This window comes from Mytilus galloprovincialis, chromosome 3, assembly GCF_965363235.1.
Source record: "Mytilus galloprovincialis chromosome 3, xbMytGall1.hap1.1, whole genome shotgun sequence".
NCBI lineage: Eukaryota > Metazoa > Mollusca > Bivalvia > Mytilida > Mytilidae > Mytilus > Mytilus galloprovincialis.
In genome coordinates this window covers 13,006,336-13,078,424 of record NC_134840.1, presented here as the reverse complement: position 1 = coordinate 13,078,424, position 72,089 = coordinate 13,006,336, and the positions used below count along the sequence as shown (strand labels likewise).

At 31.4% G+C, this 72,089-nt stretch overlaps 4 protein-coding genes across 5 annotated transcripts in view; all 4 read left to right on the top strand.

Moving 5' to 3' along the window:
* LOC143066323 (acid-sensing ion channel 1C-like) overlaps positions 1-15,155 on the top strand; it is a 15,789-nt gene extending 634 nt beyond the window's left edge. Inside the window, exons 2-8 of the mRNA XM_076239293.1 lie at positions 3,045-3,594; positions 3,846-3,944; positions 4,690-4,840; positions 7,461-7,517; positions 8,954-9,104; positions 13,866-13,960; positions 14,921-15,155. Coding sequence (XP_076095408.1) covers positions 3,045-3,594; positions 3,846-3,944; positions 4,690-4,840; positions 7,461-7,517; positions 8,954-9,104; positions 13,866-13,960; positions 14,921-15,096 — 1,279 coding nt within the window. The 3' untranslated portion in view covers positions 15,097-15,155. The remainder of the gene's footprint in view (positions 1-3,044; positions 3,595-3,845; positions 3,945-4,689; positions 4,841-7,460; positions 7,518-8,953; positions 9,105-13,865; positions 13,961-14,920) is intronic.
* A 10,165-nt stretch (positions 15,156-25,320) lies between these two features.
* On the top strand, positions 25,321-33,901 carry LOC143067219 (uncharacterized). Of its 2 annotated transcripts, none has more exons than XM_076240320.1 (4): positions 25,321-25,718; positions 27,629-27,862; positions 32,304-32,438; positions 33,377-33,901. In XM_076240320.1, the coding sequence occupies exons 1-4, from the start codon at positions 25,376-25,378 to the stop codon at positions 33,889-33,891; spliced, it is 1,227 nt and encodes a 408-aa protein (XP_076096435.1). In that variant the 5' UTR covers positions 25,321-25,375; the 3' UTR covers positions 33,892-33,901. The 2 variants fall into 2 exon arrangements, with proteins under 2 accessions (XP_076096435.1, XP_076096436.1); XM_076240321.1 differs by having other exon boundaries at positions 25,665-25,789.
* Positions 33,902-45,593: 11,692 nt separating this feature from the next.
* LOC143067218 (bile acid-sensitive ion channel-like) lies at positions 45,594-53,561 on the top strand. Its single transcript, XM_076240319.1, has 8 exons — positions 45,594-45,786; positions 46,064-46,607; positions 46,826-46,924; positions 48,098-48,242; positions 50,381-50,437; positions 51,753-51,909; positions 52,783-52,877; positions 53,389-53,561. The coding sequence occupies exons 1-8, from the start codon at positions 45,605-45,607 to the stop codon at positions 53,559-53,561; spliced, it is 1,452 nt and encodes a 483-aa protein (XP_076096434.1). The 5' UTR covers positions 45,594-45,604.
* A 13,550-nt stretch (positions 53,562-67,111) lies between these two features.
* The window catches only part of LOC143069879 (acid-sensing ion channel 3-like), a 7,076-nt gene continuing 2,098 nt past the window's right edge, over positions 67,112-72,089 (top strand). Inside the window, exons 1-4 of the mRNA XM_076244685.1 lie at positions 67,112-67,209; positions 67,427-67,525; positions 68,740-68,884; positions 71,009-71,065. Coding sequence (XP_076100800.1) covers positions 67,120-67,209; positions 67,427-67,525; positions 68,740-68,884; positions 71,009-71,065 — 391 coding nt within the window. The 5' untranslated portion in view covers positions 67,112-67,119. The remainder of the gene's footprint in view (positions 67,210-67,426; positions 67,526-68,739; positions 68,885-71,008; positions 71,066-72,089) is intronic.

The window sequence follows — 72,089 nt, the reverse complement described above, 5'->3', positions numbered from 1 at the left end:
TTACAGTTACTTTGGTCTCCAGGAGGAATGAAGTCTCATTTGCAATTATCTAACATTCTTTATATTTGTCAGTTCTAGCTGTTTATTTTTTAGCTCTTTTCCATAAAATGTACAGTAAGTTGTTTGTTTCCTGTATAAACTGAATCTCCTTTTTCTATGACAGCAGTATCGAAAATACTAACTTATTTTAATACGATAAATAAAGACATTACAAATTGGTCAAATATAGCTTGAAATTCTCGTGGTATCTGTACAATAACGTTTCAAAAACAAAATACACTGAATCATTCATTTCATAAATGATTTGCATTTGGTTTGTTGCCGTTTAAAATTCAATTAAATGAACAGCTTATAGAAGAATATGAACCGTATGGTAGATATCAATCAGAATGTGTTCTCTTAAAACTATGAAAATGTGTTGCTATAGTATGAATTTGCTTCAAATATGATAATATACAATTAGCTGTAAAGCAAACAAAAATCAATCAAACAAATGTTCTGTAAATGAAGGAAAAGTTTGTCATTTGTTTTAGCTGTCATAGAGTGAAAAGTAAAATCACATAAATACCAAATTTAGAGGAAAATGTAAAACGGAAAGTCTAAATCAAATGGCAAAATCAAAAGCTTATACACATATGCCTGACCTGGTATAGATTTTTTTCATGTGGAAATGGTTGATTTATCCTGTTTTTATATCTAGCTAAATCTCTCACTTTAATTACGATCGCTTACAATTCCATTATATTGACAATAATGAGTTAAACTCTTGAGTCGGAAATAAACTGACAACGCTACGGCTAAGAAATTTCGTGTTATAGCAACGGCTAAGAAATTAAAACGATAAACGGCTAAGAAATTAAAACGATCAACAGAAAAATAATAGTACACAAAACACAACATAGAAAAACTATAGACTGAGCAACACGAACCCTACCCAACACTAGGGGTGATCTCAGGTGCTCCGAAATTGTAAGCAGGTATTGATGCACGTGTGACATCTGTCATGTAGCTTATGTTAGTACAAACCTAGTTATAAGTCTAATTTGGTAGGTCAGATTCAGGGGAAACGAACGGGATTGTAGTTACGATATTAGGAACATATTCGCCATCATTAGTAAAACGGATATATTTTTATTTCTTAACACTTAATTAACAAGTGATGGCCTGTGTTAAACGTACAAAGTGAAGATTTCAACTCACAACTTGGAATAACTGGTTGAATAGTTTCATTGTGAGAAGCAACCATTTTTCAAGGAAATCATAGGGACTACATCGTTGGAATATTGTATCAACTGGGATACATTTACGCAGACGCTGCATGAAAAATGCTCTATAGCTATGAAAACTTCCCAGCTAGGAACTCATCTCTTTAATCGTTATAATTGTTTTCAACCGACCACCATTGCCTAATTGTAAATTAAGTTATGTAGAACACTTAACTGTATCTGTTGTATCCTTCATCTCTTATTCGACAGAAAAGATGCGTTCAACATAGTCACCAAATTTTGAATTATTTAGTGAGAGAACATTATCCATATAGCAGTTTTATTATCTATCGTGTATATCGTTACGATTGTGTCATCGTCATAAACAAATTACGTTGACTGATTAAACAAATGTTAGTAATTGGTTACCTATCGTGTTGTTCTTTAAGTTGTATTGAATAATTGATTCGTTTAGGTGTCTATTCGATACATTGTTTTATTCTAAATTGAATTTCAAAATGAAGGAAAAATCAACTGTACCTTAAACGAAATTTGTTGATTTACCATGAAGTGCATCGTAACTTCTAGAAGGATAAGACTTGTTGGCAAGTTGAGCAACTATTATTAGCATTCCACAAGTTTTGCAGCCATTTGCTTCACATTCCGAATTGAAACAGTGTTGTTCATTGTTATCAACATCCAAAACTAAACACACGTACGTAGATTATTGCTGTTGATATTACTATGATAATCTGAATGTGTCATGTAAGGGATAATTGTCATGTCAAATGATGAGGGGACTACTGCATAATAGACTACTATAGATTAGACCGTTGATTTTCCCGTTTGAATGTTTTCACACTAGTAATTGTGGGGCACTTTATAGCTTGCTGATCGGTGTGAGCCTAGGTTCCGTGTTGAAGACCGTACCTGGACCTATTATGTTTTACTTTTATAAATTGTGACTTGGATGGAGAGTTGTATCATAGGCACTCATACCACATCTATACATCGTGTTCAAGGTGACGTTTGTTTCGGAATTATCTATACTGGGCGACTAACCAGCAAGTATTCTCCTAAATCTTCATACATTCATTCAATTCATGCTTATTTGTGGAAGATATTTTCGTGGACAAAATATCCACCAGGAGAGACATCGGCCTAATGGCTGTAAGAGTAAAATTAGTTATGAATAATAGTAAATTACAAATACGATTTGATGGAGGGCTTTCTAACGAGCAGAAAAATTATGATGGTTCTACTTGATATCACTTTACAAACTTGTTGTTAGTAAGACATTATTTACCTGACTAAACAATGACTTTCTTTTTCAAATATGGTGACGGTTAATCATGTGGTCATAGAATTTAAATTATATAGTGTGTATCAATTATTCTTAATAACAAAATTCAGACTATACATTATTGTACAAGTTATAAATATTAATGTGTACAGCCAGTTTTTGTAAAAATTATTATTGGTTTAAAGTAAATTTTAAAAAGTACTATTCCCTTTATTTGTTATATATTTCTCTGACTTGGATGTTCTTGTATTTATTAGTACTGTATTCCTGTCATGTAATTTTGTCATTCTAGCAGTATATTTAATATAACCATAAAGCGCGGAGTTTTTGCTAGCCAAAAAACTAGATTCAACCCACCATATTTTCTTAGAATGTCCTGTACCAAGTCAGGAATATGGCATTTGTTATCTAATAGATCGTTTCTATGTAGCAGAATCTGCTTACCCTTCCGGATCCGGAGCACCTGAGATCATCCCGATGAATAAAGTTATAATATCATAAATATTTTATTGTTGTATTATTATATTTCTTTTCAGTTTATTCTGGATGATTATATGGTTGTTGTCAGCTGGTTACCTGCTATTCAATGTTGCAACTGAATTAATATCATACTACAAATACCCAACAACAACAACTGTATCTGTGAAGAATAATGATGAGCTTGAATTTCCAGCTGTCACTATCTGCAATCTCGCTACGCTGAACAGAAGCATGTTCACAAACGATGTTCGAACTGATAAATATCACCTAGCATTATCCGCTCTGTACCACACTGCAGAAAAAGTTAATTGGAGTGATCCATTTTATTCATCAGAAGGATATTTTAATGAACGCACACTCGATGATCTGTATATGGAGTCGAAATCTTTATCGAAGTTAATTATATATCACAAGTTTGACCTGAAAACTTTCTATCTGAATTATACACCAGTCTCAACTGATCTTGGACTCTGTGTAAGATTCAACATGAATAGTCCCCCAGTGAAGACTGTTATGCACGGAGGATTATATAATCTACAGATGTACATAGATCTTCGTCTTGATGATGATTATTTTCCTCTAACCTATGTTTCATCGGGTTTAAAGGTAACACAGATTGAATTTTCATAATTTCAAATTGTTTTTCGTTGGGTTTACTTATATGTTTAAATAATATGTTTTGTAAGGGAAACTAAAATTATGAAAAGGTTGTACAAAAACCAAAAACATAGTCAACAATGTAAAATCTATATCCTTATTGTATTCATTATGTTACAATTGATTCTCCATCTTTTTTTATTTATACAGTAATGTATATAGTGCAGATAGAATACTTATACAATTTTATTTTTTATCAGGTTGTAGTGCATGACCAAAATGAAGAGGTGTTGATGGTAAATGATGGGTTTGTAGTACCTCCAGCCTCTGAGGCTTTAATACAAATTTCAAGAAAAGAGGTATGTTGTTTTCTCCGAGACTTAAGTACTTGCACATCTATTTTTTGTTCTTTTATAAACGTGAAAATTCACCACTTCGAAATCAACTAAAATATAAAAAAGAACAAGTGGTAGGATTGCCAATGAGACAACTCTCCAAAAAGAAACCAAAAGACACAGAAATTAACAACTATAGGTCATCGTACGGCCTTCAACAATGAGCAAAGCTCATACCGCATAGTCAGCCATACAATGCCTCGAAATGACAAATTTAAAACAATTTAATCGAGAAAACTATCGACGTTATTTATGTACAAAAACATGAACGAAAAACGATATGTTACACATCAACACACGACAATCACTGCATTACAGGCTTCTGACTGGGGAAGGCACATACATACAAAATGTGGCGGGGTTAAACATGTTAGCGGGATCTCAACCCTTCCCCTAACCTGGGATAGTTGTGTAACACTCAACATAATAACGAACCATAATATCAGTTGAAAGAGTAACTCATCCGATGGAAACAAAAAGAAATACATCTAACAAAACTTTCGAATTTTTGAAATACTAAGGCTTTTTCTTTCTCAGGAATAGATTACCATAGCTGTATTTATAAAAAAAATTATTCGAGCGTCACTGATGAGTCTTTTGTAGACGAAATGCGCGTCTGGCGTAAATTAAAATTTAATCCTGGTATCTATGATGAGTTTATTTATATGTTGCATCAAATGATTTTGTTTCAATTATTTTTTGTCGACAGTATAAATACTTACCACCTCCATTCACGGCGTTTGAAGATGACACATGTGAAGACAAGCGATCCAACTATAGCACATCTCAATGTCAAAGACAATGTTTGCAAGATCTTCTATTTCAACAGTGCAGTTGTGTTGGTTTTATGTTTAACAGTCGTGAGTTTATTTCAGTATCCAAACTATTATAATTTAGATAGAACGTATACTCGTTCTCATGTGCACATTATAAAACCTCAATTTGATTGGACGTTTATTAAAAGTTAACTTTGTGTTTGCATGAAATATATTTTAGTAGTACTTCCATTAAAACGTCTTCAGATCAATGAGTAATTGTTAAGTCTATTTTTGCTTATTAGTTCTTCAACTTTATACTTGTTTGGCTTTCTAACTATTTTGATATGAGCGTCACTGCTGAGTCTTGTATGTAGAGGAATCGCGCCTGGCGTATCAAGTTATAAGCCTGGTACCTTTAATAAGTATTAGGACTTAGCATTCATTCATTATTGAATTTCTTTTAATTATTCATAGATGGACCTCATTTCAGTGTAAAGAACTTTTGGTTTTGGTCTTTTTTTCTTTTTTTTCCTCGTGATTTTTATCTCAAATATTTCTCTTGATTCGCAATAGGTTAGTTATGTATTTTATTTATGGTATTGTTTTGAATTCCACCCTTTGTCACCAAACCCTTTTTCCATTTAGCAGTTACCTCTTATTGTACTTTTTTTTTATACGTTTAGCTATCGCTTTTTTCAGAATCCGTGTTCCTTTACTTTGTCAGAATGATCTGTTCGACTTGAACCAAAGTTATTATATTTCATGTAATTAGAGTTATTTTCCTTTTACCATTTACGTAGAAGGTAAGTCGATGCAACACATAAACCAACCAGGATTTTTTTAAACACGAGTTCCTTAGAAAAGGGCAATTGATACAGTTTTGATCCCGTATTTAATTCTGATGAAAATTTGCTTGTAGGCTATTTTTTTACCTGATTAAATCAAATATATTATAAAAAAAATATACATTCATGTGCTACTTTGTGAGTAAATTGAGGTTCAAATTTCAGATATTTCCTCAAAATACGGATTTGTGGACATATTTTTCCTTTCGATAGAAATACATATTAACTTTTTTTTGTTTTAAAAGATAAACACGAGCTGTTTTTGTTAAATTATTTGTAATGTATGTGTTATATAAATATTGCATAAATTTGTACATTTTATTTTTACAAATAACTAAAATTTATCAAATATTCATGAATGTAGAAAAACACCGTCATTTTTGCTGTATATGAATCAAATCAAAAAAAAAATTGCACTATTTACGTTTTTATGAAAATTGGTACACATAATCTTCTTACGTAAAAAAACCAAATGTCATTTTAAAAAAGAGGGGTCCATGAATTCGTTTTCAAATAAAATCAGTTTGACTGATAAAAATCAGCCGAAAACTGCATCTTTTCCCGATAAGTCACCGTTTGACGTCGCGAAAATAACAATTTACGTTAACAACGTCATTACCTCCCCTGTAACTGTATCGTATGACCTTAAGATCAAAAGTTCTAGCTTGTTATAGCAACTTCTAAATAGTCACAACAGTTTAGACATAAGGTTGTATCGAATTGTAAGAGGAACACAACAGAAACACAGAACTGCTACAAAAACAAACGCCATTATACATAGAAAAGGACTTTTTGTGAACAACTGTCACATTCCTAACTTTGTACATAACTTTTAAGAAAAAAATGGTAGGTTTGTATGGTTCGATTGTTCAATTGCTTTATAAATTAATATTCCAGTATTATTTAGATATGATAAACATCAGAAATTGTATTTTAGTTTTTAATGGATACATCTGATATTTCTTTATGATTGCAAAACCCGTTTTCATTTGTTCAACTGCAAATTGATATTCAGTCGATGCGTTTGCTCATTATATGGATGGAATCTATTTCTCAATCTATATCTGTTTCCAGTTGTGATATTATTATTTGTTTTACAGTATACATGATTATAATGTCTATCAAGATTGTGTGAGGTAGACGAAATAGACATTGAAATGATCGTATTAAATTTTGATGCCAAAAAAATGTAGATCGGACATATTTCGACTGTGTTGACTAACAGCTTTTGTTTCGGATTAAAGCTAATTACATTAAATATAAATAACATTAAAATGAGATTTAAACAGTTGTTTTTTGTTAAGATAAACAATAACTTCGCCTGGACAACCCGTGTTTAAAGTGTATTTCGGCAATTCTCTTCCGAAAATGACATGTTTTATGGTACTACACGTCTGATTTGTACTATTTTGTCGAAGATAGCCCATTTAAAAATTAATTTGTCTACACTTTACGAGGAAAAGCATATATAAATATTTAAATTGGCAATTCTTACCTTTCATACTGATAGTTTACTTGACCAATTATATTATGGACTCGTCCAGCGTCCAGTTTGAAGATCATTAAAGTTACTCTGCATACTCCTGCACGTTCTGATTTAAACAATATACGTGTTTGAAGAACATAAACGGTTTCAAATAAATAAAATCATAACAGCTCAATCCAAACAAAAAGCATAAGATTCAATAACAATGCCCAGTCCACATCATAATAAGTAATAGTTGTAAACTGGGTATTGATAAAATGACGGATATTTTTAGTTTATCTTTTGTACCAACAAATAAAAAATAAATACACAAAGTCTTTAAGTTCGTTTGCTATATACATTTACCTAAATTTCGATTCATATATCAACTTTGTCGTTTCTTTCTTTGCAGCCACTGGAATATATTGTTCGAAGGAAAGATATTTAGAGTGTTTTATGCCGGAAATGTGTAAGTACAGTCAAATGCAATATACGTACTAGTATCGTATCAGAGCCAGACAAATTATTTTATACAAAAAAGTAACGACAAATGATCACCTTGAAGTACCTACATTGTCACACTTTACATTATATAGTACAACTTTCATAGGAAATTCGTCTACAATTGTGTAAGAAGTATAGTGAAATTAATAACATTTCCGTTAACAATTGGAGAAAAAAATAATCTGTTTGTAATATGGAGCACTCCAGAAAGCTGAGTGTATAAGTGAGTAGTTCTATTACAGAAGAGAATTTGTAAATAATAGCCAAAATTCATTAACGTTAACTATACCTTAAGGATTTGGAACCATAGTTTCTTTTAAAATACTTCCTACAACTTTCAATAAAAAAACTTGTGATATATCATTTACTTGTCGACATACCTTTTTCTGAAAACAATTAACCTCAAATGATCCCACAGTCCTCCAGTAGTATTATCAACACTGTGCTGAAAGTTCAAGTTAACCTACTAGTAAATACATTTTCTGCTTCCCAACCGTGTTTTCTAGATTAATCTGAACTTATTAATTTCGCGTTTTTTCTGTTGAGATGTGTGTTTAAACAAAATCAGCTGATAGTTGAGATAAGTTCAAACATGTCTTTAGAAATGTCAGAATAATTTGTCGTAGAGGTATGATAAAATAATATTAAAAAAAATCTAGATCATTTTTTTCATCAGGACTGATCTAGGAAGAAGCAGTTAGCTTGGTAGCAATACACAATTGGAAATTTATTGGGTCTTTGTGTTCCCGGTTCAATTTTTCAGATGAATTTATTTTAGATAGCTGAATATTTTATAATGTAGCCTTTAAAGCTTTTTTACATGTTTGATATGACATTTTTGGTTTGACAGACCGTATTTTCACATCTGTATTGCCAATAATCCAGAAACTATTGTAGTGTTTTACATAAAATACTTTACGCTCGAACTTTTCAATTTCAATTTTCAGGAAAATAAGGTAATATACATATGATTTTAATTGACCATTATGTGGATAGATAAACATCAATGGTTTCAGAATGGGAATTTCTCAAATGAATTGCAATTCTACTTTTGGTCAAATTATGGGGCTTTTGTGACATTTTCACCCCCTTTACTGCAATATTTTTTTATCAAATAAATGCCATTGTCAGACCAAAAAGAGGTAATATCTACTTTTTTAACTATTGGAAATCAAATCAAGGCAATATAATGTTTCCGCAACATATGCACATACGAGACATAAACAGTAAGCCATATTTGTTAGAAGGCATAGGAGAGAGGGTTGGTAAAAATTAATGTCAATACTTACTTGTTTTACTACCATAATACTGTAATTCTATCTGGCAGTCATATTTTGCATGACAATTTTCGTGATTTCTTTTGTGCATCCGCATTTATACAGTGACAAATTTCTTTTTCAGGGAATATTTTGAAAAAAGGTTACAATTGTAGTTGTCCGATTGAATGCCAATATACAGATTATGATACAAAATTGTCATATGGTTTGTTTCCATCTACATTTATGATGAAACCACTGACAACCGATCTCAATGAAACAGAGGATTATATCAAGTAGGTTTATTTTCAAACAATTTATTCCATAAAATATTCAGTTGGAAGTATTATAGGTGGCAAGGTAGTATTTCCTGGCCCATAAGGGATAATGATAGCCTTTTTAGAATTTTCACCACTTTCTAACACTGCAAAAAATTCTACATTCACAGTTAACTGAAGTACTTTCATTTTACTATTCACAAATGAATTTGAATATGTATCATGACCGTCTTACTTTTTTTGCTATTTTTAAAAACCTAAGGCCAATAGTACTTTTATGTCTTTTATGGTGCAGTGAATACAAAATTTCAAAAAATTCTCAAAAATTCATTTTCATCTGTATGTAAAATTATTTCATATTTTTCTACACCTGATTCATCCCTCAGTTTGGGAAAGTAAGTTCAGTTGATACTGTATGTTTTGTCCAATCGCACTGTTTAGGTTCATGAACCGAAGTAGGGTACACAAAAGAGCAACCTAAATTCTGGAATGCAAATACTACCGTGCCACCTTAACCAAGACATAACAAACTTGAAACCAGTCATGACACCTATGGTGCATAGATTTCTTACTTTGGTACATATTACAATACGGAATACTAGTCTGCACTCATTTCTTACCCAAAAAAAATGAAACATTACATCCCTATCCCATCTGGCAGATTTTCACTTTTTTTCTTCTTACAATTTTTACTTAAGGAGTGTCCAAAACCCAAATATATGATGTTTCAAATCAACACAGAAGTCAAACATGGTGATTCAGGAGGAATTTTTGGATTGACAACTCTATTTATGGTTTATCTGACTGAAAGAAACAGTTTAAGCACCAAATCATGAAAATGATATTAAAGTCCATTCCACATTTTACAGCATGCCTTATACTACTTTAAACATTTCCAGATTATGAGGGCAATACAACAAGAGTCTTTAGATTGCAGTTAACTATTATTCCAAAATCTTTTTCACAATACATGTACTAGAATACATCTCTAAGATGACTGTTTGTCTATTTCTCATGTATGCATTAAGTTAAAGTATGTCCCCTTACATAATCAATTTGCCTTTATTGTGCTTTTCACTGTCAGAAAATCTTAACAATTAATGGTACTTGCATGGAAAATGAATAAACCATTTAGTCTTGCTGATATAACATCATAAAAACATTCTTTGTCAAAAATAATGTCTAGTCAATGTAAAGAAACCCCTATTTCTATCTCTATTTCAGACCAATATGAGAGCTAAATGAATAAGTAAGGACCCCTTAACCACATACTGGTTCCCCAAAAGCTGCTACTGGTGTCGTGTTACATCAGAACTACAAATTAAACCTGAAGAAAACTAGTATAGGTGTACTTATGTTGAAAAATATAAGAAATTATTTAATTTATTTATTTCGCTGAAAATAATAGGATGTACATGCAACCGAAGAATGACACGTCTCAAATTTCAGTGGTTGCACATGTGTCAGACACTGCGAAAAGTTAAAGCGAGCATTTATAATTGAAAATATTTTTCAAGTTACATAAAAATAATGAAGTTCTACATTCTAAGTAAATTTTTACATTATTACCCACAGATCAGGCAAAATTTGCTGAATCAGCAATTTTTACTCTCAGGGGTGGAATTTAAGGCTTGTTTTTATCATAGTTGCCCTTAATCAAATTTTTATTGATAAACTTACAAATTGCTTAGGTAAAAAAAATTCCTTTCTTGATTTAGTGTAAAAATATATATCTACCTTTTAAAGGTGGCACGGTAGTATTTCCTGGCCCATAAGGGATAATGATAGCCTTTTTAGAATTTTCACCACTTTCTAACACTGCAAAAAATTCTACATTCACAGTTAACTGAAGTACTTTCATTTTACTATTCACAAATGAATTTGAATATGTATCATGACCGTCTTACTTTTTTTGCTATTTTTAAAAACCTAAGGCCACTAGTACTTTTATGTCTTTTATGGTGCAGTGAATACTAAAAATTCTCAAAAATTCATTTTCATCTGTATGTAAAATTATTTCATATTTTTCTACACCTGATTCATCCCTCAGTTTGGGAAAGTAAGTTCAGTTGATACTGTATTTTTTGTCCAATCGCACTGTTTAGATACATTAACCTAAGTAGGGTACACAAAAGAGCAACCTAAATTCTGGAATGCAAATACTACCGTGCCACCTATAAGTATTTACTAGATATAGGTAGAGGTGGTATAAGTGACAATGAGACAACTCCCCATCCAAGTAACAATTTATAAAAAGTAAACCAATATAGGTCAAGGTACGGCCTTCAACTTGGAGTAATTGCTTACACCGAACAGCAAGCTATAAAGGGCCCCAAGAAACACTAGTGTTAAACCATTCAAACGGGGAAACCAACGGTCTAATCTATATAAAAACGAGAAACGAGAAACACGTATGAACTACATAAACAGAGGACAACAACTGTAAATCAAATTTCTCACTTAGGACAGGTGCAAAAATTTGCAGCGGGATTAAACGTTTAAATGGTACCAAACCTTCTCACTAGTCAGTTATCATGGAGCTGGTCCGTTTCATTTTTTGATCTTTCAAATGTTTTCACTTGATCGTGATTTAATTGGTGTATACAGTTGAGTTTAAAAAGAAGTATAGGCATACATATATACCTGAGATTTGGGTTCTTAGTTAGTTAGTAAGGTTTGATTAGCTTTTGATGTGAATGCCGAATTTGTTATGCTTTGTAAAGGATATTACCAGAAAAAAATTGGATGTGAAATATCTGAACGTATAAGATATCGGCATGTTGATTTATATTTACGAATCATGTCCTTCTGCCGATGATAAAATTTAGTAAATTTTTCAATTAGTTTGTGATATCGAGAACCTTGGTGTAATATTTTTTCAGTTATACAGAGATTTCTTTCTTTAAAATCGATTATGTTTCACAAACGGAAGTGATTAAATTGTGCAATCTAGCTATTAGGTTAAAACGAACTAGCTTTTTCTCATGGCAACGGTTTGTTTACTATAAGTTGTCGGCTATATGCTGAATTATTATCAAGTTGATCGGTTATGGTCAAAGAAATCATGAAATCATTCAAAGTGTACTGATGCAATTGCACAAAGGGAGTAATAGTTGGCATCGACGTCAATTAATCCAATTAGAAGAATTGATTTAGTCTCACGTAAAAATAAAGACATAATTAAGTTAAACAATTATTATTGGAATAAGATATTCCTTAATATTAATTTTCGTTATCTAATTTCAATTAAGTAACATGTTTTTTTCTAATTTAATTGTGACTCGTTATCAATTATATAACATATAATTGGGTTCGAAAATTACTTGAATGTCTACATGTCTGTTGTCCTTTTTCATTCATTCTGATATAAATAGGATTGTTTTTAACATCAATACAAACAGTGTTGTCTCTTCACAAATTCAAAATTATAATACGTTATGAGGTCTACACGATGTGTCAGTTACTCAACTCAATAGCGACATAGTGTGTGCTTCGTAGATTGTCAAGAAGCGAGATTAATCGTTTGTCTAAAACAAATAAAAAATCTCCATGGTATATTCAAAAAAGAGAACCAAATGTCCTAAAATCATGTCTAATTACAAACATTGTCCGAAGAAAATTGTATATTAGACCTGGTTTCATAACTAGTAACATGTTTCTTATCCAATTTCTGTATTTGGTGTTTCCTTCGGGTTTTGTTGAGTACTTTAATCAGATTAATATGGATAAAAAAACGACTGAGTTAGTAGATATTTTGAAATCGCACTTCGACATACCAGCTGGGGCTCAGTATCGATGTGATCTTGTCTGTTCTTGTACATTTAATGCCTGTTAATTATACTTGATCAATCTTCAGGTATATGTCCTGGTCTGTAATACTTTGAAACTCGTCAAGTCATTGTGTTGTTTATACACAATGGTACTCGTCCAATAACTAACCATATTCACGTACGTTGACACTATTCCAATTTCTTTTGTATACTTGAATTATATAAATTCCTCTTGTCTTTGTCCCTGTTTGGTCATACTTTTCTTTTTAGATAAAATAGTGAGAAAGTTGCTTTCAATTAAGTATCATACTTTATGACAAAAGTGGACATTCAAACTCATAAGTCGAAAATAAGCTGACAACGCCATGTCAAAAAAGAAGAATGAAAATGAAAAAAAAAACAGTATACAAATCACAATATAAAAATAAATTGTGTTCAGTGCGAGATGGCCTTATGACCTACGTGTATCAAGTTGGTATCTAACAAAAAAGTCTGCTTTAATGCGCCATAACAGTGTGTTTGTCTTAGCATTTTTCAATATTAAATGTCTCATCTTTATTTCCCCGAGGGTATAACCAGCCCAGTAGTCAACACGTTTGTGTTGACTTGAGTTATCATTGATATGTTCATAATTATAAATTAACTGTAAACTAAACTTTGATTTTTAAAAACTAAGGCTTTTCTACCTCAGGAATAGATTTATCGTAGCTGTATTTGGCAAAACATTTAGGAATATTTGGTCCTCAATGCTCTTCAACTTTGTACTCTATTTGACCTTTTAAATCTTTTTTGATTCGAACGTCTCTTATGAGTCTTTGAAGACGAAACGCGCGTCTGGCGTAAATGTAACATTTTAATCCTGGCATCTTTGATGAATTTATTTGGATGACAAATAAGCTTGTTGTTGTTGTTTTATATGTGCATGTAGTGTTTTCGTGCAATGAATTCAAATTGTTCATTCCTTCTTTTCGAGCTTCTTTGTAAAATATTCATTTTTTTTTCATTTCAGAACTAATTATATCAGTCTAACATTGTTTTATAAAAATTTGAAGACCACAATTACTGAACAGAAACCAAAGTATGAGAACGTTGGAGATGTATTTTGTAAGAATTTATTAGTCATTATCGTGTAAACTTGTAAATTTTATAATCAATACGCCCTTGACTAGCATCCGAGGTCACCCTGCATACTTAATAAAGCATTCAATTGCTTTCTCATAAATGGGCATTCATTATCAAAATATGAGTATGTGATATGATAGCCCATGAGACAACTATCTGCTAGAACCCAAAAAAAAATTTTATCACCATATTGAAACGTACAGAACCAGTTCACACATTTGCATTATCTTCAATAAAATACACTATCTATTATGTAGGCAATTGATGTATGTAAACTTCCTGAGGAAGGTTTTGAACTGAAGCATAATTCCCTACAATTTATTTAGTAAAAAAGGTTAATGAAAAGCAAAACAAAGACGAACCGTAGTAACTCGAAATTGTGTTTGACAAGCAGAAAAGAGTTATAAAAAGAGATTTAAACAATAATGATTTTCGTATTGTTTTGTTTACTGCTTCTACCCGGCTGGTAATGCAGTTCTGTCTTTGCACTCATCTTCCTCTATTTAATTTAACCAAATCAATCACAATAACGTAACATCAATTCTCCGATATCAGTATGTCGTGTTCAATTTCAATCTGATTTATATACAGACCATCTTTGCTGGCAATAATCTGAAAACGGTCCGGTGAACCTTCTGTTTTAAAGAACTTTTTAGTTTCTCTGGCTTCGTCGGATTAAAACATACCTTCGAAAATTTGAAGGCTGAAATTTCATTGGCTGATGTAATAAACACCATTGCCGAGTGTTGTAAGGAAAGTTTCCACACAGAATTCGTCGGATTACGCATACATAAATCATCGGATATGATTAATAGATAACAACTGCTTAAGGCCTTAGGTCCATTGTATTGATTTAGGTTTTTATTTAGTAAGACTATGTTTAACTGGAAATCTTATCCCTTCGATATATTGCTAATAGTTGACATCTTTTCTCTGTTTTAGCTAATGTTGGTGGACAAATGGGATTATTTCTTGGTGCAAGCATTCTGACTATTACTGAGCTGTGCGAATTTATTTTGTTTGTAATATGGTATTTACTTGTTCGACTATTCAGAAGAAATATTGTTGTTCAAAACGGAAATAAAATGCATCTATCGATTCAAGGACAGAAAAAATAATTCTCTTTTGATCTATGTATTTGCTAAATTACAATTTTATTGGCAGTTTATGCTGTTGGGTTTTTTTTTTCTTTTTTTATGATGTTTCTTAGTTCTTTCTGAAAGTTCGTGGGTAATTTTGAATCACTATTTAAACTGTTCAAACAACGTTCATGAAGAAAAATGTGTATTGAGAAAAAACGAAAACCACAAATCCGATTTCCCACGAATATATATTTATCCTAAATCCGCGAAAATAAACATCCAAGAAAAATAATGAATTCATATTAATCAATATATCAAAAATACGGTTATAATTTATAGTTAATGCAGAACCTACCTTAAGATCACCAACGTGACAGTTTGAATTAACAAACGTAAATTTGGAGATAAAATATGCAATGATTTCTCGTTTTGGGTTTTCTTTTTGTAATTGGGTACATTAATTTCTGCTCATTCTACTAGCACAATTGAAAAGTCAGATCAGATTTTTTTTCGAAAATTGATTAACAAAAATAGATGACATGTGACAGTCATTATATAAGAGGAGATATATTTGTTAGTAGATAAACAGAAAATACTGGAGAAGATATTATTAATCGGAGACATTTTGACGTTCGTGTGATACACACTTAATAAAGTCAATGTTAAAAATAACTAGTGTTGTTGCTTATTTCTTCTGTCTAAAAACAAATTCCATTGCGTAACAGAATAGACGATTTCCCATTTGTAATTATTATGGGGGCCTATAACAATTATTGCAACTCAAAACTGAAGTTTACCCATGCATCCGTACTTTGATTTTGACACGACAGTACCTTGCAAACAAATATCCAAAACTGCAGTATTGTTTTACCTCAAATGATGGTTACATTGATTCCTTTGCATCTGTAAAACATTAAAAATAATTAGGTTCACCCCATATGTACCAAGATTGAGATTACATTTATTGATATAACATATATACAAGAAATTTCTTGGTATAAAATACGGTCCCATAAAATATATACAAGAAATTTCTTGGTATTCCTAAACGGAAGATTATACACACAGAAGAAGTATACTTAAAAACAAAATTATTTACATATAACTGTGTATACTAGGACGTAATTTTTTTTCAAAGTTGATGTTTTTCTAAATATTGTTCAACATTTCACAGCGTTTTAATACTTTTACCTTAGTATTAAACCTATTTATTTACGTTTTACCTTAATAACTCATCCCTAGTTTTTGTAAACTATGTATTTGTATTTGTATTGTATCACAGATCTAATTTGTTCATTCATTTTGTGTTAATTTGTGTTTCTACGTTTTTAATCGAGCTAAGCCTTCCAATTGATATTTTATAGTGTGTCTTTCTATGTTGTGATGTTATATTATTGTTTCAGAAAAGAGAGAAGGTTTGGTACCATTACGTTTAATCCCGCTGCAATTGTTTGCACCTTTCCTAAGTCATGAATATGAGGTTCACATAGTGATTTCCGCGCTTTTAGCACAATATTTTCGGAAAATTTAGGGTGTGAAATACCGGTACAGCCAATTTTACTAATCAAATCTTTGTATAATTATATGAAAGAATTTAGTGAAGGTTTTATTAATTGATGGTAACGAAATCCAAGACTTAATAATTTACCAGTGATGCATTGATTACGTTCGGTAAAATTTATGACATCCTTCACATACGGGCATAACGAACTAATTGGGATATTTAAACACCGTATGATGGAACCAAAGGAACGTACATGTAGCCGTCTAAAGATTGAAAATTAACAATAGGGAATGAAAAATTGTCTCTTTTTTCATGAATTCTAGTGTGGAGTTTTCCATTGAAATTGGAATTTCTAAATCTAGAAAACGACAACTTTTGCTGTTTATGTTAGATTTAGTGGAAGTAAGTTCTTTTGGCTAAATTTATGTAGTATATTTAGAGAACACTGGATTATTTAACGAAAAAATAGTATCCAGATAACGGAAGGTATTATTGAATTTATCAATCAAATGTAACAATGACGTGTATTTACTGAGTTTTATCAAAAACTGAGATGCATAGCAATACAGGAATAAATCTGCTAAAACAGGGGCGCAGTTAGTATCCATAGGAATACCTACTACTTGTGGATACACTTTACCGCAAAAACGTAAATATATGTTGTCCTGGAGAAAATTTAAGACATTAATCATATTTGTGGTTTCGGAGCCTATTATAGCTGACTATAGGTATGGGCTTCTTCAATGTTGAAGGCCGTACGGTGAACTATAGCTGATAATTTTAGTGTCATTTGATCTCTTGTGGAAAGAAAGTTGTCCCATTGGAAATCATACCCTATCTTTCGCATCTGGTGCAAGAAAATTTGTACCGTTAATTCTATTCTATATGCAAGGAAAACAACCACAAAGTCCTGATGATAATCAAACTTGCACAAACAAAGAGTACCACAGGTTTCAAATTCTGACATGATACCACAAAAAATTATAACAACAGAATATCGATCAATCAACATATGTCAAATCGCAAAAGACAAGAAATGCCACCTTTGTCCCAGTATTTGAAATATAAGATCGTCCAAACCCATCCAAATACAGGCCGGAGTCATTAACATCAGTGTCATCAGAAGTACTAGAACACATCATAGAATCACAAATTATGGACCATCTAGATGATCAAACTATCCTCAATAATTAAAACATGGGTTTAGAAAAAAAAAAGTCATACGAAAGCCCTCTCCTGGTGGATAAACCACAATATCGACATAGTAATCGGAGACATTACAAAAGCTTTCAACGAAATGCTCACAAAAGGCTTTTAGAGAAATTGCAAATGATATGGCACTAGTCGAACAGTCAGAAAATAGATTGACACATTCCTCAACAACGTGATCCAAAAGGTAGTTGTAGATGGGGAATCTTCCATGTGTTCTTTTGTAGAATCGGGGATTCCTCAGGGAACAATACATGGACCAATATTATTTCTTTCTTTCACTAATGACATCAGAAACAATATGCATTCCACCGTAATGTTTTTTGCAGATGAATGTGTAATAAATAGACCAATTTACACAGCAAATGACCATCAATTATTACAAGAAGTTATAATAAATGCGCAATAATGCAGGCCACAACAAAAGATCGAAGACTGGTTTCACTTATAAAATGAAAGATGAAACTCTTGAAAAGGTTATCCATCAGCCATATCATGGATTGGAACTAAGCAACAACTTGGAGTATAGTCTGCACATTGACCAAACTTAAAATTGAGTGTACTAGTGAATGAACGTCATACAAAATTCCGAAATATACACAAGAAACTAAAATTAAAAACATACAAAACTAAAAAAAAGACCAGAATCTCCTGACTTGAAAAATGAGGCCGGGTTAAACATGTTTTTGAAGTCTCAACCCTCCCCCTAGACAAGTAGACAATGTAGAAAAAACAAACACACAACAATACGCACAGTAAAACTTAGTTCAAAAGAAGTCCGAGTCTGATGTCAGAATAGGTACCACAGAAGCTAAACAAAATTACAATTAAACATAAATTCACAAAGGACTACGAGCATCTCCAGATCTCAATTAAATTGATTGAAAGATTATGTCTTCATCATATGAATATCAAGTTCAATCCCTCCCGTTAGGGGGTAAGTGTTATACCATCATAAAATATATGAGATGAACATAATCCGTATCATGCCAACAACTGGTTTTAGAACAAATGTGACAAAAGAGGGACGAAAGATACCAGAGGGACAGTCAAACTCACAGTATCGTAACTATATCCCTTCTTAAAAAGTATGTTTAAAGGTTTTGTTAGCTTTTGAGGTGAATGCCGACATTGTTGTGCTTTTTAGAGAATATTACCATAAAAAATTTGGATGTAAAATACCTGAAACTATCACTTTTATATATTCATATTTATATTTATATTTCATTTTTCTTTATAAGATTGTGTCAACCCTTAATTAATCATTTATCTTTCAGACATAATTTACAGAATCCCTTTATGTAATGTAGATCAAAAGTAATAGGCAATAAACAAATCTATCATCCTTATATATCAAGCATCTAATATAAACATTTGTGTATTCAATCATGAGGTCAAATATTTGTGTATTGAGATGTGTATTGGGTCTGTACAATTATGTAACACTGATGTTGATTTGTAATGTGGTCAATTTGATTGACAGTTTAGGAGGTGGGGCATTGTAATTTTAGGTCCACCTTGTCCCTGATTGTTTGGTGATAATGACAGTTGTCAATCATACTAGTGTTGTATCAATACTCAACTACCTAATCAAAATGCTTTAAAAAAAAAGCCTGCACAACAACACACCTTAATTACATACATTCTTGAAAGAACTGCTCCAAAAATATACCCATTTACCACAATTTATATGTGTATAATGTGCACATACATGAAAACTAAAGGGAATATACTTTAGTGTGAATACATGTAGTAATGGTAGCTAACTATCGTGTTGTTAGGGAGGCCAGTGCCTAAGGAAAGATTTAGGATATTAAGTTCCAATCTTTCCAAAAATGGATGATTAACGATAGCGATATAAAATGAAAAACATCTTTTTTTTTCATAAATTTTGGTATTAAATAAAGGCAACAGGAGTATACCGCTGTTCGAAATTCATAAATCAATTGAGAAAAAAAACAAATCCGGGTTACAAACAATAACTTAGGGAAACAAATCAATTATAAGAGGAGAACTACGACACAGCAGAAACACAGCATTACAATGTAACACACACAGAAACTAACTATAATATAGCAATGGCCATAAATATAATACAACAATGGTATTAAGTTTCTCGTTAATGATATCGATATCAAGATCGATGAAAGGGCAGTGTTCATTATCAGTATTAGCTTTATTTAAAGTTAGTACAATAGGAGAAATTTCTTTAAAATTGAGAAAGGAAATGGTGAATGTGTCAAAGAGACAACAACCCGACCATAGAACAGACCACAGCAGAAGGTCACCAACAGGTCTTCAAAGCTGCGAGAAATTCCCGCACCCGGAGGCGTCCTTCGTCTGGCCCCTTAAAAAATATATATACTAGTTCAGTGATAATGAACCGCGGCAACAGTAAACTCCAAATTGTACACAAGAAACTAAAATTAAAAATAATACAAGACTTACAAAGGCTAGAGGCTCCTGACTTGGGACAGGCGCAAAAATGCGGCGGGGTTAAACATGTTTAAGAGATCTCAACCCTCCCCTATACCTCTAGCCAATGTAGAAAAGTTAACGCAAAACAATACGCACAATAAAATTCAGTTCAAGAGAAATCCTAGTCTGGTGTCAGAAGATGTAACCAAAGCAAATAAACAAAAAGACAATAATACATAAATAACAACAGACTACTACATAGTCAGGAATATGACAGTTCTTGTCAATTCGTTTTTGGTGTGTTTTGTCATTTGTCATTCCAATTGGATTTTCCTCTAAGTTCAGTATTTTTGTGATTTTACCTTTTTTTTTTTTTTATAAAGAATGTTTCCATAAAGAATTGGATGTAAAATACCTGAACGTATAAGAAGTCTGCATGATGAGCTATATTTACGAATGATGTCCTTATACCGATGATTTTATCATTAAATGTTTTAGCTAGTTTGTGATATTGAAACCCCTGGTGTAATAATTTTTCAGTAATACATAAATTTCTCTCGTTAAAATCTAAAACATTGTTACATACACGAGCGAATACAAGTTGAGCTATATAAACACCGTAAGATGGTGACAAAGGAACGTCACCATCTAAAAATGGATAATTAACGATCATCTCTTTTATCATATATTTTAGTATAAAGCTTTCTGTTAATGATATAGATATCAAGATCGATGAAAGGGCAGTGGTCATTGTTAGTATTAGCTTTATTTAAAGTAAGTTCAACATGATAAATTTCTTTAGTATACATACTGAAGTCGCCATTATTGAGAGCCAATATAGCATCCAAATATCTAAAAAAAATGTGATGTTTTTGTATCAGATGATGTTTCGATGGGTCTTTGCTGATTTTAGTCATAAATTGTAATTCATAACAATGCAGAAACAGGTCCGCAATAAGTAGTGCACAGTCAGTCCCAATTGGAATTCTGATAGCTTGACGATATACAGAATCTCCAAAACGAACAAAAATGTTTTCTAGTAAAATTTCAAAGGCAGTTATAGTATCAAAGCATGTCCAATTGACATAGTTCTTTTGTTTGTTGTTACTTACAAAATTACCTAAATGAGTTCGAACATATGTATTCGCGATCTGACTTTTAAAATGCCCATTTTATTAGGTATGTGAACTTTTACTTAATACAAATATGAGGCAAAGTGGTATATAGGATAGAAAAATCAAAACTTTAAACTGATTCAAAATCGCAAATATAAGCATGCAATTTATCAAGTGCTTCCAACAAATTTTTCACACTCCAAAAGTTATTTATTACATTGTTTTCAAATGCCTTATTTGAACAATCTATTATCGTTTTTGATTGTACCATGGAAGTATTATATTTTCCCCCTACCATTTCCCTTATTCCAAAAATAATCTCAATTCAAATTGATAATGGAGTTTGCAACAATAACTACTCATTTAAATACGTCATAAAATATTAGAATATAAAATGACATATACGTCAATATAATACTTCCATAATTGTACAAAATGTACTAGTAAGTAGAATAGATAATTTAGTAGTGGAACAATGGCTTGAAGACGAAATAAATCTATACTTTGTAAGGTGTTTTGTGTAGCTTCGAAAGTCAATACATAGTTGGAACTTTAATTGTAATTTGTTCTGCTTATAAAGAGGTGGCTTAAAGTTAATGTTTATAACAAATGTCGTTTTCCAAAAATTGCCTCAGTTTGAATGTTGGTGAATTGGTGATTTCCTTTTGCAAAAAATCAATGAAAGCAGCAAGAGTTCGTGACTTCCTTAAGCGAGACCCAAAACACTGTCCGCCTAGTGTAAAGGAAAGAGCATATTCCAACTCGACCCACTTATGAAAAGGAGTAAATACCGCTATTATAAACAAAGATTTATCACGCAGAATTTCTATATTTAAAATATTATAGATCTCTGATTTCGTTATACGCATATGTAGTATAACGAAATCAGAGATCTATATTTTGATAAGAATTTACATCTCGTCCAAATTATGAAAAAGATGCATTGACGTTGAATATAGGTCTACAAACTCGCCAAACTTATGAATAAAAGAATTAAACTGTATTTATTTTATAAGGAATTTGTTCTTTTTTTAATTTTCAAATGAACATAATAAGTTATACACACTTTTTAAAATGCACAACAGTTATATACAATAAACAGAAGATATATACTATATTTGATAGACACAGCTGTTATAGTTTGGTACATTGCAGAATATGATTGCAAAACAAAGGCTGTTTGGATATGAAATATATATATACAATATATGTGGTGTCTATTGGGTTTTTTTTATGACAACCTTGGTCTTGTCTAAATTTATATTAAGACCTGATAAATCTTCATATTTATTTCGAGTACGGAGAGATACTTTCAATGATTCTGGTGATCCATCAAGTATAAGAGAAGTATCATCTGCATATTGTGAAATGAGATACTATGAGTCATCTATAGTGATTCCTTTAACTTTGCCATTATTTCGTATAAGTATACCAATAAAATTGAGAAAGGAAATGGGGGATGTATCAAAGCGACAACAACCCGACCATAGAGCAGACAACAGCCGAAGGCCACCAATGGGTCTTCAATGTAGCGAGAAACTCCCGCACCCGTAGGCGTCCTTCAGCTGGCCCCTTAAAAAATATGTATACTAGTACAGTGATAATGGACGTCATCTGTATCAAGTACCTTTAAAATATATACGGTGACAGGGTTTCTCCTTGCCGGCAGACCCTCTTAATCTCCAAAAAATCTGAGAGATGGCAATCATGAGTTACTGCAGATTGAATTTTGGTATAAAAAGTAGTGATACAATGTTTGATAGATGGTCAGAAATTAAAAAAGTCCAATACACTTTCAATAAAACTCCAAGAAATTGAGTCAAACACCTTTCCAAAATCAATAATGAGGAGAATATCAGGTAAATCATTTTCTTTCAGTATCGGTATAAAATAAAATATCATAAATTAGTCTAGTATTTTCAATAATATATCTTCCAGGAATGAACCCAGTTTGATCATTATTTATTCAAAGTGATAAAATAGACTTTAACAACTCTGCAATACAGCTAGACCCAAGTTTATAAATATATTGTGTTTAAAAGACTTATTGGTCGCCAGTTTTTAATATATTGTCTTGGTTTATCTACCTTTTCTATACAGGTAATTATCCCTCTTTCTTGAGATACTGACATTTCGCCCATATTATACTCATAGTTGATTGACCTTAGAACAAATTTACCTATATCTATCCAAAAGAATTTAAAAAAACTCACTGGTGTATCCATCCGATCCTGGACTTTTGTTACTTTTCATTCTTTTAATAGCTGCTGTTAAGGTAGATAGGGTGTCTTCCTCCATCTTGGATTTAGAAATACCAGAAAACAAGGTCTAGATCTTTGATACGATGTGCAAATTTTGAGAGTAGTAGGTAATTTATGTGTAAGAATTTTCATTATAATATAGAAAATGCCATATTTCATTATATTTATGGTTGTATTTTACAAAAAAAACTAATACTTTTGTTTGATTCAACTTTTTCCGACTTTGCCAAATAAGTGGAGGCAACTCAAATGCAAGGGCAGATAATTCAAATAGTGTTACTTTTACAATAGAGTGTGTTAGGAATTTATCCATTTTATTATGTAGCAAGAAAACAAGCTCGGTGACCTCGTTTTTTTTTTCTTTTACTTATCTGAAAGCATAATACTGGAGCCATCTTCTCATATTTTATCTTAAAATTCTATGATGTAGTTTTCGTTTTATGGCGGAAAATTGGATTTTCCATGCATAATCTATACAAAATCTGAAAATTTTGCACAACCTGTAGTGTGAAAATAAGTCCCGTGACCAATTCTTTTTATTAATTTTTTTTAAACAAGCAGGATATAAACCATTTGTAAACTACATTTTGGCAAATTATTAAAAAATTCTATGGATTATAATTTAGACACCCCATCTACCTTAATTCTGAATAGGATTTGTTTCCCTCAAGGGTATTCCTCATTTCAGTTGTTAACTTAGGAACATCTGAAAATGAATTTACTTATTGAGATCAACATAGTCTGTTGTTTCTTTTTTTTTTTTAATAAATTCTTATATAAGTATTTAGCTTCCAGAAAAATATATTCTTGATTGTTTATTAAACAGCCTTCATTATTGAATTAACAAAGTTCTTAGTTTCTAAGTTGTGAAGGATCTTTCTCCTCAAGTTCTTCTACCCATTGTATTTTTGAGCGTACATAATGACCACGCATTTTTTTTGTCTTAAAATTTGTAATTCAGATTTCGTTTGATTTAGATCTTCAAGAGAGCTTCTGTTGTTAGTAAATTTTCTTCTTATTTTTGAATTTCATTTACTTAAGCATTTTCCAATTTATTTATTTTTCTTTCTTTTTGTATGAGGCAAAAGGAAATTGTTTTACACCTAATTTATGTTATTAATGTTTTTAAGAACAACTGATCATTTATTGTGAATTGAATTTCTAAACAACCTACCCTACCTGGTCTAGTGAGTCTCTATTGGTACTAAAGTTGCATATTGATCGTTTACTTGTTCTATTTTTCTTTAACAGATTTAACATATTCTATATCATACAATAAACTATTATTAAATTTCCACAAGCCCTTCCCAATATTGAAATCAAGTTATTTTAAAGTATAAAACTATTGGTGAATGATCAGATCTGTAGCTGTTTTGGATTTCTACTTCTTTTACATTTTGATAGAAACTCCGAGATATAAGATGTCTTGTTAGTATTCTCGAAAGGGATCAAAGACCTTTTCTCTTGCTCGTGGGTTATTTATATTTAGAAAGATCAGAATAACTTGTTTGTAGTTTAAAAAAAAATTATTTCCTTTACCGTCTTTATTATAAAAAGAGGGCGAGTCGTTATTTGGTCTGTACTTAAAATTAAAGCCAACAACTCGCCCCACTTATAATTAAAATTAATACTTATGAAAACCTTAGGGCGATTCGTCTCTAGGGCGAGGTGTCTTACTTCATTCTCCAACAATTGGCGGAAGATATAGAAGAAAGAACATATTTCCAGCATAATATTGGTGTAAACATTCCCCTTACTTGTAATCCCCTTCGTGAAGCAAGATTTTTTAATCTGAACAAAATTTACAAATGGCTCATAAAACATCAAAGCCTTCATGCAGCAACAAGAAAGAGCAATTCCTTTTTGATAAAGTCCCATTTCAACAGTTTCTTTCGAAATCCACTCTCTTTAGATTTTTCAAGTTTGGTAGTAACTGTAATGGAAATGCAGGCCATTCTTTTTCTGGTGCAACATGCGATCTAAAGAGGAAAATAGACCAAAATGAAAGCCAGTGGTATGGAATATTGATGTCTCAGCTATTTGAATCAGGATACAGTTTTCTGCAGTCTAAACTTGATAGTAAAAAATCAACTTGTTTTGATGAACGAATGACAGCATTGAAAACCTTGATCAAATTCTTTGCTGAAAAAGGTAGATACCTATGCATGTATGTCTTATTCAAGTCACTTCAACACCTGGTTAATTCAGCAACCCTTGTTTTTGTGAGTTATATATTCTATAAGTTGTTTGTACGGACTAGATAAATATAAAATAAGATTGATTTTGATTTTTGGTGTTTAAACACCACTTTTAAGCACTGCATTTAGGCTAGATAGTGGCGGACAGTTTTTATTGGTGGAGGAAGCCAGAGTGCTCTGAGAAAACCACCTACCTTCGATAGGAAAAGTGACAATCCTAGTCAATTAAGATTGGAGTCAAGTACACCCACACAAATTGGGTTCTAATTCACAACCTCAGTGTTGACTGGCTAGTGATTGCAGTAGTAACCACTTAGACCACTTGGCCACATTTTAGGTCAAAAGACCATCTTCAAAAGGGAGCCTTTTGAAGTTAGCTAACACCGAACAGCAAGCTATAAAAAGCCTGAAAAGGGACTAGTGTACAATTGTGTAAATCCATTCGAATGGTCTAATCTATATAAAAAAAAATTAGATACACCAATGAACCACATCAAATTCAATTCATACACGTATAATTACAATCCAAATTTAGACCTGTATCAAGCTTGAATATTGTGTCCATTTTTGGCCCAACTATTCACAAAATGGGTTTGACCTCTGCAAAATATCCAGCTACGCTCAGCCAAGCAGTTTATTATCATCTTTCACAATATATTCATTAACATGATTAAGTTTATGGTTTTTTTTTTCGTAAAAAGTATTAACCTCAAAAGAATTGTATGCAAATGCATTTCTGAATATTAAGTACTATATATATACCATGGTTCTTACGAGCATGACCATGATGACGAGTTAGCATTTAGACAAACGAATTTGAAGAATGAGTTTGTTTAAATATGTTACATGTAATGAGTAAGACACATAGTAAATATAAATAAAATGATTGACAGCTTGAAGACCTTGAACTAATATTGGAAATTGATCACGTTACAGTTTTATCCAATGAAATGGAAGCTTGCACAAGCATGACAAGTCACTCACTGTTGTGCCTCATGTATGATTTTCTAAGTATTTCATTTAAAAGAGCCCCATAATTCATGTAATTTGCAGAAAGTACATGAAGTAAAGAATATGTCGGATTTTCCCGATTTTTTTGTTTTGCGCCCAATGTATGACATGTATGATCGTATATGCAGGTAATTTCATTATGCATCAGAAAGTAAACAGAAATGTCAGATTTTTCGCAATAATTTCTGAATTTACAGTACTTAAATACTTAACCATCTTAGTCAGTATACAACATCTGTAGGTTATAACTGTTAAGTGTACAACAATGTACAATGGTGTAGAAGCAGTTAGAATAACAATTTCCAGATCAGTTGGAAAAAAATGAAAAGATAGTCACATCTACTAAATACTGTAAACCAATTTATTTCAAGGATACTTTATTTGTTTTACCCTTTCTAGTCCACTTTGCGGCTATATAATTTCTAATTCACTTGATCATTGATCATGTTGATATAGTTTGATGGGGAAAGATTCAAGTTTTACATATATATATATATATATATATCAGTCTAAAGATTTGCACAACGGTACTGATATAAGATGTTATAATACAAAAATGTTGTTATTAAATCGTGTTGAAAGCACTTGAGGACACATATATATTTATATATACACTATGATTTATATTCACGTTATTACAATGTATCCTACTCGTGAAAGTCTCGAAAATAAGTTGGTTTTCAGTAAGAGGATTGATAAGTAACTCAATCTTATACATGTAAGAATATCAGTTTTCAGTTGATATTTTGACAGACAGGACAGGGCATGAATAAAATTTATGAACCATAATTGTTCCCTACTGAGATAATGATGTATTGACTGAGCTGAATATTTCTTTCTTTTGGCTTCTAGAAATTCATGAGAAAAACATACAGAATGCTTTGGAAAAGATGAATAGTACAGAAAATAAAGAAAGTGTACTGGTAAAGGCATTAGCAGAACACTTGTTTGGGAAGCTCTCTCCAGGACAACAATATGTGGTGGATTCAACCATAAAATACAAAGGCAACAATTGTCAAGAAAAAATAAATAACAAATGCAAGTGTGGCTGTGACACAGAAATCTGTTATGGTGCCACTGGAATAGGTAAACAGTAGCATTTCATCTAGTTCTCTGTAAACTCATTCCCTACCAGGCTATACATATTGTACTTGGACACATATATCTTTCAGGAAAGAATCATCAGAGATGCTTGAATTACAAAAGTTAAAAAGGCCAAAGTATGAAATTGAAGAGCATTGAGAATCTGAGTTCTTTAATGTTTTGCCTAAAAAAGATTATATCTAGTCGAAGAATTCTAATAGAAAGAAATATTCAATGACCAAACATCACATTCTCAATCAATGTTTTTGATTTTATTCTTTTTAGGTCTCTTTTCAACACAAAACTTTCTTTGTGAATTAGAAATGGCTTTGAGAATTTCTTTGAGAATTTCTGATGAAAATTAACAATCGAAAGCACTTGAGGACACATATTTGTATCTGTTTTTTTTAGTCGCCTATCTACAAGTTAAGTAAAAGGGGACTTTAGGTTTGCATTTTGTTTGTCTGTCCATCTGTCAGTCTTGAAAAATCAGTTTTCCAGACTGTTTTTTCTTCATGCTTGAAGATATTGATTTGATATTTGGTGTATTGTATTATCATGACAAGTTACAGGTCAAGTTTTTCACAAATTTTAGCTTTTTTCTTTTAAAGTCCTTTCCCTAGAATTATATTTTTGATGAACTACTTATTAATTTCTAGATTTTTTATGTTCAAAGGGAAATAACTCTTTTTTAAACTTTCCCTAATATTAAATTTTAATGAAATACTAATTTATTACAAGATTTATGTTCAAAGGGAAATAATCATTTTTTTAAAGATTTGTAAAAGACATTGTAATAAAAGATAATTGACATCTTGGATTTTTATCTTTTCTTCAGTTATTTATTTGAAGAATTTAGTGGTAGATTTGTTTGTTATTTTATGTAGTTTACACCATGAAAAGTTATAGATCACGTTAGAACTTCGTTCCATTTCAATGAATTTTTAAGCGGTAGGGGACCAGTGGCGGATCCAGGGGGGGGTTCCGGGGTGCGCACCCCCCCTTTATTTTTGCCGATCAATGCATTTGTATCGGGACATATGTTTTGCACCCCCCCTTTGCCCTGGGTGCCCTGGGTTAGCACCCCCCCTTTCGAAAATTCCTGCATCCGCCCCTGGGGACTATGTAATGCCATGCAATACTCACAAAATGCTTGTTCTATCTTTTTTTTTGTAATTATTTTATTTTTGATGATGAAACATGTGAAATTACATACTACAGTAATTGATACACATTTTAAAAATAAAGTTATACTTGATAAATCAATAAAGTCAAATGGATATAATTAGATATAGATATAAATATTACAAAAAGATTTTGTTAATTAATCAAATAAATTAAATTAAAGCTGCTTCTAACAAATGCCATTTCTGATCCATTTTTACTTTTTGTACAGGGGTTAAGAAACATACAGAGTATTTTTCTATATTAATCCAATATTTTAAATATTCTACCCCACCATAATTTGTGGGGGATATGTTCTTACATCTACATTTGTATATATAATATTTCAGTAACAACAAAATATTATTAACTGTTTTACTGTTAACAAAATCCTCAGACACACCTAAAATGACTTCTTTTGCACTGAAAGGCAGGAGAATGCCATAATTTTTAATCCAATTTATAACGGATAGCCAGAAGTTTTGTGATACATTACATTCCCAAAAAATGTGAAAAATATTTTCTTTAATTTCTGAACAAAAAGTATAAAGTTCAGTTTCTTTTAATTTACATTTCAATAAAAATGAATTACATGGTAGAATCATATTAACAATCTTAAATTGAAAGTTTTGCAAAAAAGAGTTTCTGGTAATAATGAAGGGCATGGAATAAATAGCATTCCAATCCTCAATCTGCATATTTAAATCTCTTTCCCATTTTTCACTGGAAGATAGAAATATCACTTTATTATCCTCCAAAAGTAATGTATAGAAAAATTTACAAGATTTTGGTTCCTTATTAACTTTATCTATTAATTTATTTTTAATAATTTCCAGTTTTGAACTACCTTCTATTATACTTTTCAATCTCTTTGGAATCACACTTAAAATACCATAAAATTCTACAAAATTAGTATTGATATTATATTTTTTTTTTAATTCATCATATGAGCATAATGTATTATTATCTGACATCAGATCATTAATGAAGAATATACTATTTTCAATATATTTGAACCTCAAAATCATCTTGCCATCCATTTTGATGTTCGGATTCAGCCATATGGACTGGGTCAGGATTTCAGTATTGTTTTAAGCTTAAGCTTATTTTTTATTTACCAGGATATCATGCCAAAATGGATTAACTTTTTCTGCTAAATAAAGTAAACCTTCTTGACTTAAGTGTAAAATTTTGTCACCCCCAAGTATGTATATAACTAAGTAGCAAGACTTTCCAAGGAGAGTAATTTTGGGGATCTTATAATTTATACAGCCAAGACATTTTTACACTATAGCAAAAATAATAAATATTAGGCATCTTAAGACCACCATCACAGTGTTCAGACATTTATCACTGCCCTTTTCACTTTATCAGGTTTACCTTTCCATAAAAAGTTAAAAAATATATTCTGAATCTCCTTCAAAACCCCTCCTGGGGGATTAGGAAGGACAGTCAGAACTTGAACCAAAATGGGAAGTGCTCAATTACAATATACGTTAGTTCTCTTTAAGCCAAAGTATTGAGTGATGACTTGATACTGTTTATCTTGGCTGTGAAATTACATAGTTTTATCCATTTTAGCAAGCTCAAACCATATACCTAATAGTTTAAACCTCCCAGAATGGTTCCAAACAAGGTTTTTTTCTGGCAAAAGTTTTTCCATACTACCCTTTTTTGACCCAATATCCATACAGCTTGGTTTTATCAACATTACACCTAAGTCCAGCACATTCTGAAAATTTATCAAACAAGTATAAACACTGATTTAGGGATTTTTGGTCACCATACAGGACTACGGAAGAATCATCAGCGTATTGACTCAACAGAAATTCAGATTCATTAATTGTTACACCCGCAACATCAGGGTCATTTTTATGCCCCACCTACGATAGTAGAGGGGCATTATGTTTTCTGGTCTGTGCATCCGTTCGTCTGTCTGTCTGTCTCTCCGTTCGTTCGTCTGTTCGTTCGTCCGTCTGTCCCGCTTCAGGTTAAAGTTTTTGGTCAAGGTATAGTTTTTGATGAAGTTGAAGTCCAATTAACTTGAAACTTAGTACACATGTTCCTTATGATATGATCTTTCTAATTTTAAAGCCAAATTAAACTTTTGACCCCAATTTCACGGTCCACTGAACATAGAATATGAAAGTGCATGTTTCAGGTTAAAAGTTTTTGGTCAAGGTAGTTTTTGATGAAGTTGAAGTCCAATCAACTAGAAACTTTAATAGTACACATGTTCCCTATGATATTATCTTTCTAATTTTAATGCCTAATTATATTTTTTATCCAATTTCACGGTCCATTGAACATGGAAAATGATAGTGCGAGTGGGGTATTCGTGTACTTTGGACACATTCTTGTTAATAGCTGCACTTAGTAATTCTAGCACTAAAATAAATAGATAAGGAGACAGAGGATCCCCTTGACAGACCCCCCTTTTTAATGAAAAGAAATCTGAATTATAACCGTTATTTAACACTGCACTAGAGACATCACAGTAGCATGCCTTAATTCAACTTATAAATGTATGGTCAAAGCCATAAAACTGCAAAGCCTCATATATAAAAGACCATTTGACTGTGTTGAAAGCTTTTTCAAAATTGAAAGTAAAAGTCCAGGAATGTTGTCTTCTTCCATCTTTTCCATCAGATCATAAATAAATCTGGTATATTCACCTATATACCTACCTTTATACTATATTATAGTCTACACACAAAAGTGTTCTTTATATAAAATTTTCACTTACCCTCCTTTGGTATACAGGTAATGAGTCCCTGTCTTTGAGTGATAGAGAACTTTCCATATTCTAAAGCCTCATTTAAACATCTTACTAGTGGTAATTTAATATCATTCAAATTTTTTTTATAAAACTCAACAGTGAATCCATCTATACCAGGTGATTTAGAGTTCTTCATATGTTTAAGAGAAGACAGACATTTCTGTACTGATAAAGGTCCTTCACAAGATTCCACCTCTTCCTCGATAGGTTTTGAAATAAAAGGATTGTCATGCTGAAGAAATGTGCTCCTGTGAGTTTCAAGTAACAATGGGTTAGAACTAGTATACAATTTTTTATAAAATTGTTTTTGTTCATTTCTAATAATACATGGATCTGTTATTTCAGATTCGTCCTCCAGAATAAGTTTTTGGAATAATTTTTTCTGTGTAATGTTTTTTTTCCAAATTACAAAAATAGTTACTTCCCTTTCCCCCCTCTACTTGCCATCTATCTTGATTTGTCAAATTAGTTGTTGGATTTAAAATGACTTTATTATTATAGGACATGCAGATGTATGGCATGGATTTGTAGACATTATGATGACATTCTCAGATCAGAAGCCAGAATCAACTGCCAGTGTATATTTGGCATTAAATGATGATGGACCATCTCGGAATAAAAAAATGAAAATCTCAGGTAAAAGTTTTTTAAAACTTAAGATCACACTGACATGACATAAAAGGAAAAAAATGTCAAAATTGAAAGTGAAACAAGGGTAAACCATTTTGATTTTACAAACCTCATTTTCAGCTCACCTTGCCCAAAAGGACCAAGTGAGCTTTTCTCATCAATTTGCGTCCATTGTCTGTCATCATTTGCTAAATTTTACAAAAATCTGCTCCTCAGAAACTACTTGGCCAAATGTAACCAAACTTTACCTAAACCTATAATTTGAAATAAAAAAGACCTAGAAAAATCCTATTGCAAGAGTTCACTATCTATTTATATCTATAGTCATGATAATATCATGTTTATGTTTATATCTGGTTATGTGACTGTCAGTAGTCTTGGTAGGGTCATATCAATAGTAAATAAGATAGCACCTAGACTAAAATACACACGAAATGCTGATGCATATAATAAAATCTAGATGCATTGTAAATTGTTTATTTAAGACTTTTTATAATTGGATAAACGTTTACAGTATGTTCTAAGGTGAAAACGAACTTCACAGTAAAGCCACTTAAAAAAAAGATTTGCCCAAATATATTTTACGTTTAAGAAGTAATGGCTTATTTCTTCGCTGGTATTTATAATATTCATATCCTGAATCCTAAGGAAGGTATAAACAATGTACTAATAGGTCGACATATAGAAGGCTTTTTATTGGTATTTTCTTCAAATCTATCTTTACAGTGATTTATAGGTTCGTCAACTATTTTCATATTTTTGTAATTTATCTATGAATAAGATGAAATAAATTGTTGTCAATTTAGATTATTGTAAGATAAAATAATATTTCTCAGGCTTTTCATGCTTGCATAACTAATGACAATAAATTAAAATTGAGTCAACTAGTTTTGTGCATTATAACTATTGTAGAACTCACATTTATTCATATTTATAAATTACAGATGGGAATGAAGAGGATGATGACAACATTTTATGTGATTGCGTTTTAGAATCGTATTTAAATAAGGTTCAGGATAAAGCCACTGCAGAAACAGTTGTGTTTGCCTTAGCATACCAGATAACAAATCCAAGTTCTACAGGATTCATACCACACATTATCATTAGTCCAAATGAGTTTTATATCGTAATGTATGAACCTGTTCATGATGTTTTATTGTGGTCCTCAGAGTTTCCATTGATATCTCAGTCAGATTGTAAATTACAAGGTGTGTCAATTATTGCACTTTGGATGGTTTTGCATTACAAATTATTTTGTAATGGAGTTGACGAACTATTTGATGATGTGGGTGAAATAAAAGCAGACTTTTCAAACCAGTTAGATGTTGAAAATTTGGATATATACAAGAAAAAGTTAGAGATTGGAGTTCAGTCATTTGGTGCAACACCACATATAAACCTTGTACATTCTCTTCGTGAAGTTGACTTTGTTTTTCCAAAGCTGAAATTAAGAAAATAAGAATTGCTAAGCGTTTTTATTATTGTGTATGCATTATTTCTCTGCTATTACTTGATGCCAAGGTCATGGTTATTGAGTTCTTTGAACTAAACAGTTGAGGTATACATGTTTGTATACAAAACACTAAGAGTATATTGCCAGGATCCATGTACAAAACTTTGACATATGTAGGATTTATGTACATGTACCTACATATTAAGGATTTGAAGAAACGACGATTTTGTACAATATCTTTGGAAAATACACCTTGCATTTAGAAAAAAAATTGATATATTCACATTCTGTTCAGAAATTTCCTCTGAGTTTTTTTTTATATGGTCATATTTTGTACCTACACAACACCTGCAGTATGTTTGTTCCTTGTACAAAACATTTGGAGAATGCATGTTTCATGTAAAGACAGGCGAAGCTTGTGTGATGTACCTACACAACATTTAAACATAAAATATGAGAACATATAGTATGATTGCCAATGTGACAACTCTCTACAAGAAACCAAATGACACAGACATTTAAAACTATTGATCACTGTACAGCCTTTAACAATGAGAAAAACAAAGAAATATGCATGTTTCATGTTCAAAACATTTGAAGTTTGTATGAAGTAGATATTCTACATTTGCAGTTTTCATGTTTCACTTAGAAAAAACAAACATTTGAGTAAATGTGATGCAAGTAAAAATTGAAGTATGTTTGTTTAATGTATAAACCATTTGTTGAATGAAATAATTGTGATTCATGTTTTAAACATTCAAAATTATCATGTTCAATGTACAAAAAGTTTGCAATATACATGTTTAATAGTGTGGGATCATTGTATAAGAATCCGGGTTCGTTCGCGCCCATTCATGTTCGCACCCACTCATGTTCGCCCCCTTTCACTTTCGCACCCTACATGTTCGCACCCAAAGTCCGTTCGCACCCTACATGTTCGCGCCCAAACTATAAATACATTCAGTATTTACATCAAAGCAATTAAAAACAACAATCATGATTTCCAATTATTCAACTGGAATTTGAATTAAAATTGGGCGCGAACGTGTAAAGTGCGAACGGACCTTGGGTGCGAATGTGCGAGGTGCGAACGTGTAGGGTGCGAAAGTATATTGGGCACGAACGGACCTGATACCATTGTATAAAACATTCGGAAGTTTCATTAACAACACATTTAAATTTATCACGTTCCCAGGCAATTATTAAAATACTTAATTGTTGTCCAGCATTAATTATTTAAAATTCAGTTATTCACTTTATCTTTCCAAAATACACTTGATTATTATTTCAGTTCCAAACTGAAGTCTTTCAGCATCTCCTGCATACGGAGTATATATCCTCCAATTGATACAATAATCCACGGATATATTACATGAGCTATTCTGTATCTGTATGAGTATGTATATGTACTGGTAAATGCCTCCGATATCCGAAGAACCCCTCGAAAGCTGCGAGGGTACAGTGGCATCCATGTACACTCCCTATAAACGGGATTAATGGAAATGTGTCACTAACGTATATTTATACGACAATTATTTTTTATAAGGACAATCAATCCCCACCCAACACAAAGGGAGTGCTAGGACACCGTGAAGTCTGTTATTAAGGTGGAGGAAGCCGAAGTACTCGGAGAGAACCACGGGGCCACTCGGTGGAAACAGAAAAACCAGAGAGATATCAGAAGATTGATCTCCAGGTCAAAGTAGGGAACAACTTGACCAACCGAGGCCCCCAACGTACCCATGTCTTAACCACTAGACCACGAACTCACGAGTACGTTGCATGTAGCAATTCTTACTTTTACTCAACGGGAGAGAGATACACCGATTTACGATGTTGGAGAGCAGTCTTGAAGCTCTCAACTGTATTTGTGCCTACATTACTGTTTTCCAGTTCAATGAGATGGTTCCAATGTATTATGCTCTTGACAACGAAAGAGTTCTTATATGGATCGATGTTTTAAGGAAGGCACTGGCTACGGTTACATGGAAATGTAACAATAATAAAAATATTATTGTTACATTGGAGACTAAATGCAGGAATGCATGGTTGGGTAAGGACCTGTTTAATTACGAATGTAACAATAATTATTGAGGCTACGGTTACATTGCGTTATTGTTACATGAAAAAAAGCAATGTACGATGGGACTAGTAATATGTACTAAATAATAAAAGTTGAGGACATTTATTAAAAAATTTATAACATACTATTTATTTACTGTAATTTTTTATTTACAATGACAATTTCTACAAATCCAGTAAGTTGTTTTTAAAGTCCGACACATTTTTGATGAACGAAATTACGTCCTCCACGGATACGTGTACATACAGATTTTCTTAGTATTTAAGTTACAGTTAGCAAACTTCGCTTTTGATTATCAATTTGCGTCAAGTTATAAAGCTGTATGAAATGTATGTCTTGATATTGTTTCAGTTTCGTTTAAAACGCATCCCAAGTTTTATTTTTTTCACCATAAACAAAATTGGTCCAAAGTATAATGACACTTAATAAGAGTAGGTGTGCAGTTAAATACTTTAAAAAAGTGAAACCATTGAACTATATTTTCGCCTTTGACAGTCACACTCCTAATCTTGAGTAGTATCTTTAAGAACATCAAAACCATCAATACGTAGTAAAACTATCAAGTTGTACACCATTTGTTGAATAATAATATTTTATTATTTATCAGTATTAAATTACAAGTATTCTTTAGTACATATGAAAGAATGAAGCAATACAACTATAGAAGATTTAAGTTTAATCAATCTATCGTACATTGCTGTTTTTCATGTAACAATAACGTAATGTAACCGTAGCCTCAGTAATTATTGTTACATTTGTAATTAATCGGTTCCTCACCCAACTTTTCATTCCGGCAATTAGTCTCCAATGTAACAATAATATTTTTATTATTGTTACATTTCCAAACTTGGCCACAATCATCATTTGGTTATCTAGTTAAAAAAATGTGTCCGGTAACTCGGCCAACAAACCAAGATGGCCGCCATGGCTAAAAATAGAACATGGGGTAAAATGCAGTTTTTGGCTTATAACTCAAAAACCAAAGCATTAAGAGCAAATCTGACAGGAAGTAAAATTGTTGATCACGTCACGATCTATCTGCCCAGATGAATCCGATAATCGGTTGTTAGGTTGCTGCCCCTGAATTGGTAATTTTGAGGAAATTTTGCTGTTTTCTTGTTATTATCTTGAAATATTATTATAGATAGAGATAAACTGTATACAGCAATAATGTACAGCAAAGTAAGAACTAAAAATAAATCAGTATGACCAAAATAGTCAATTGACCCCCTGAGGATTTATTGCCCTTCATAGTCAATTTTTAACAATTTTCTTAAAATTTGAAGATTTTCAATAACATTTTCCACAGAAAGTACTGTTATAGATAGAGATAATTGTAAGCAGCAAGAATGTTTAGTAAAGTAAGATCTACAAACACATCACCATCACCAAAACACAATTTTGTCATGAATCCATCTGTGTCCATTGTTTAATATTCACATAGATCAAGGTGAGCGACACAGGCTCTTTAGAGCCTCTAGTTTACAAATGTGACCTACTGAATTATATTTGCCACCAGGTATGAACTGACATGATCAATACAACGGTGCCACATCTGACGCAGGATCGGATTACCGTTCGGTAGTCCGAGATTACTCTGACGTCCAACGACTGTTTTGCCAGACAAGCTTGGGCCGTGGGACGTCAGAGCTCGTCCCATATCAAAAAGTGGATATTTGCCCACCCAAAATAGATGCGCTGCTTCGTTGCTTCTGGTGCCGATTGAGGGCCTTGGAATTATATAAATCGGGCATCAATCTGTTCATTTTTCATTTATCTCTTCATTTATGTAAGTTTCACCTACCTGCCAACCTATGTTTTTCCATATTTTAACAGTTTTCACAGAGACCCATCGATTTCTGTATTTTGACTTTTATTTTCAAAGATAAGGACGTCAGATTTATCTCGGACTAATCGTTCGGGAACACGTTCTAGATCGTTCCCGGGATTTAGTTAAGTTCTTGTTGCCCAGTTTTTGGTTTTCTATGTTGTGTTTTGTGTCATATGTTGCTTGTCAGAATTTGTTTTAACCAGGCGTTATCAGTTTATTTTGAACTTGTCAGTTTGAATGACCTTATGTGTCTTTCACCTTTTATTATATCTTGGCTTAACTAAGTGGCAGATTTGGACGAAAACAGGTTTTCAATTTTCCATGTGGAATTGTGGTTTATATTTAATTATTCTTTGGTACGATTTATATTTACTGACAGCAAAATCAATATCACCGTAAAAATTTGGATGTGCTATCCCGTTCGAAATAAGGTACATCCAAGTCATTTGTGTTTTAATAGATGACGACGGGTCCCTAATGTAGCCATGCTGGATCTATTTGATCACTCCTGATTTGAAGATTGCACGGAAGACTTATCAGGAAACTAATCACGTGTTTTAATGACTTGCAGAAACCACCAACTGCTAACTTTTGCTATTTTCTCTTGAATTAAGAATGATAGTTTGAACAGCTACTTTGTTTTACATATTCACTTGCAAATATTTCCTTTACAAATCAAAATTTATATAAAATTCATAAATTAATGCGAAAAAGTTATTTTTAAATTTAAGCAGCGGGTTGCAATATGGACATTATTTTATTAGTATCTCATGCTGTGTAACTTATTGAATAAAATTGTGTACAAGATGTGTATTGATATCACAGTTCCTACACTTTATTTAAATGCTTTCATTCCAATCCTTAGTTTTGTCAAGTAAGATTACAACTACTGATACAATAACATTATGATAAACAATATACCACTCAATGGTGGGAGTATTTATTGGAAATGCCAACCTTAATTGATCTACACTAAATGCAGTTATTTCGTAAATAATGTCTCCATTATTAACTATTTCGAATTAAACGGTTGCAACGATCAGGAAAGAAAACACATTATGTATAGAAAGGCAGGCGGGGCCTTTTTAACTTGTCAAATCTGTGTTTTAATCATCTGATAGAGTCAATATTTTAGCTTAATTTAAGTTACAATTATCATTAATTTGCTTGTAACAATTAACATGAATATTATTCGTGGTTTTTCTTGTGTCTTATTTATTTGTGTTGTCCACATTCTGTTGCTATTTAATAGTGTAAGGTATTTGAACATACATGATAAGAACATGTATTTTTCCTAAAATTAATAAATACAATTTATATAAAAGATTTCTGTTCACAATCATGTCAAAATTATTGAAGTGAAAAAAAGAAGATATTAAAAATTAGCGCCCCTTCTTGAAATTGGAATTGCTCAAAACAATTTGTATCAGTTTTGAGAAATGTTCCATCTCTTTACAACTGGATACAATCTTTTTTGTTGTTGTAATGTTATGGAAATAAGATTAAATCATTCAGCTTCAGTGTCATACTTTTTATGAACTTTCCGATTAGATTTCAGTTCAGTATTTTTGTGATTTTACTTTATACTATTTATCAAAAATAGTCAATACATACTTTTGATTTTTTTACCCTGTATGCTAACATTGCCTATGTGAAATTGTAAAGTTATTTGTATATACATTGAACGACAAGTATATGTGACGTATAAAATTTTCTGACGTCAGACACGCGAATCAATGAATGTGTTTATAGATAGATGTTTTTGTGTTCTGTTAAATTGTTCCTTTCAAAATTGCTACACGATGATGACTGCTGTACCCATATTTTGACTATTTTATTTATTATGTCTGTTAAGTTCACGCATCATTGTAAATATAACGGAATTTGACGAGACTGCCATCAACGTGAGAGGGTTAGTGCTATAAAACCAGGTTTAATCCACAAGTTTCTACATTTGAAAATGCCTGTACCAAGTCACGAATATGACAGTTCTTGTCCATTCATTTTTTTATGTGTTTTGTTATTAGAATTTGCCATGTGATTATGGACTTTCCGATTAGATTTTCCCCTTAGTTCAGTATTTTTGTGATTTTACTTTGTACTATTTATAAAAAATAGACAAAATATCCTAAAATGAAATAGAAAAAGACATAAGATTGGAAGCATATATATATTATTTAGTATAAATTTATTATTTTGGGATACAATGCGGCATGTTTTGTTAATAGTAAACTAAAAGGTAAAACCATTTATACAGAGGAACAAGTGATCAGTATGCTTGAGGTTTTTGTTGACAACATATTAAATGAATTTAGAGGTAGATATTTTAAACTAATTATTGGAACTGTCTTCTCCTTGCCGACCTGTTCTTATTTTCGTATGAGTCGTAGTTCCGTCAGACGCTTGTCAAAAACAAGTAGATCAAGGAAGCCAGATAATTTAATTTCACATTCAGGTATATTGATGATGTTCTTCCCATTAACAATCCAAACTTTTCTGATTGGATTCCATTAAAAAGTTAAATCACAAAAATACTCCGATGAAAATTCAAAACTGAAAGTCCTTAATTAAATGGCAAAATCAAAAGCTCAAACACATCAAACGAATGGATAATAACTGTCATATTCCTGACTTGGTCCGTTTCTGTGTGTGTTACATTGTAGTGTTGTGTCGTTGTTCTCCTCTTATATTTAATGTGTTTCCCTCAGTTTTAGTTTGTTATCCCGATTTTGTTTATTGTCCATGGATTTATGAGTTTGAACAGCGGTATACTACTGTTGCCTTTATTTGGTACAGCCATTGATATATCCCTCAAGATTATAAATAAAAGAAACAACAGACACGGCTTCATGTGCCTTATTTTCATACAACCACAAAAACCAATTTTGCGTAGTATAATTTTATGATGTCGATGGTGGCATCAGCGTTGGTGTTGTTTGAAGACACATTTAGTTTTCGGACAATAACTAGTTTAAGTAAATTGATTTCTAAGAAATTTTACCAGAAGGTCCGATACCATAAAAGGAAGGTTGGGATTGATTTTTTGGGGTTATGGTACCAACAGTTTAGGAATTAGGGGCAACAACAAGCATGTTTGTAGTTTCTGGACAATAACTTGTGTGTAAGTGTATGGATTTCTCTGAAAATGTACCACAAGAAACCATATTACAAAGGAAAGGCTGGAATTGAGTTTGGTGGTGATTGCCCCAAACGTTAAGGAATTATGAGCAAAACACAAGCATTTTGCTCGTTACCGGACGATAACTAGTGTTATGAGTATGAATCTGTCTAAAATTGCACAACCAGGCTCCATATAACAAAGAGAAGGCTGAAATAGAGTTTTGGGGTAATTACTCCAAAGGGGGGGGGGTTAAAAGTATAGGGGTACCAAATTTTTAAGGGGGTTCATAATTTTATATTTTTTCATATGCTGAAGCTCAGCGAAGCATTTTATTACACTTGTAACTCAATTTTGACATACGCGGTTAGCTCAATACCATAATCTATGACAAACAAGACGATTTTAATTTTCAAATTATCAATTTCCACCACCTCAGTAGCAATACACCAACCTCACCTGCATATGAGATATATATTTTTCTCAACTGGTATATAGCTTGCAGTTGCTACTTTTTAAAATCTCACCCGTGTCTGAGTAGAAATTTGATGAACCAATGGTATGTCAAAGAACATTTATTACTTTTTCTCGGAAGGTACCAAGACCCTGTTAGTAAATATTCTGTACCAACTTCACAAATAATTCATGATGGTCTTGGAGTAAAGATTCTTGGTACTGACGTTGTTTATCATCTATATAACTTGTTATGATATTCTTTTTTTTTTAATGATACTTTTATTGTTTAGTCTGTTTTATGTGATATCCATTGACGTGGCTTTTTACTTTTACATCCCGTCATTGTGTTATTGTTCTATGGGGGTAAAAGACTTGTATTCTTGTCTTTCATTTTTGCTAATATGCTTTGTATATATATGCCTTTTTTTGTTTCATTTTTACATATATGCATTTGCGCTGTACTTTTAAATCCAAACATTGTGTTATTGCGCTATAGTGATTTTTTGTAGTTTTGTCTTTCGTTTTCGCTACTGTGCTTTATAATTTTTTATATATGTTTTTTTTTTGTGATTTTTTTTGTTTGTTACTCAATTGTTTGTTTTTATAGTGATTATGATAAGAACACAATGTTGACTGCTGTACTCCTATTTTTGAAGTTTTTCATGTATTATGCTGTTTGTTTTGTTCACACATCGTTGTCAATATAATGAAATTTTATACGACTGTCATACAAGTGAGAGGTTTGGCTAGCTATAAAACCAGATTTAATTCCCCATTTTCTATTTAAGAACATGCCTGTACAAAGTCAGGAATATGACAGTGGTTATCCATTTGTTTGATACGTTTGAGATTTTGATTACTGACTTTCCATTTTGAGTTTAATTTCCTAGGAGTTCGGTATTTTTGTTATTTAATATTTATCCATTTATGTTTAAACATAGAAATACTCCCAAAAGCAACCATTTACAAGTCATGCAAGACGATTAAAGGAGACAAGCTTGTTTTTTCCCCAATGACACATGAGAATATGATTTTAAACTATGCAAACAACTCTTTGGGCCTTACCATCAGTGATTTTCATTCACTGTGATTATCAGACGTACATTAGAATAACATTTTTTTTAATTTCATGAGCTGAAACGATTGACACAAACATTTTTAAAAAGTAAAAATAACTGTTGATGATTAAGTATAATAATAAAATTGAGATGACATTCAATGTTTCAATTCTTGTGTTTTTTTGTGACTATAGAAAGTCCCTTTTTTTCAGTTAAAAATGTTTTAATACTAGTTGACATTTAGAGTCTACATAACTTATTCATTGTTGTGAATGGTCTTATAGAAACTTGTATGAAGAAAAATTAAATAACTAAAACGTCTATCCAAAGCTAAAAAGTGGCTTAATAAGAGCATCAACACAATGTTTTGTTTTTACTTGTGACCACAAAACCGTCGAATTACCCAAATGTTACATCACTAAATTGTATAATTGCGATGTGAAACACGACAAGCATCACTTGTGGAGCAGGATCTGCTCAATCTTCCGAAGCTCCTGATGTCACCTAGGCTTTTCATCATTCTTTAGTTTTTGCATGACCTTGTGCAATGCCAAGATACAAGTATCGACAGTTTGAAGATCCATGAATGTGTATATGTATATAACAATAATATTTAGTTTGCTTTTAATTTACTGATAACTTAATCAATATTAATACCAATTAAATAATCGTCATTGATATAACAATGTTGAATTTTACAAATACATATATTTCCGACAACGTACTTATATTGCCTGCAATCTAAACATTGAGCGTTAGTTGTTGAAATTCAAATATTTTTTCAAATACAATGACATAAATGAAACGCGTACCGCGAAGAGGTCCCCAAAATGAATTGATGCTCAATAAAAAATATCCATATTACTGCTTGCTCAACATGTAGCGGGCAACAGGAGACTTTTAGTTGGTCATGTACAAATAAGGCAAACATTTACATGTACAATAGTTGGCTGATTGCAGGATACATTGTAATAGAAGAGTTACAAGTTATGTATACTTTAAACTGGAAATATTGAAGGTGTAATAATACCACCAAATCTTTGTACGTCACGTCCATTTGAGTACGAAAAAAAGGTCCGAAAAAATATTCAATTGAAAGTGACAATTGTTGAAATTATTCCTACATTTCATTGCAGAAAAACATTATGAACATATATCTCGCAATCGAGGTTTCTATGGAATATTTTGAAACTTGAGGTAACATGGTTACTACAGCCTGTACATAGGACAAAAGGGGGTGCAAATTTGATTGGTTATCTTGTAAATTATAAAAACTACTTATGTAGGGAAAACAAAGGTAGTATTACACCTTATCATTGTTTTAAAAACAATATGAAATTGTTATACCAACTATTGAAGCCGTATTCTTAGATCACACATTTAGCAAATTCTGTCTAGTAAAATGTTAATCATTTCAATGAACTGATTTGTAAATAAATATATGCAATATTGCTTTATTAAGAGGTGTTTGTCAACATCATACCTTAATATGATTTGAAAGTATCCATCCAGTCATCTTTTGCATACCTTCCATCCGTAGTTTTGTTTTATCAAGTCAATACATACTCATTAGAGGAGTTAAAAAATTGTAGAACTATGTTTGAGAAGAAAAAAATGCTCCAAAAACAACATTTTACAGGTGATTTTTTAGAGACAATGACATTAAATGCTAAAAGAGGAGCGAAAGATACCCAAGGGACAGTCAAACTCATAGATCGAAAATAAATTGATAACGCCATGGCTAAAAAATAAAAAGACAAACAGAGAAATAATAGTTCAAAAGACAGGACATAGGAAACTAAATACTTAACAACACGAACCTAACTAAAAACAGGGATTATCTTAGGTGTTCCGGAAGGGTAAGCAGATCCTGCACCACGTGCGGAACCCGTCGTGTTGCTCATGTTGTTGCATACCCAGTAAATCGTCTAATTATGTAGGTCAAATTCGTGGTGAAATGGGAAGTGGATTATAGTTACGACATAAGGAACATATCCGATATAATCTGTGAAACGGTTATTCCATAACGGTCAATCAACACGTGATATCGTCCGTTAAATTTAAGAAGGGGTGGTTTAAACCTCACCATTTCGTTTCACCTCCCTGATTCTTTGGTCCAGGTCCAATAAGCATAAAGCGTACAGGGTAGAGGTCATCTTAATCCTTTTTGCATTGGTTTTTTTTCGAATTTTAAATTCCGTTATTATGTCTTTTTACAAGTTAAATTATCCTTATGGACATACACAATTATTAGCGAATTCTTCTCTGTAAGCACATACCCAAAACATTTGAAACTTGACAGAAATGATAAATCACATGTCTTATACAAACTGTCCTAGTGTTCTTTTTCACAAATGAAAAACATGACTACAACGTGTTAAATTGACGAAACAGATGTTTGGCTGACTAGACTGACATACACTAGCCTTGAAATTTTCGGGGAAATCAAACAAAACTTATTCTGCCACTACATTTCTAACATAATTTCACATTTTTCGCCATTACCTTGAAATACTATAGATGAAAAGGAATATTCGAATGCCAAAATGACCAACATAACGTGATCTACATACAAAACTGACCAAAGACTTCTCATTGAAGTTATTGTCCATAAAATAAGATTCGACTAAATGAGACACTGATTGTCATCCATATCGGTCTAGGTTTAGTCAAATGTATTCAGTTTCTGACCCTAAGCATGAACTTCGTTTATTGGCAGCTTCATCAGTAGGATGTTTTTCTAATTAAATTTGGATACAATCTAGAAAGGTAATACGTGTTTAAAGTTGTTAATGAATAATGACCTGAATGACAGACTAATTTATAGTATAGCCACCAATGTAGAAATCGAAGTGCTAGAATAGTGCCAAACTTGATCATTCTAATAATTACTCCAGTCAATAAAAAACATTAATCTTTTGATCAAATGATTGAAACGATTTTGAAAAAAAAGAATAAACACGAAAGAATTCTATAACTGTTCTAACAATACTAACTATTTGTATAGGGATACCAGAATCGATAGCGTAAATACTCAAATATCAAATAACTCTTTTTCATTAACATAGAGAAAGCATTCAATTCATCCGTTTTATTTGCCTTACTTTGATTATAGACGTTAATTTCATTAACAATTTTGACGTAGATAACTTTTCTAAATTAGTCAAATTGAAATGAAAATAGCTATCATGAACGAAACAGGTGCACAAATGGTGGGAAAAGAAGACAAAAAACACAATGATGAAGACTCTTGTTCTGAAAAAGACATATGGACAAACTTTACACAGACAACCGGATTTCATGGATTGAATAAAATTACTTTTGAGCGACAAAACCCCAGACAGTTGATACGAAGGTAACATGTTGTCTTAAGAAAAATATTCACTTCAAAATTTTCGTGTCTACTGTAAAGTTCAGCATTGTCAAATGTTTGAGTATATTTATGTTTTCAAGGATTAAGCATAGGAACATCAAACCTGTTTTTAGAGGTTTACTGCAAGTAAATTCTGATATATAAACTTAAAGGGTCTATACATATACTCTGATCTAAACAATTGATAAATAAAAAAAAAAAACATTATTAAAACATCAAGTGCGTTTATTGCAAACTCAATGTTGTTATTTTTTTACAGTATTTGTTGGATAATAGTTTGGCTCATATGCGCTGTATTTCTGATTTACACAGTTATTGCGGAACTGAAGAATTACTACAGTTACCCAACTATTTCAAATACCTACATTCAACTTGAAGAAAAGTTATCTTTCCCGGCGGTTACCATTTGTAATATGAGTCCGCGGTCAAGTGAAGGAATGCAAAAGGATGTCAAAACTAATAACCTTTATATGACTACAAGTGCTTTGTACATGTTTAGTCAAAAAGTCAACTGGAGCGACCCATTCTATAAAGAGGAAGGATATTTTGAAGCAAAAACCAAAGAAGACCTTTTTAATCACTCAAAAAATATATGGGAATCAGTTTACCTTTCACTATTTGACAATGTACAACTGAAGGATGCATTATCACCTGTGTACACCGACATGGGATTATGTTTGAGATTCAACTCGGATGGTTCCCAATACACAGCTATGTATGGAGCTATATTTAACCTACAATTGTACGTTAACGTTATGACTTATTTTGACTATTTCAGTCAATCCCTTTCATCAGGAGTAAAAGTAAGTAATTCCAGTACTTAAACCGAGGAATTAAACTTTAGAATATTATATAAATGAAATGATAAAGGCGGCTACGAATATAATCTAAAAATAATAAAAAATAACAGATATTCATACATATATTTTTCAGTAAAACTGCAATTTCAATTATATGAATCGGTACTTGTAAGCCATTTCTATATCACATATGTTACATAAGAAATACTTTATTTGTTTAGATAGCTGTCCATGACCATCGAGTAGAACCAATCATGACAAATGAAGGACTTGTTATTAAACCTGCTTCGGAAGCTTTCATTGAAATACGAAGGAAAGATGTGTGTACATTTAATTATAACAAAAGAATAATAATTGCTTTTCAATGTAGAATTATATTTTTTTAATTTTAACATAAAAATGAAAACTGTCAATTGTAAATAAGTATTTGGTCGGGTTGTTGTCTCTTTGACACATTCTCCAGTTCAATTCTCAATATTATTTGTCAATCGATGTCAAACATGTTTGCATTGCAAATAATCGGTTGAACAGGCTGAGATAATTCCGATGTGCTTAATGTTATCCGTTTATAGAGCTTTGTTAAATATATAAGTATTGGAAAGTGCCGCCCTTGTAAAATCGGAAAAAAGAATTTCAAATCTTGAAAACGTAAATAATAGTTATAACAAATGGATAACATATTATCCAGAAACAATTATTGTAAAAATCTATATAACAAAGTTTAAAGAGGAATTTCTGTTATGACGCACTTTGTTTTGGTTAAAACAGAACTATTCTATGTTTGGGGAAATTTGATAGCTTAAAAACGGTATGGATTATTTTTGTTTTAACATACCGTATATATTAACAGTCAATTAAGGTTAAATAATAATTGTCGCCATTTGAACGGTATGAAATCACACATATGCATCAATGAAATACAAATCAGAGTAACACAAAAACACTGATGAAATCGCATGAAATTCGAAAGAAACAGATGCTTTGATAGGGTAAACCTCTCCTGCTATTTTCCCCCCCACCGCCATGCGAGTCGACATTCAGACAAAATGCAACAATCAGGAATATGAAATTAAACAAATCGGATAATTCATAGATCAGAATAATTCTGATATTCAAAGCTCTTGGAATACGAGACAAAAAGAAACACTCGTATCAGGCTACACATTTGTCATTTAAACCAAATACAAGTGTTTAGAGTAACAGTTTTTGTATCAGGAGAACAATCCTGATTACGAAATCTGAGTTTTTTTAACTTGAATCAGCGTATTATTTGAGCTTTGCATGATAATTTGACTATTGAAAATTTAATGTTTGTCATAAAATACAGTTCACATGACTTGTGCTAACTTCTAGGAAAAGATAAAGCTATATATATGCACACCAAACTTTCTGAATGAACTACAGTAAGGAGGATACTTCAAATTTATATAATTTTCCTCATTTCTATATTAAAAGTCAAGTCAGGAATAATGCAGAATTTTCTTTGTTTCAAGTATAAGTTTTTACCTGCCCCATATACGGCTTTTGGAAACAAGACATGCGTGAACAAACCCGATTACAGCTCCTCTAGATGTTATCAGGAATGTTGGAATGAAATAATTCAGCATAAATGTGGATGCACAGATTTTTTGTCAAAAGGTAAACATAACCGTATAAAACAAATATTGATAACAATCGTCTTAAATTCTATGCGTCCGAAGCGTACTTCTACTAAATAATATTTAACTTTTGATTGACCTTTGCTTTTTTGTTAATGTCCTATTTTGGTTTTGGTACAAACATAGTTTTATATTTTAAATGTGCAGTCAATTGAAAATAATATCAAGGATCTTTTATTACCTTCTTTTCTAGATCTTAATCTAGATTTTCTGTACAACGAATTATCTTAGATCCACTAAATGTCATAAAGCTATCTCAAACAGTTTACAAACTGATGGTGCTTAATGGATTAAAGTATCTCAAAAAGGTATACAAAACCCGGAGGATAAGCTAACCATTCTAGAATATCAGTCCCATCGACGACAATTATTACGTCGTCGAACGTCAAGTCAGTGTTCGGTTTTATACTATATTATCGTTTCAGCGTATACGACTTCAATACTTAGTATGGCACAGAATTTTGGAAATTCAAGAATTCTAGATTGCGTTGTTACTACGGTTCTTTATCTTACAAATGTAGATGGTTTCATTCAAGTGCCATATGCACAATACCATCCACATTTTGGACGGATATGAATTGGAAAATGTCATTTAATTTAGCATACGACAACGGATTTGAATTAGAAAAAAACACTTAGCTCAGCAAGTAAATGTTATCTTTTGATAGTATGCATATTGAAATAAAAGATATTTAAGTCACGTGTCTCCGATTCAACTTTTGATAACACTTTCCTCTTTTTGAGGATATTTGTTTATGTAGTCAATACATTTCGGTATATTAGATTAAATTGAATTAAAGGGGCACTAGCTGTCAAATTAATGTTCACCAATTTGGCTAAACTTCTTATATATATATATTATTTATAACCATGTAAAACATTTATACAATTTACAAAACGTCTCAAACAATTAATTTACAGGGCATGGGCTGGTTGATATGTAACTTCGGTTTGTGTGTATATTATTCCTAACGCCATCTCATTATGCATCGAGTTGATCTCCGAATACTTCTGATTGTCATATAAGCGATATAGACATACATATAGAAATAAAAATAATGCAATTGGATTTTTCTAGGTCTGTTAAATTTCCTGTTATAAATTGTTATCATATAACAATCCTCGTTTTTCCTTGTATGATAATGTTCTTTTGTGGATCTAATCGTCAATAAAATGATTAATCTTTGTTTACCTTTCAATGATGACATCCTTTTCCTTTAAATGGCCGAACACTTACACTGCATGCTTTATCCATCTCTATGTGAGAGGTTCAGTTGAAGTTCACATAGATACGTCGAATTATTCACTTGCAAGTGAATAATTCATTAAACATGTTTAACAGTCTAATTTGACAAAATGCTACTAAAAGCGATTTATAATTTCACAATTTCACTTTCATTAATGATTGAACATAACAAATCATACATTTGATTATTTTTATCTATCTCGTAGCTAGTGTCCCTTTAACGGAATATATAAGATGCATTTATGTCAAATACAATTTCTTAACTATGTGTTAAAACGTCGTTTCAACGAAATTAAAGACGAAAAAATTCTTCTTGATTATTATGTATATCTCCATTTATAAAAACGCAGGCATAAGCTGAAAGTTATTATCTATTTTTTTAGAACGGTAATTCGTGTGACTTCTAATTCGTTTGATTTTTATCAATTTGACTCAAAATATTACCCAGCTTGTGTGTTTTAGTGTTTGATATAACATCTTGGGATGTATGTTATTTAGTTGCATCCTAACCATTAAAACTTAAATTCACTCTACTTTGGTCTTTCGTTAGTGTATGGAGTAGCTAACATTTTTTTATTTTTTTTATCTCGTTTAAAAAAATATTATTTTGTCTTCAAGTATTTTTTTTTTAAACTTTACAACATTACAGTCAAGCAGTAAACAATAGTTATATTCTACGTTCTTTATCGTATTCATTCAAATACAGTCTTAAAAATTGCAAAGAAATCGCCTTTTTTTCAAAACATATGAATTTGCGAATAACATTAATTTGTCATTAATGTATAATTTAATTTGTCTCAGTAGAGCTGTAATGAATCAGGTTATATTTTGTCAAACTTTTAGATCAAAACTGTTATCATTAAATTTTACAGGAAATGGCCCATATTGTTCTTACCACGATTACCAGACATGCTCAAATCCTACATTCTGTAAGTAAATACTTTGCTTTGTTTTATCACCCATTTAATGTGTATCATTGCGTTTTTATGTATGTCATGAAACGATTCATTTTACTTCTATTTTACTCCATGAACTCTGTACCCTCGAGTGTCTATGTATCTATGTTTATCGCTATTTTACGAAATTCTCATTTGATCTTGCTGACTCATGATTTCCTTTCTCAGCGGAGTCGAGTAATATGAATAATTATCGTTAAAACTAAGAAGGCACATGGCGTTGCTAATGAAATTGACAACATCGTCATAGATAAAATAGAGATAAACAAATTATCATTGGTCATCTCAACTCGATTGCTTTTCCCACTTTCGCTGTGCGGCCGGCTCAAACGAGAAAATCAATCTCGTTGGGATAATCAACGATAATCTATAGTTATCGCCTTAACCGAATCGTCAAAGTAGACACTGTCCTTAAATTGAAATGCCTGTTATACAAAATACAATTTATATAAAAAGACCTAGAAGTTAATAATACCAGAAAGAGGAAATACTACATGTTAAATGATAACTTATCAATGTAAGTGTTTTATTTACATAATAGTTCTTGAAAAACTGGTCGTGATCGTAATATATGGACTGCCCACAGGACAGTGGTATTGACTAAGATAGTGTTAATGACTGAGCCGAACACGAGGTCATTATCGCTGTCACAGTCAATACCACTGTCCTACGGGCAGTCCATATATCACGACTATGGCTAGTTCTTCAAAAACTATTATGTATATTTAATTGAGAAAACATGTTTTTTTGAAATTCTCATAAACTCAAAATGTCCAAACTCGAGATTTTTATGGCAAATAGTGAAGACCAGTCGTAGTAATACTGCTATTCATTTTAGTGCATTTTTTCAGTATATGAATACTAAATCAAGTTCTCTATAATTTAATAATTTGCCAAAACATATGGTTAACAATTCAACAACTTAAACATAATATTGCAAACAGAAAAATGTTTTATTATAAAAGGGACATCTCTCTTAACAGAGAAACCACACCCCATCGGTTATTAACAGAGAAACCACGCCCCAACGGTCATTGACAGACGGAAACTACGCCCCACCGGTCATTATCATGTAAAAATTCGCTAACGACCGGTTTTCTGGTCCGTTTTGTTCTGTTAATGACCGATGGAATTTATTACTGAAGATTAATGAATGTCATGTGGCCCTTTTTTATCCAATAAGAGAAGCTTATTCTCAACCGATTTAAAATAAAATATATTAATCACTGAAGCTAGCTGTTTTCTATCTTATAGTGTACATTGTATCATTGAATCAACTTTTTTTCAGGGCACCTACTGCTAACATACCATAAGGAAACATGCGATTGTCCCCAAGTATGCCATTATACAACATATGACTATTCATTCTCAACTGGAACATATCCATCCGAATTCTTTGTATCACAAATTTCTGCAATAAGTGGTTTCCCCGAATGGTTGATCAGGTAGATATTTACAAACCAGTACAATATCCAAACCGTCCAATACAAAAAGTCAAAGAATTCATTATCTTAATTATACAATTATATTTAAGTGTTGAACATTAAAGTAATTCTACTCGATTATACAATTTATTAGAACATAAAATACAATACAATATTTGTATTGTCAATCAAGGACGCCCTAAGAGAGCAGTATAATTACAAACAATTTATTACAATGAATATTATTAATTCTTAATGATACATATATTTGATAGATGTTGTGTTCTTATAGAATGTCATCATGTTTTGCTGCAAAACAGAATGACAAGGCATCTGTGATTATTCAGTCCAAAGCTGTAATTATCTCACCATATCATTAATACAACCAATGACATAAGGTGTACGGTAGCACTTAACATTTACTACCATGATTTCTTACCATCCTGTTTTCCTGGTTTCCTGACATAATTATAATAACTGTTTGTGTCATGAATCTTTGTTGTATGTTATCCGATTATTTTCTTACTTTTATAACATCAAATAACAAACGTAATATCGATAAATGTACATAAATGTGAACTACACGTTTTATTCATGAAAGAAACTATATTTAAAATGCATTATTTATTCATAATATGTTTTCAGCATATGTTTGTAATAAAGACTTTATACTACATGTAGTAAACCTCCTGTGAAATCTGTATCTACCAAATATAACAACAACTGGACATTGTGTGGAATGTTGATTTCATGTCCATCATTTTTCTTTGCTACCAGTGGATCGTTTTTCTTTGTGTTATACTTTGAATTAATCCGACAGTACAATACCTTTTTGGATAGCCGATTTTCTGTCTTCGTCTATGCATTATTATTTTCTATTGATTTTCCTTTCAGGACAAATTTTGCACTCATCCGGATTTATTTCAAAGATTTGTCGATCACAATCAATGAACAGGTTGCGAAATATGAAAATGCTGGAGACATATTTGGTAAGGTCTACGATATTCCTCGAACCATTTAAGGCTTAAAAAATTGCAATGACATTGCTTCCCGTGTATGTGACAACATAAAACATATATAAAACAAGACAAAAAATTAAAGGACTAAAAGGTAAAAAAAAACATACTCAGAAATATTCTGACTGAGCAATTCGAGCTGGAGTTTGATTCTGATGCTGAGTAAGTAGTAAGTAGTGCTGGTTGTACCTCCGTTTTTGCTGTTCTTGTTTTACATGATAACTTGAAACGGAATTATCTAATTACAAAATATTATTGTGAATCATAAAAATGAAAGCTATTTTTTTTATTAAATATACAAATTCTGAATATTTAAAAAGAGTAAAAAGTCAAAACAGTAGGTTCGAAGCAGATGATACTCTCGATAATTATCAATTTACTTATTTAACTAAACTATTGAAAAAGAAACAAAAATAAACGATGTTCTGATTTAAAGTAGATATTGTGATATCAATTCAAATCATGTTAATTATTTTTTTTGCAGCAAACTTAGGAGGACAACTAGGACTGTTTCTTGGAGCCAGTATTTTGACCATTACAGAACTTTTGGAGTTTATCATATTTCTTATTTGGTCTTTCATTCATCGGGTTAAGAACAGAGGAAGAGATGAACAAAGAAAAACAAATGTGGAAAAATTTAAACAGACCAAATACTAATTTCAGTAAATGATATTAAAAAGACATATTGTCACTTGTTTTGTTCAAATATTCATCTTTACACAATTTGCCAACACTTGCAGAAGTATATCATGTCATGGATTTGTCCGTGCAAAAATATGCTACATTAGTAAGCGTTTGCTTCTATAAATATTTTATATCAATATACAAATAAGTTTAAAAGATCTGCAAATGACAAATTTGAAACAAGTCAAAGGAGAAAACTAAAGGCCTGGTTTATGTCAGGAACAATAAACGAATAAAATATATGATATGCAGCAAACAACGACAAGCTCTACATTAAAGGATCCTGACTAGTGCGAGGCACATACAAAAGTGATTGACTTAGCATGTCAGCTAACACCTAACACGTCAACAAACTTGGGACAGTGGTTTACAGTACGACATAAAATCAGACTATAAAATAAAGTTTATCTATTCTATTACTATTACATTTGGAAGTACATATTTTTTATCTGCTATATGTTTTATAAGTATTTTTTTACTTATGTATTTAGTTGATATGTCCCTTAGATTCAAAAGTGATATTTTTAAATGGATAGCAAAGGATAGCAAGCTGTATCTGTTTTATTAACTAAGATACCTGGGAATAAAAATTAAAATAATAATAATAATAATAATAATATTTTAACTTCCTAAAACAAACGCTTTTTATTTACCTAAAAACCAAAACCTTAATGGTATGACGCTTGTATTGGTACTAAGAACAATAATCACGTTTTATCTTTTTTTCGCCGACATCAATTATCAGCGCAAATGCCCATGGCCATAGACTACCAATAATTATCATAGGTTCCAAGTATATAAATCCATTTATGTTAAGGTCATATTCTTTTAATGAATAGAACAGATACTCCGTTTTAACGACCTATTTTGACTTTGATTTCCCCTTTATTCTCATGTTGTTTTTTTTATTTATTATTGTTTCGATTGATAGGGTAATTAGAATGCTACACATCGGTCATTTCTGCAAAATCAGGTAAACACAAAAGATTTGACAAGATTGATTGGAGACTAATCCTTAAAGGGGGATCAATTAAATAGTTAAAACCCATAACATCCTGGAATACTATGCTTTCAAAACAATTAATTTGTTTAATGCAGAACAATATCTGTCAAGGTATCAATTATTTTATGATGTTTACATTAAGAGGATTGTAAAATAGTAGGTTCAATTAAAACACAAATGACATGGAAAACGAACTGATGTATTTCCGTTTCAGAATTTGAACTCAATAAAAAGGAAAATAATTCAATTATTCCATGACTGATTAACGTTATAAATAGAGAATCGAAAACTTAAAAACAAAATACTCATTAATTCAAACGCTATAGATTAAAAAAAAGATTAGAATTCTGTTTTTATTTTCCCCATATTGATTGTGGTTAACTTAGCATTATAATGTCAATATTGTACATAAAACAATCAAACATTAGTAAAAAATGCGAGCAAGACAAAAGCTTGATGTAAAACAACTTAGGACAACAACATTTTACACTGAATTACTTATCCCAATGAAACAAATAAGACGATTTTATGGATTTTCCTTTATAACATTTTTAGTAAATACTTTACATTATTAAAGTTTCTTTGTGAATGACTATTTTACTAATTGCATTTTAACTTTTCAAGAGTAGGATTTTTTTGTTTGGTTGTATTTCTTCTAGGAATACTTACACTTTATACATTATCTACTCCTCACAAGCCAACACCAAAAGTTATAGACAATAACCGTCATTACATACATTAATTAAGATGACTTGGAATAATGGGAAAAAATATCTGAAAAATAAATTTGAAAAAAATACATGAATATTACACCAGGGTTTTCGATATCACAAACTAGTCAAAACATTTACTAAATTTTATCATCGGTATAAAGACATCATTCGTAAATATAGCTCAACATGCAGACTTCTAATACGTTCAGGTATTTCACATCCAATTTTTTATGGTAATATTCTTTATAAAGCACAAAGGTGTCAGTATTCACCTCAGAAACTTACAAAACCTTTGAATAGACTTATTAAGAAGGGATATAATTACGATACTGTTGTCAAGTCATTAAAGATTGCATATTTTGGCGTTAATATTGATTCACTGATAAGGTCTTTGCATAGGAACTAAACACATTATTTTTTAAAAACAATTGTTGGCATGACACGGGTTATGTTCTTCTCATATATGTTATGATGGTATGATACTAAACCCCTAACGGGAAGGATTGTTCCTGATGTTCATATGATGAAATCATAATCTTTCAGTCAGTTTAATTGAAGTCTGGAGCTGGCATGTCAGTTAACTGCTAGTAGTCTGTTGTTATTTATGTATTATTGTCATTTTGTTTATTTTCTTTGGTTACATCTTCTGACATCAGACTCGGATTTCTCTTGAACTGAATTTTAATGTGCGTATTGTTATGCGTTTACTTTACTACATTGGTTAGAGGTATAGGGGGAGGGTTGAGATCTCACAAACATGTTTAACCCCGCCGCATTTTTGCGCCTGTCCCAAGTCAAGAGCCTCTGGCCTTTGTTAGTCTTGTATTATTTTAATTTTAGTTTCTTGTGTACAATTTGGAAATTAGTATGGCGTTCATTATCACTGGACTAGTATATATTTGTTTAGGGGCCAGCTGAAGGACGCCTCCGGGTGCGGGAATTTCTCGCTACATTGAAGACCTGTTGGTGACCCTCTGCTGTTGTTTTTTATTTGGTCGGGTTGTTGTCTCTTTGACACATTCCCCATTTCCATTCTCAATTTTATGAAATAAGTTGTAAACGTAGTTGTTTTTAAAATATGAAAAACGAAAGGGAAGAACCGATGTTACATTGAAACATTAAGATATTCATGTTTTAAAGTTTTAACATTTATGAGTGCTTAATTAATGCAATTGTGACATATGCTGTGCTATACGTATGCCTTTAAGCAGCAATATACACACTTCACCTACATATGAAATATATATGTCCAAACTGATCCAGTTTTCAAGTGGTTGCAGCGACTAAGACTTTTCAAAATGTCACCTTTGTCCGAACAGAAAGTAAATAAACCGGGGTTACGTCAAATAACGTATCGCCCCTTTTTTAAGTCACCGGAAGATTCTAAGACATGGTTGGCAAATATCCATCATCAGCTTTACAAATAATACGAGATAGTCTTGAAGTATAGATTATTGATACTGACATTCTTGAACGTCTCAGTAACGTGTTAATTTTATTTGTCTTTGTGTACTTTTTACCTTGACTGTACTGTCCATCATTTGTGATTTAACGTCTATTGTCGTATGTCTGCTAAGTACCGAACGTGAGTTATTCCCGAATATGACTGTTTTACCGAGAGTTAAATTTGAAATTGCTATACGACATGTTTCGGTATTTCAAACATCCAGTATTTGTGTATTTATTATTAATGATTCTGTTGTGATTTCGGTTGGATAATCTGTTATGTCTTATAGTTTATAGTCGTTGATTGAAGGTGTTATTTACAGTTATGTTTGTTGTGCTGAGCATAATATATTTTGTTCTCTGTCTTTGCGTTTGTTTATGCTGTATTTCTGCCAGATAGTATTGTTATATTAGAATTTTGTTTGAACATTACCATATAAGCGGTAGGTTCGGCTTGCCATAAAACAAGATTCGGTCCACCTATTGTTTTCTTAAAATGTCCTGTACCAAGTCAAAAATATGGCATTTGTTATTAAATAGTTTGTTTCTATGAATTTTGGCTTTGTTTTTTGTTCAACTTCAGTGTTGTCCCTGTTTTCCATTTTTTCTCTCATAGTTCTTGTGTTTCCCTCGGTTTTAGTTTGTAAACTGGATTTGTTCTCGAAATCGATTGATGACTTTTGAACAGCGGTATACTACTCTCGCCATTTTTTGGTGATTTCCTGTTGGCGTTGCTCGGTATTTTTACATCTCGATATCATATTATTGTGTTTTGGTAATTTTTGTATTCTTTTCCCTTCGTTTTTGTCTATGTGCTTTGTACAAAAAGTGTCTACATGCCTTTTTGTTTTACTTTGTTGACATAGGTGTTTGATTTATAGTGTTTAAGATAATAACAGAATACTGAATGCTGTACCAAAATGTTTGAGATTTGTACCTCTGTGTTTTTTGCTTACACATTGTTGTCAACATAATACCATTTTACGCCACCGTCATACAAGGGACATAGCTTCCTATGAAACCAGATAATCGATTGATGTTTTTGAGTTTTTGATTTTGCCATTTGTAAAGGGACCTGAATTTTACCTTGATTTTGGTTCTTTTGTTTTTTGACTTTTTATTGTTTTTTCTCTCTATTCCTATTCATGTGTTTATTTACATGATTAGGTCAACACGGACCTGCATAATTTTCTTTATAAATTTCATCAATGAAACTAATGAAAGAAATTGTATTTTGTTGTCATTTTCAAACCTTGTTTAACAGAGTCAAGAATGCAAGTGAGTGAGGAGTACTTAATGGGTAAGTTGGAAGTCTTAACTAGTTATGGACACAATCAGAATGACGTTGGCTTTTATCAGATGTATATGTGTGGCATAATTCTGACCAAACATTTGTTCTGTATGTCGTGAGTCACACCACACTATTGGTAGATCAAGTTTGTTTTTCTTTTTATAGCATATGCATGAGTGTCCGTTCGTGTTATTGGCGGTATGAACATACCGTATGAAATTATTCAACGCAATGTTTTTTCATTGTCAAAGCGTTGGTTTCAATTAAAAACGAGTTGGTTTTCACGTATAACGCGTTGGTTTTTAAATTCAACGCGTGTTTTTACTTTCAACGCGTTGGATTTACTTTAACGCGTTGGTTTTCATTTTAACGCGTTGCTCTTCACTTTCAACGCGTTGGTTTTCAATTCTATACCGTTAGTTTTTCCCTTATGTCTACCAATCAAAATCTTTTTACCAAAGTACAATCTAATTAACCATTCGGACGGACTTCAGATTGTTGTTAAGTTTGGCGGGAAAAGATAGTCGCCGATGTTGAAGATACTTACTGACTTGATACATGGCTACACGTAGGGGAGACCGTTAGTGATTTTTTTTTGTTATTATGAAACACCACTGCACCCACGCATGCCATATTGCATGATAGGACCCGACACTATTTTATGCAGTTATGCTTGGGATGGTCATTTTCAGATGCATTATTTTTATGTATCATCAAATACGAAAATTATTCATGTATGTACATATATTGATATAGTTATATTTTAACATCAATTCTCTGTAAAAATCGACCAAATATGAAAAATTATGGCCAGATTATTTGTTTTCGATTACTTTTTTTTTAAGTTGAAATGGTCCAAACTAACAGTGAAATTGAAAAAAAATAAATAAAAAAAATCTGTATAGTCTGGTTGCCATGGAAACAACGTGACATCATATGCATGTATTAGTATAGCAAGGAGAAATGGCTAACATCTCATTTTATGGTAAAAATAAGATAAACCATAACATTTTTTGTTATTTGCATTGGTATAAGAGACCATTTCAATCATTTAAACTGCTAACTGACACATTTTTCGAATAAAAACAGTTTTTTGATTCTTAAGGTGGTCCACTTAACACAAAAATTATGCCGATTTTTGTCGATTTTTGGCATTTTTTACACCAGATTTTACCGAAAACGCAGAAATCCTTGTTACTAACACTTGTTACATGGCCTTTTCTGGCATTTTAACAAATCGACCCCTTCGTTGTAATACAGATGCAACAGCTTCTTGATGTTTTACCTACTGGCAATCACGATTTTTTAGTGTAATTGATTTGTTCTGTGGTGTTGTCGTATTTTCTGATGACTTAGGTACCGGTGTAGGGACGGTAGTAAGAATTAAGAAAGGTTATGAACAGGCACGGGTACTTCTGCAGTTGCTCTTTGCATATATGTTATCAATGTAAACACATGAATCTAAAGTGGAAAGGGATTAATATAAGTTGCAAAACTTGTTTCCCAATGCACTATAAATTAATATGTTTAAACTACATGAATATAAATTAAGTCAAGAGTATGGACAGTCATAGGAATGCACGCAATAAGCGTTTTTTTTTTAATAAAATGATTTATACTATATAGTCAAAATGAACCAGAATGCCTCTATAAATTAAACAAACATCCGAAAAAAATAAAAGAAATATTAAAATCTAATATAACAACACAAAAATGCAAAATGTCTTAACTAGATTCGAACCCTAGCTTGAAATCAATCTTTCATTTGTACTTCTATGCTCTACTGATTGAGCCACCGCGGTACTTGACCATAATATTCTTAATAAGGAGCTATATCGATACAATTTAGAGATGTTACATTTTTTTCCATTAGAAAGTTTTTTTGTTTTTTTTTGTGTTTTATGTTTGTTTTTATATAATAAGGACACACTAAACCAATTTCATGTTTGAGAGAAAATGTAGTATAAATTGTCACGAAAAAAATTACTGTTTTTTTTTTTGTTTGAAATGTTCTTCTTGGGGGATTCCCTGTTTTTCCAACCTAAAAACACCCTAAATTCCGCATATTGAACTCTCATCCTTTTTGAGGGTTAAACTAAATATTTATCACACATATCATAATATATGTATATCGAGATATTGATCAAAAAGCATTTTTTTTTATTGTAAATTTTACTGTTGGCACTTTTTGAAATTGGCCCTCCTGTGAAAAAAAATCCGGACAAATTGGCCCTACCTATTTTTGTAAATTTTTACAAAATATTTTCCTCTGTAACTAAAGGGCCAAGTTTATTATAGATGGAGAAAATTGTAACTAGCAAGAATGTTCAGTAAAGTAAGATCTACAAACACATCACCATCACCAAAACACAATTTTGTCATGAATCCATCTGTGTCCTTTGTTTGATATGTACACAAGGTGAGCGAAACAGGCTCTTAAGAGCCTCTAGTTCTTATTCTTGTTTATAAAATATATTGTTTAAGAATATTTTTACAACTGTATCATGTGTATGATACATATATTGATGTGGAACTAAATGGGTATTGACTCAAACCTGCAATACAAAATGATTTAAAGTTCAAGCAATTTAAAGTTAACATATTTATTAAAAATAACTTGAATACATGCGGAACTTATCATGTTTGGCCAAAGACGATAAGTATCTATAAAGGCAATTATCAATTGTCTATATATATAACAAACAAAAAAACACTTAAAAGAAAATACCAAAACCTTTTTTCTTTTAAAAAGAAATAAAGTATGAATACGAAAGAACACCAGTAGCAAATTAGCATCTGCCTAAAGTACACTTCATCCCAAAATTACGGTTTTTCAACAAAGATGTAGTATTTTGTCCTCTGACCTTTACTTTAAATTGAATTGAAGAAAAAAAATTAACAAGTTATATGTTCAGTCTTGTTTCAAAAGAGTTTTTACTTAATTACTCAAAGTATACCCTGTAAAATAAATTGATTCTCAAAATCCCAAATTTTTAACATAAAGCCCAAATTTTCCATAAATATAACGAACTTAGTAATGAACCCATTTTGTTTATCTCTGTATTTAAAGAAAATCATTTGAAGTATCCATACCAAAATTCTTTGATGTAAGTGCCTCTTACAAAAAACTGTTTTTATTCGAAAAATGTGTCAGTTAGCAGTTTAAATGATTGAAATGGTCTCTTATACCAATGCAAAAAAAAAAAAAAAAAAAATAATTTGTCACTACCCCCCCCCCCCTCTCTCTTTTTTAAGGTTTTCTTGGAGTTTTTTTATTGTCAACCATAGGTCAGTCATTTGAACAAACATATTCAACAAACACCAACATCAATATAACATGTAAGTTGGTTGATATGTTTGAAATTGTCTGGTATGATAGCAAACATATGAAAAATTGGCCTACATAAACAGTTTACACCCCTAATATGACCCAATTTGAGTTATCCGCCATTGATTTAAAATATGTTTACCCAGAGATATTTTTTCATTAATGATTAGCTAAATACCTAATCTTTAAGTGTAGTGAGTCATGTTTTGGCTATATTTCTGCAAATCCAAATTTGGTCGAATTTTACTCATTTTGCTTAAGATCCACAGTACCTAAAATAGCTATTAGCTCTGATATTTTATACTGTATTTTACCGTATATGATTTACTTTTTATAAAACATATTCTGTTGTTCATTTAATGTTCATTTAATGATAAACTATGTAAAGCTATCTGCCATAATAAATGAGCTGTTCATAATTGAAATTTGGTCATTTTGAGGTATATTTTCCTTGGTTGCTAAGGAAATTGATGTTCCTTAGCAACCGACAAGAAGGACTGGGATGATTAAGATTTAAACTGATTTTTATGAATAATACAACTAACTTTGATGTTAGAGGTAGTTTTTCTTTCACATTCTTTTTTTTTATGTGGCCAGCTGTTGGTTGATGCATACAGAGAATTGATGTTAATTCTATCTCAATATATCTAGTTATTATGACAGATCTGCCATCATCAGGGGTCCGTATGGTAACTTATGACTAATTGTTTTTTGGATAAAGAGTTGTCTCATTGGCACTCATACTACATCTTCCTATATCTACTAAGTATATCTCCAACACTTTTATGTTTGCTATACGCAATTATTAGTGCTGCATCGAATAATTTTGCACAATCTTCGTCACACTGTAATAAATGCCAGTGTTTCTTGATATGTGTCTTTATCTTACGTATATATGGGTTATACTTAGTTATTAAAACTAACGGAATATGTCGTTTTTCTTTTGATTTGTTTTCTTGTAATAATTCAGTACGGTCAATTGATAAAGCATCAGTAATACTATTATTTATTTCGTTGTTATCATAACCCCTATCTAATAATTTCTTTTTGAAATTAGTAAGATTGTTTTACTAATTTGTTATGGTCACTTATATTTCTAATTTGCCGTATTGCTTCACCTCTAAAAACTCCTCTGAATACATGCAGTGAGTGATAGCTATTTCTGTGCAGATAGATATACGATTTATTTTGTTTAGATGTAGTTTAAGGTCAAGAATGCCATTTTTTGTAAATCTTTGACCTTTAATTCCACCAACATCTAAGAACGACATTTTATCGTTTGAGATTTCATAGGTGAACTTAAACAAAGGGACTTATTTGCTAGACGACACAAATCTATAATTTCATCTGATGTTCCATCATATATCATAAATCCATTGTCTCTATATCTGCCATGATAGACTATTTTGTTTTTCTGTTGAAATGCAGAAATGATTTGATTCATTATTTCTAACATAAGTACATATTTGTCACAGATTTCTAATGAAGGTACTGCACCGATTACCGTACCTAATAATTGTTTATATTCTTTTTTCAAATTCAAATACATTATTTTCTAAAATGAATCTCAATAGATATATTAATACATTTATTGGCGGAGCATCCAATTTAAAGTTGAATTTGTCAAAACTGTCATAAGCTTGTTCAAACAGATCAGCAGGTGTCGAGCCTCTAATAAACATAACAGTATTGTTATAATAAGTGTCACTATGCAATGCCTTGGGCTTCTAGAAATGGACATTGCAATGTTCAATTAGTTAATTCTATTTGGTATAAATGGATGTTCGAAACACCTAGTGTTCTATGGAGTTGGGGTGCTGGGATAGGATTTATACTTTACCGTCAATCTCAAGAAAATTCCGGAGGCTATCCGAATAGTTAGAAAATATTTTGTAACAAACATTATGATTGGTTGACAAAAGTGCAAAACTTATGACTTACGAATCAACGCGTTGAAAGAAAAAAACCAACGCGTTGAAAGTGAAAACCAACGCGTTTATAGTAAAAACAAAGCTTTGAAAGTAAAAACCAACGTGTTGATAATGAAAACCAACGTGTTGATATTAAAAACTACAGCGTTGAAAGTAAATACCAACGAGTGGAATATTTCATATGGTATGTTCATACCGCCAATGACACGAACGGCCACTCATACGTAGGATATAAAAAGAAAAACAAATCTTGATCAACCGGTGGTATTGTGTGACTCATGACATACAGAAATATATGAGACAAACTTGGTTTTGATTTAAATTTCGTATCAGGTTTTGTGTGAAAATTTGTATTGTGCGGTATAATGCGGTTTATTCTCTTCAACTAAACGTATATTCGTTCCCCCTTTTGTGTATTGTTTCTTGTGTGAAAACATTAAAACGTCATAATAAGAAAAAAAATAGGTTCTTCTTTGACTGTTTCTATTTGATTATTCATACATCAAACTTGACGAATACATATAACGCATCAAATAGTGAAAGTTTACCTTGTCATTGTTGTTTTGTATGCAATTTTCGATTTTGCAGTCCAATATGGTAACCATGCAGTCTTGTTAATTAATATTTACTCAATAAAATTTGTCTTAAACTATTTCGATAAATATATTAAAAATAATTAAAAGGTACCGGTGTTTTGAGGAAATATTTGAAAACGTTGAACTTTTAAACTTTAACCAATTTTTTATCCTTATACATATATTTCCTTTCCAATCAACCCGGTGACAAGTTAATAATGTTTTATAAATACATTGATTACTAATATATATATAATGATACAATTTACTTTCAATAAAGTGTTTAAATCAAATAAGACAATTTTATTCAAGTGAATAATTTTTGGTCTGAAAGGATTTAATTATATTTTCCTATTCTAGTTTTCGAGTTTCTTTGTAAGAACAATTGTATATGTATAATTTTGATTGTCTAATCGAAGAATTATCTAGATCTGTGCACGTAATCCCGCTTAGATGAACTCTTTAATCTCGTTTAGAAAGTAAAGAATACCTTTAAGTATACTCGATCAAGTACGTTAAATGTTCCCAATCATTATATGAAGTGTATAAAAAGTAATTTAACAAAAATATCAAAACTGCAAGGAAATTCAAAACGGAGAGTCCCTAATTAAATGGCAAAATTCAAAAGCTCAAACAAGTGGAAAACAACTTTCCTATTCCTGGTGTTGTACAGGTATTTCCTTGTGTATCAAAAATGATTAAAAACCTAGCTAGAATTCAACTTTTGTGAAGTCGCCTAGAATTCCATTTTATTGACAACAGTTATAAAATGTATATTTCAAAAGTCGAACGTTTTCCAAAACACCGGTTATATGTAAATAGTAAATATGTAAATTTTTAACTTTTGGTCACTTGTGGACAGTTGTCTCATTGGCAATCATACCACTTCTTCTTTTTTATATGTTGTGTTTTGTATACTGTTGTTTGTCTTTGAGTCTTTTCCGGTTTTTTCCATGGTCTTGTCAGTTTCTATTGATAAATGAGTCGGTATTTTCCTTTGGTATCTTTATACCGTCTAATTCTCTATGTATTTGTCCCATGTTATTAAGCCTTAAGTTCAGTAGTTGTCGTTTGTTCATGTCTATCGATTTTTACATTTTGTCCGGGCGTTTTTGTCAACGTTAGAGTTGTGAAATATACATTTTATAACTGTTGTCAATGAAATGGAATTCCACGCGACTTCATAAAAGTTGAATTATTGCTAGGTTTTTAATCAGTTTTGATACAACAAGGTTTCTTTTTATTTTTAAATAGATATTAGGAAGATGTAGTGTAAGTGCCAATGAGACAACTCTCCATCCAAATAACAATTTATAAAAGTAAACCATTATAGGTCAATTTAAGGCCTTCAACACGGAGCCTTGGCTCACGACGAACAACAGGCTATAAATGGCCCCAAAATTACTAGTGTAAAACCATTCAAACGGGAAAACCAACGGTCTAATCTGTATAAAAAACGAGTATCGGGAAACACGTACAAACGACAACTCCTGTACATCAGATTCCTGACTTAGGATAGGTGCTAACATTTGCAGCGGGATTAAACGTTTTAATGGTACCAAACCTTCTCCCTTTTTCTGAAGACTGTATGGTGGCTTTATTTGCTTATATTTTCATCCGTTGAACTTTGGTGGATAGTTTTCACATTGGCGATCATATCAAATTTTCTTATTTCATGAATCGATCATCCTAGATTTAGTCAATTCACGTAATAAACGAAACACCAAGAGATCACAATAGCTTATAGACAAGCAAATTGAAAAAGGTTGGTTCAGTATTTTGTATTTTTGTCCCAAAATAGATAGAACTATTTACATGAAGAGTATCAACTATTGCGAAAGGGACGGTTTTAAGTTCTGAGAAAAGATATTTCAAGTGTAAGATAAATATAATAAATTAATTAAATATATTATCCTTTCTATGATGAAGACATATTTCTTTTTGGAAACAAAGTTTTTTGATTTTTGAGTATTTACATCATCGATTTTGTAAATTACTTATTGTATCACTATACAGATAGAAGCTTTTGTTAGAACAATTATGTCATCCAATAGTGTTAATTCTTTTCTTCGAAATCGACTCAATCAATGAATAAAACGTAAAATTTCTATTATAATAATAAATAAAAAAAATTCTAATTGCTATTTACCCATTTCGACGCCTTTCGATTTCGTCATTAGTCGGTAGACTATAAATTAGTTTGTCATTAAGGAGAACTTTAAATTTCAAAATGTAAAACAAAAGTGCTATTTTTTATTATTTAATAGGTACAATTTTGATATGAAGATAGAATGAATGAAACGGATGAAAATATGGTGGAAAAGAAAGATAATATTCTCGATGATGGTGACTCTTATTCAGAAATAGAAATATGGACAAACTTTACACAGACAACCGGATTTCATGGATTGAATAAGATAACTTTCATGAGAAATAACCCACGACAGTTGATCAGAAGGTAAAATGTTGTCGTGTATACAAAGTCAAATGTTATCTTAAAGGAAATACAATACACGTATATTTTTTTTATTTATTTCTAACGTTTTGAATATATTGTTGAGATAAGCATTAAAAAATTTGAACATTTTATTTTTCTAAAGTGTAAGCGAAAGGAATTCAAAACGTTTTTTGAGGTTTATTTCTGATAAAATCTGACACATATATTCTTTTATATATAGATTATATAGTTCGAAATTGAAAAACATTTCAAAATTATTTTTCTGAATAACAGTACATTGTTAAAGACTTTAAATGCATTTGATTGTAACTGATTGTTGTTATTATTTACAGTATTTGTTGGATAATAGTTTGGCTCATATGCGCTGTATTCCTGATTTACACAGTTGTTGTGGAACTGAAGAATTACTACAGCTACCCAACTATTTCAAATACCTACATTCAACTTGAAGAAAAGTTATCTTTCCCGGCGGTAACCATTTGTAATATGAGTCCGCGTTCAAGTGAAGGAATGAAAAAGGATGTCAAAACTAATAACCTTTATATGACTACAAGTGCTTTGTACACGTTTAGTCAAAAAGTCAACTGGAGCGACCCATTCTATAAAGAGGAAGGATATTTTGAAGCAAAAACCAAAGAAGACCTTTTTAATCACTCAAAAAATATATGGGAATCAGTTTACCTTTTACTATTTGACAATGTAAAACTGAAGGATGCATTTTCACCTGTGTACACCGACATGGGATTATGTTTGAGATTCAACTCGAATGGTTCCCAATACACAGCTATGTATGGAGCTGTATTTAACCTACAATTGTACGTTAACGTTATGACTTATTTTGACTATTTCAGTCATTCCCTTTCATCAGGAGTAAAGGTAAGTAATTTCAGTACTTAAAACGAAGAATAAAACTTCAGAATATTATATGAATGAAATGATAAAGGCGGCTACGAATATAATCTAAAACAATGAAAAATAACAGATATTCATACATATATTTTTCATTAAAACTGCAATTTCAATTATATGAATCGGTACTTGTAAGCCATTTCTATATCACATATGTTACATAAGAAATACTTTATTTGTTTAGATAGCTGTCCATGACCATCGAGTAGAACCAATCATGACAAATGAAGGACTTGTTATTAAACCTGCTTCGGAAGCTTTCATTGAAATACGAAGGAAAGATGTGTGTACATTTAATTATAACTAAGGAATAATAATTGCTTTTCAAAGTAGAATTATATTTTTTAATTTTATCATAGAAATGAAAACTTTCAATTGTAAATAAGTATTTGGTCGGGTTGTTGTCTATTTGACACATTCTCCAGTTCAATTCTCAATTCTATTACTCACTCGATGTCAAACATGTTTGTATTGTAAATAATCGGTTGAACAGCCCGATATAATTCCGATATGCTTAATGTTATCCGTTTATAGAGCTTTGTTAAATATCTAAGTATTGGAAAGTGCCGACCTTGTAAAATCGGAAAAAAGAATTTCAAATCTTGAAAACGTAAATAATAGTTATAACAAATGGATAACATATTTTCCAGAAACAATTATTGTAATAATTTATATAAAAAGTTTAAAGAGGAATTTCTATTATGACGCACTTTATTTTGGTTAAAACAGAACTATTCTATGTTTGGGGAAATTTGATAGCTTAAAAACGGTATGGGTTTTTTTTTGTTTTAACATACCGCAGTTATTCATGGTTTTTGCATCCTTAACTGCTACGGTTTATATTAACAGTCAATTAAGGTTAAATAATAATTGTCGCCATTTGAACGGTATGCAATCACACATATGTATCAATGAAATACAAATCAGAGTAACACAAAAACACTGATGAAATCGCATGAAAATCGAAAGAAACCGATGCTTTGATAGGGTAAACCTCTCCTGCTATTTTTTTCTCCACGGCCATGCGAGTCGACATTCAGACAAAATGCAACAATCAGGAATATGAAATTAAACAAATCGGATAATTCATAGATCAGAATTATTCTGATATTCAAAGATCTTAGAATATGAGACAAAAAGAAACACTCGTACCAGTCTACACATTTGTCATTTAAACCAAATACAAGTGTTTAGAGTAACAGTTTTTGTATCAGAAGAACAATCCTGATTACGAAATCTGAGTATTTTGAACTTGAATCAGCGTATTATTTGAGCCTTGCATGATAATTTGACTATTTACAATTTTATGTTTGTCATAAAATATAGTTTAAAGTTGTTCACACATGCCAACTTCTAGGAAAAGATAAAGCTATATATATACACACCAAACTTTCAGAATGAACTACTGTAAGGAGGATACTTCAAATTTATATAATTTTCTTCATTTCTATATTAAAAGTCAAGTCAGGAATAATGCAGAATTTTCTTTATTTCAAGTATAAGTTTTTACCTGCCCCATATACGGCTTTTGGAAACAAGACATGCGTGAACAAACCCGATTACAGCTCCTCTAGATGTTATCAGGCATGTTGGAATGAAATAATTCAGCATAAATGTGGATGCACAGATTTTTTGTCAAAAGGTAAACATAACCTTACAAAACACATATTGATAACAATCGTCTTAAATTCTATGTGTCCGAAGCGCACTTCTACTAAATAATATTTAACTTTTGATTGACCTTTGCTTTTTTGTTAATGTCCTATTTTAGTTTTGGAACAAACAGAGTTTTATATTTTAAATGTGCAGTCAATTGAATATAATATAAAGGATCTTTTATTACCTTCTTTTCTAGATCTTAATCTAGATTTTCTGTACAACGAATTATCTAAGATCCACTAAATGTCATAAAGCTATCTCAAACAGTTTACAAACTGATGGTGCTTGATGGATAAAAGTATCTCTTTAAAAAGGTATACAAAACCTGGATGATAAGCTAACCATTCTAGAATATCAGTCCCATCGACGACAATTATAACGTCATCGAAAGTCAAGTCAATGTTCAGTTTTATACTGTATTATCGTTTCAGCGTATACGACTTCAATACTTAGTATGGCACAGAATTTTGGAAATTCAAGAATTCTAGATTGCGTTGTTACTACGGTTCTTTATCTTACAAATGTAGATGGTTTCATTCAAGTGCCATATGCGCAATACCATCCACATTTTGGACGGATATAAATTGGAAAATGTCATTCAATTTAGCATACGACAACGGATTTGAATTAGAAAAAAACACTTAGCTCAGCAAGTAAATGTTATCTTTTGATAGTATGCATATTGAAATAAAAGATATTTAAGTCACGTGTCTCCGATTCAACTTTTGATAACACTTTTCTCTTTTTGAGGATATTTGTTTACGTAGTCAATACATTTCGGTATATTAGATTAAATTGAATTAAAGGGGCACTAGCTGTCAAATTAATGTTCACCAATTTGGCTAAACTTCTTATATATATATATTATTTATAACCATGTAAAACATTTATACAATTTACAAAACGTCTCAAACAATTAATTTACAGGGCATGGGCTGGTTGATATGTAACTTCGGTTCGTGTGTATATTATTCCTAACGCCATCTCATTATGCATCGAGTTGATCTCCGAATACTTCTGATTGTCATATAAGCGATATAGACATACATATAGAAATAAAAATAAAGCAATTGGATTTTTCTAGGTCTGTTAAATTTCCTGTTATAAATTGTTATCATATAACAATCATCGTTTTTCCTTGTATGATAATGTTCTTTTGTGGATCTAATCGTCAATAAAATGATTAATCTTTGTTTACCTTTCAATGATGACATCCTTTTCCTTTAAATGGCCGAACACTTACACTGCATGCTTTATCCATCTCTATGTGAGAGGTTCAGTTGAAGTTCACATAGATACGTCGAATTATTCACTTGCAAGTGAATAATTCATTAAACATGTTTAACAGTCTAATTTGACAAAATGCTACTAAAAGCGATTTATAATTTCACAATTTCACTTTCATTAATGATTGAACATAACAAATCATACATTTGATTATTTTTATCTATCTCGTAGCTAGTGTCCCTTTAACGGAATATATAAGATGCATTTATGTCAAATACAATTTCTTAACTATGTGTTAAAACGTCGTTTCAATGAAATTAAAGACGAAAAATTTCTTCTTGATTATTATGTATATCTCCATTTATAAAAACGCAGGCATAAGCTGAAAGTTATTATCTATTTTTTTTAGAACGGTAATTCGTGTGACTTCTAATTCGTTTGATTTTTATCAATTTGACTCAAAATATTACCCAGCTTGTGTGTTTTAGTGTTTGATATAACATCTTGGGATGTATGTTATTTAGTTGCATCCTAATCATTAAAACTTAAATTCACTCTACTTTGGTCTTTCGTTAGTGTATAGAGTAGCTAACATTTTTTATTTTTTTTATCTCGTTTAAAAAAATATTATTTTGTCTTCAAGTATTTTTTTTAAAAACTTTACAACATTACAGTCAAGCAGTAAACAATAGTTATATTCTACGGTCTTAAAAATTGCCAAGAAATCGCCTTTTTTTTCAAAACTTTGAATTTGCGAATAACATTAATTTGTCATTAATGTATAATTTAATTTGTCTCAGTAGAGCTGTAATGAATCAGGTTATATTTTGTCAAACTGAGCGCTCTTTTAGATCAAAACTGTTATCATTAAATTTTACAGGAAATGGCCCATATTGTTCTTACCACGATTACCAGACATGCTCAAATCCTACATTCTGTAAGTAAATACTTTGCTTTGTTTTATCACCCATTTAATGTGTATCATTGCGTTTTTATGTATGTCATGAAACGATTCATTTTACTTCTATTTTACTCCATGAACTCTGTACCCTCGAGTTTCTATGTATCTATGTTTATCGCTATTTTACGAAATTCTCATTTGATCTTGCTGACTCATGATTTCCTTTCTCAGCGGAGTCGAGTAATATGAATAATTATCGTTAAAACTAAGAAGGCACATGGCGTTGCTAATGAAATTGACAACATCGTCATAGATAAAATAGAGATAAACAAATTATCATTGGTCATCTCAACTCGATTGCTTTTCCCACTTTCGCTGTGCGGCCGGCTCAAACGAGAAAATCAATCTCGTTGGGATAATCAACGATAATCTATAGTTATCGCCTTATTAATAACCGAATCGTCAAAGTAGACACTGTCCTTAAATTGAAATGCCTGTTATACAAAATACAATTTATATAAAAAGACCTAGAAGTTAATAATACCAGAAAGAGGAAATACTACATGTTAAATGCTAACTTATCAATGTAAGTGTTTTATTTACATAATAGTTCTTGAAAAACTGGTCGTGATCGTAATATATGGACTGCCCACAGGACAGTGGTATTGACTAAGATAGTGTTAATGACTGAGCCGAACACGAGGTCATTATCGCTGTCACAGTCAATACCACTGTCCTACGGGCAGTCCATATATCACGACTATGGCTAGTTCTTCAAAAACTATTATGTATATTTCATTGAGGAAACATGTTTTTTTGAAATTCTCATAAACTCAAAATGTCCAAACTCGAGATTTTTATGGCAAATAGTGAAGACCAGTCGTAGTAATACTGCTTTTCATTTTAGTGCAATTTTGCAGTATATGAATACTAAATCAAGTTCTCTATAATTTAATAATTTGCCAAAACATATGGTTAACAATTCAACAACTTAAACATAATATTGCAAACAGAAAAAATGTTTTATTATAAAAGGGACATCTCTCTTAACAGAGAAACC

Excerpts from the sequence above, each read along its gene's own strand:
- LOC143067219 (XM_076240320.1), top strand. The coding sequence starts at position 25,376 with ATGGCTCATAAAACATCAAAGCCTTCATGCAGCAACAAGAAAGAGCAA. Across the intron at positions 27,863-32,303 it reads TTATGGTGCCACTGGAATAG|GACATGCAGATGTATGGCAT; the intron begins GTAAACAGTAGC and ends TTATTATTATAG. Across the intron at positions 32,439-33,376 it reads TAAAAAAATGAAAATCTCAG|ATGGGAATGAAGAGGATGAT; the intron begins GTAAAAGTTTTT and ends TATAAATTACAG.
- LOC143067218 (XM_076240319.1), top strand. The coding sequence starts at position 45,605 with ATGAAAATAGCTATCATGAACGAAACAGGTGCACAAATGGTGGGAAAA. Across the intron at positions 46,925-48,097 it reads TTGAAATACGAAGGAAAGAT|TATAAGTTTTTACCTGCCCC; the intron begins GTGTGTACATTT and ends CTTTGTTTCAAG. Across the intron at positions 52,878-53,388 it reads AAATGCTGGAGACATATTTG|CAAACTTAGGAGGACAACTA; the intron begins GTAAGGTCTACG and ends TTTTTTTTGCAG.